We start from the raw sequence: 72,089 nt of genomic DNA, 5'->3' as shown, positions 1-72,089 counted from the left end.
CATTATCGCCTTTCTCAAGTGGCCCATCAAGAGACACTAGCTTATGCGCATGACCCCGACCGCCCCGCCTTTGGGATTTTTTCCTCTGTTTGCCGAAAAGGAGATTCCCTGTCGGAATATTATCGCTTTTCTACGAGAAAAATGACGTAAAAATTGATTTTAAACAGCGGTTGACATGCTTCGACGTACGGCAATGGAATACTTTGAATTTTATTGTCAGGAATTGCGCCAAGCGCGCGACACTTCTTTACTATTTCGGATAGTGTCTGGAACGCATCGAACAAAACGCCGCTATTCGGATATAACGATGGATTATTTTGGACCAAACCAACATTTGTTATTGAAGTAGACGTCCTGGGTGTGCATTCTGACGAAGACAACAAAAGGTAATGACATTTTTATAATAGTAAATATGATTATGGTGAGTGCTAAACTTGCCGGGTGTCTAAATAGCGAGCCCGTGATGCCTGGGCTATGTACTTAGAATATTGCAAAATGTGCTTTCACCAAAAAGCTATTTTAAAATCGGACATATCGAGTGCATAGAGGAGGTCTGTATCTATAATTCTTAAAATAATTGTTATGCTTTTTGTGAACGTTTATCGTGAGTAATTTAGTAAAATGTTAGCGAATTCCCCGTAAGTTTGCGGGGGGTATGCTAGTTCTGAACGTCACATGCTAATGTAAAAAGCTGGTTTTTGATATAAATATGAACTTGATTGAACAAAACATGCATGTATTGTATAACATAATGTCCTAGGGTTGTCATCTGATGAAGATCATCAAAGGTGAGTGCTGCATTTAGCTGTCTTCTGGGTTTTGGTGACATTATATGCTGGCTTGAAAAATGGGTGTCTGATTATTTCTGGCTTGGTACTCTGCTGACATAATCTAATGTTTTGCTTTCGTTGTAAAGCCTTTTTGAAATCGGACAGTGTGGTTAGATTAACGAGAGTCTTATCTTTAAATGGCTGTAAAATAGTCATATGTTTGAGAAATTGAAGTAATAGGATTTTTAAGATTTTGAAAATCGCGCCACAGGCTGGCAGTGGCTGTTACGTAGGTGGGACGAATTCGTCCCGCCGGTCCCATAGAGGTTAATCTAACCACGTTTTACGATTTCAAAAAGGTTTTACGGCGAAAGCATAAATTTAGAGTATGTTAGGACAGTACATTTACAAGAGTTGTGTGTAATGTTTTGTCAAGTCAAAGACAGGGTCACCAAAACCATAAAACCAGCTAAAATGATGCACTAACCTTTTACAATCTCCATCAGATGACACTCCTAGGACATTATGTTAGACAATGCATGCATTTTTAGTTCTATCAAGTTCATATTTATATCCAAAAACAGCGTTTTACTATGGCATTGATGTTGAGGAAATCGTTTCCCTCCAATAACCGGCAGTCAAGTCAGCGTCACAAATTAAATAATTAAAATTAGAAAACATTGGTAAAATATTATATTGTCATTTAAAGAATTATAGATTTACATCTCTTGAACGCAATCAACTTGCCAGATTTAAAAATAACCTTACTGGGAAATCACACTTTGCAATAATCTGAGCACTGCGCCCAGAAAAATACGCGTTACGATACAGACTAGACGTCATGTTGGGGAGATCTAAAATCGAAAATACTATGTAAATAATCCATTACCTTTGATTCTCTTCATCAGATGTCACTTCCAGGTATCACAGGTCCATAACGAATGTAGTTTTGTTCAAAAAAGCTCATCATTTATGTCCAAAAATCTCCGTCTTGTTAGCACATGATCTAAGCCAGCCGAACTTCTCGTCATGAACGAAGGGAAAAAATATATTTACGTTCGTTCAAACATGTCAAACGTTGTATAGCATAAATCATTAGGGCCTTTTTTAACCAGAACATGAATAATATTCAAGGTGGACGAATGCATACTCTTTTATAACGTATTGGAACGAGGGTACCCAACATGAACTCGCGCGCCAGGTGTCTAATGGGACATCATCGTTCCATGGCTCTTGTTCGGTCAGATCTCCCTCCAGAAGACTCAAAACACTTTGTAAAGGCTGGTGACATCTAGTGGAAGCAATAGGAAGTGCCAAAATATTCCTCAGCCCCTGTGTTTTTCAATGGGATAGGTTTAAAGGCAATACAACACATCAGGTATCCACTTCCTGTCAGAAAATGTCTCAGGGTTTTGCCTGCCAAATGAGTTCTGTTATACTCACAGATACCATTCAAAGAGTTTTAGAAAATGTAGGGTGTTTTCTATCCATATGTAATAAGTATATGTATATTCTAGTTACTGGGTAGGATTAGTAACCAGATTAAATCGGGTACATTTTTTTTATCCAGACGTGCAAATGCTGCCCCCTAGCCCTAACAGGTTAACACCCCGGCCATCCTACAATCTAAGCTTGATGCCCTCAATCTCACACAAATTATCTACGAACCTACCAGGTACAACCCCAAATCCGTAAACACGGGCACCCTCATAGATGTCATCCTAACTAACTCGCCCTCCAAATACACCTCTGCTGTTTTCAATCAAGATCTCAGCGATCACTGCCTCATTGCCTGCATCCGTAATGGGTCTGCGACCAAACGACCACCCCTCATCACTGTCAAACGCTCCCTAAAACACTTCTGCGAGCAGGCCTTTCTAATCGACCTGGCCGGGGTATCCTGGAATGACATTGACCTCATCCCGTCAGTAGATGATGACTGGCTATTCTTTAAAAGTGCCTTCCTCACCATCTTAAATAAGCATGCCCCACTCAAAAATGTAGAACTAGGAATAGATATAGTCCTTGGTTCACTCCAGACCTGTCTGCCCTTGACCAGCACAAAAACATTCTGTGGCATTCTGCGTTGGCATCAAATTGCCCCCGTGATATGCAACTTTTCAGGGAAGTTAGGAACAAATATACACAGGCAGTTAGAAAAGCTAAGGCTAGCTTTTTCAAACAGAAATTTGCATCCTTTAGTACTAACTCAAAAAAGTTCTGGGACACTGTAAAGTCCAAGGAGAATAAAGAACACCTCCTCCCAGCTGCCCACTGCTCTGAGGCTAGGAAACACTGTTACCAGAATTTCAATAAGCATTTATCTATGGCTGGCCATGCTTTCCACCTGGCTACCCCTACCCCAGTCAACTGCCTGGCACTCCAGACGGTCCAAAATCTCCAGACGGTCCAAAATCTGGACCCATACAAATCAGCCAGGGGAGTACAGTGGATTTATCATGATTATCAGGTTTTGTTTGTAGCTAACTTTTGGTTTGCTGAATCGGTGTAGTTGAGTGAAAGCTGACAAAATGTTTTGTGTTCTTTCTGGGAGAATGTGGGTTTCATTGTCTCTCTTTGAAATGTTCCCCGGGGCTATAATCTTGGGGAGAGTGAGTGAGATTGAGGCCGTAAACTACCAAATTAAATAAGGCCAGGCAATTTTTTGTTTGTTTTTACCTTAAGGTTTGCAAATACCCATACACAACACACTTGTAATGACTATTTGTTGGTGTTTTTAAAATACTATGTTTGATTTGTGTGTTCTATTTCCTTTGGGTTTAGTGAGTTTTCCATTTGTCTTAGTGCCAAGATATCTTAAAGGGGCACGCACACACATGTCATTTTCAGAAGTTTTTATTTTCTGAGTTTTAATTAAACACGTGAATTCTTTTGATAAAGGAATGTACTGGAAACCTGGGATACAACATGCATGAAATGTTTTACTGTTTTTCATTAATTTGTCCAATATAGTAAGAAACACTTATTTGAAGGGTTTGTATGACCTCTGACCTCTGTCATGACTTTCCAGTGTGGTTTGATCACCCTCATTGGAAAACCATTTGGATAATGAATTTAAGGTCATTTGTAATACTGATTTAAAGGTCTTTTGTAATATTGATAATTATGATGACGTTTATAGTTCTTTGCCATATTTGTAATTTGGACCAATGTGAAGAAGGAGAGGGTGTTGCCTTTGACTAAGGGTAGGCTGCCTTATGTCTATTTTCCTATGACCGTATTGACCAATAGTGTTTTTTGAAAACACATTACTCACATGGGGAGTTATGTGTCAAAATGGGGGAGGGAACAGTCCCCTGAGGTTTTGGATTGAAGTTTACACACCTTGAGTGATGTGTATGGAGTGATATGTGAAGGAGTGTATTGTTGTGTTGTTTGTTCTATTCTGTTCCCGATGGGTTATAGGTCTAACTTCCTGATCCTGTGGCTCTGCGATGAAGTTGACAGTGTGATGGGGAGTCTAAGCCAATTTGAAAGAATAGTTTCCATAGAATGTGTTGTTATTCTCTTTGACATATGTTTAGAAATTTGTATTAAGAATAATTGGTAAAAGTAATTTATCATATTGTTAATAAACTGAACTAAACTGTTTTTCTGAACTGTCCTCTCGAAGTTATCATGAAAAGTGACATCAGATGGTATCTTAATGTATGGAAGAGATAATTGGACCGAACAGTGTGTTTACCTCAAACCCCCCTCTAACTGGCTGAAGAAGAGCGACAAAGGCATTCAGTACAGCCCTGTCCGCACCACTTCTACCAAGAGAAATGAATCTGAGCCAGCAACCGGTGTACAGCATCCGATCTAAGCTATCAACTGTTTTTCTCTCATGTCTTTTCTCAGGAGTGTGAGAGGAGTCCACGTGGAGTGAGCATGGAGAGAAATCTGTTCCAAACTTCTCTTATGTTGCTGGAATACTGGTTGACGAATGGACAAGACATAATGGGTAGTAAAGTTGATGGCGGCTCAGGTGAGACATTGAAATTGGGACATTATCATGGCCATCCACTTTGAACTGTAAGAAGAATCAGTGCCTGAAGGGGGGGGGGGGGGGGTTGGTCAACTGTGCCCAAAACTGTTTTAGACTTTTGGGGTATCATGTTGATTGTAGAGGTCTACACACTACATAAAAATTATAGTAATTTAGATTTAGAATGCATTGAGATACTGATCTGTATTATACCTGTGATAAAAAAGTTAATAGTAGAATTATGGGATAATTATACTGGTTTTTTAATATAAATGTACATTCTGCCAATGTTGATGTGTGTTAAAGGTATTTATTTTTTTACTTTGAGTGATAGGACCAATTTGAATCACTGAGCAATGTCATTCTACATTTTGGTTGGATAATTAATTGGGTTTTTAATTATGATTTGTAAAACTGAAGGATTGATTTGAGTTTAGTATGTTAATAACTATGAGTGAAGCAATTCATGTATTAGGGATTGATTGTTTTGATTGTTGTTATGAGCTAAAGATGTTGACACTATTCTCAGCATGCCATGGTGAATGGAGAGTGTGAACTCTGATCTGGAGAGTGAAACTGATGCTGATCTATAGGCATTGCCTTATAAATAGTGGAATCATGATGCATGTCTAGGGTCTTGTTCATTAGGCACCAACGGAATACATTTTACTTTAACCAGGAGTCACCAACTGGATTTGTCCAACAATATATGCTAATTTTTGTTTCTGGGATGGAAATAGTTATTTCCACAATGCTGATCTATGGAGTGTGATAGATAACTAAAGCTTATTTTATTAAAATCCATTGCATGCACTGCATTATGCATTAAATATGTGCTTTTCACTGTCTATGAAGATATAGCTTTGAATCTCATAAACTCTATGCATCTTTTGTTTTTCTTCACGGGTTCGTGCAGGTGACTGTGTATCATAACCTCCCCAGACAAATTGCTAGAGTGCTTAGAAAATGTGTTGGAGGTTGAAATGGGAGACAGTGCTAAGTTTCTTGGAAGGAGGCTGAGCCAGTGCTATAGCAGCCGCCCACGTGCAGGAACCCATGCAATCAGTTATTGCTTTTGTGCTTCTTGGTTTATGTAGAATGTGTGCATTTTCTACATGTGTATGAATGTTCTTAAATCTTGTAATTTTCTTTTTAAGTTGAGAGGATTCTCAAAATGGGGGATTATGGTGGAAAAATCTTTCATACAGATCTTAACCTTGTGACCCATTCTATATATCTGTTGTTCGTCATGTAGGTTGAAAGGGGTATATCTTGGCTATAAAAGACCTTTGTACTTTTGTCTCGGGGCTCTCAACGAATCATCTGAGCGTGAATCGTCAACCAGCCATGACCAGCCATCATTATTGTAGAGCACTCAATCGATTCACTTTATATGTGTGCGTTGTATTGACCTGCTTCCTTATTAATAAGTGATTAAAGATTTAGTTTAAGTATAAATCTGACTTGTGTGATAAGTTTGTCTCTCCTCATTTGAGAGTAAAGAAATTAACCACCACAAGGCCTACTGTACATTCTGAGACTTTTGGAAAATATGCAGGGCTTGACCATTAACCTGTTTATCCACTTATCCTTCAGACAAGGAGGTGACTGAAAATGTGTTGTTTGATGCAAGAAACCACTTTACAAATTAAAGTTAACCTCTCTTGGGTAGGGGGCAGTATTTTCACGTCCGGATGAAAAGCATGCCCAAGGTAAATTGCCTCTTACTCAGGCCCAGAAGGTAGGATATGCATATAATTGGTAGATTTGGATAGAAAGCACTCTAGCGTTTCTAAAACTGTTAGAATTATGTCTGTGAGTATAACAGAACTGATATGGCAGGCGAAACCCCGAGCACAAACCATCCCCCAAAAAATAAATTCAGCCTACCACTGTTTTCAATGGCTGTCACTTTTATTATAAGGTGAAATCCTCCCAGATTGCAGGGCTTCCACTAGATGTCAAGTCTTTAGAAAGAGTTTCATGCTGGTTTATGGAAAAATGAGCCAGAAATTGTAGTTTTTCTAGGTGGCTCCCATTTTGGCTGTAGTGTTTCCAAGTGCGTGGAAGAGAGCGCGTTCTTTGGTATTTTTCTACGGTAAAGACAATAACGATTCTCCGTCTTAAATTTGATCATTTATTTACGTATTAGGGTACCTAAGGTTTGATTAAAAACGTTGCTTGACTTCTTTGGAAAAGTTTATTAGTAACGTTTGGGATTCATTTTGTATGCATTTTGATGGAGGGAAACTGGGTGGATTATTGACTGAAGCGCGCCAGCTAAACTGAGTTTTTATGGATATAAAGAAGGACATTATCAAACAAAAGGACCATTTGTGATGTATCTGGGACCTTTTGGAGTGCCAACAGAAGAATATCATCAAAGGTAAGGCATTTATTATATCACTATTTCTGACTTTCGTGGCGCACCTGCCTCATTGAAATATGTTTTTCATGATTTTGTATGCGGGGCGCTGTCCTCAGATAATCGCATGGTAATGCTTTCGCCGTAAAGCCTTTTTGAAATCTGACACAGCGGCTGGATTAACAAGAAGTTAAGCTTTATTTTGATGTATTACACTTGTGATTTTATGAAAGTTAAATATTTATAATTCTGTAGTTTGAATTTCTCACTATGCAATTTCACCGGATGTTGGCCAGGTGGGACACTAATGGTCAGAGTGCCAATGTTAGCCAGTTAGCTTGGGTGCTTGACTACCATTGTGATGTCAGAACGTTCGGATCAGCCCTACTCATCGGCCATAGCGTCCAGTGTGTGCTCTGAATGCTCGGAGAGTGAAATGCTCTGAATTTACGAAAGGACAATTTGACAGCACAGTTGTAGTCACCATGCTCTGGATAACATAACAGCCTAACCAGCTCGGCTAGGGCGAGTAATGTTCAGTGAGCTGTTCTCTCATTTGTGTCTGGAAGTAGCTAGCAAGTTAGCTTGGGTGCTTGACTATTTTTATTTATTTTTTATATATTTATTATTATTATGAACAAAACAAATACAAAAACTGAAATATACATAAACCTAACAGACAGGGGTATTACATATCGAGATACATTTTCATTTTGTCAAACAGTTTTATGGTACGTATTGCTTTTTTGTTTTTACACTTAATTTCTAAATAATATTTCAATTCTATCTTAACAATGTGAAGAGGGGTTTGTTCTCCGCCCACTTAATTTTATGGATAAAGAATCTGCCATGAAAATGAACAAATCAACAATGAAACTTAAATCAGGGTCCATATAATTTGGATCAAAATAAAACATAATATCAGAGTCTTTCAAGTGAACATTAATAGTATTTTTTTATTTTATAAAATCTACTAGGAAATCTCCTGACATAAGAACAGTCCCAAAATAAATGGTCAGGAGTCTCTGGGTCACAACAACAAAATACACATTTCTTATCAATAGCTATTTTGAATCTGTGTATAATAAAGGTCTTTACAGGGGTGCTTGACTGCTGTTATTAGTACAGAACACTCGGATCAACCCTTAACCTGTTAGGACTAGGGGGCAGTATTTACACGGCCGGATAAAAAAACGTACCCGATTTAATCTGGTTATTACTACTGCCCAGAAACTAGAATATGCATATAAGTATTGGCTTTGGATAGAAAACACCCTAAAGTTTCTAAAACTGTTTGAATGGTGTCTGTGAGTATAACAGAACTCATATGGCAGGCAAAAACCTGAGAAGATTCCTTACAGGAAGTGGCCTGTCTGACAAGTTCTTGTTCTTCTTGACTCTCTTTATTGAAAACTGGGGATCTTTGCTGTAACGTGACACTTCCTACGGCTCCCATAGGCTCTCAGAACCCGCCAAAAAGCTGAATGATGTAATTCCAGCCCCTGGCTGAAAAACATTAGCACCTTTGGTAAGTGGTCTATCAGAGGACAATGAGACTGAGGCGCGTGCACTTGGCGACCCCATGTTTTTATTTTCTCTCTCTTTGTACTAAAACACAGATTCCCGGTCGGAATATTATCGCTTTTTTACGAGAAAAATGGCATAAAAATTGATTTTAAACAGCGGTTGACATGCTTCGAAGTACGGTAATGGAATATTTAGCATTTTTTTGTCACGAAGCGCGTCACCCTTCTTTACCCTTTTGGATAGTGTCTTGAACGCATGAACAAAACGCCGCTATTTGGATATAACTATGGATTATTTTGAACCAAACCAACATTTGTTATTGAAGTAGAAGTCCTGGGAGTGCATTCTGACGAAGAACAGCAAAGGTAATAACATTTTTCTTATAGTAAATCTGACTTTGGTGAGGGCTAAACTTGGTGGGTGTCTAAATAGCTAGCCCTGTGATGCCGGGCTATCTACTTAGAATATTGCAAAATGTGCTTTCACTGAAAAGCTATTTTAAAATCGGACATAGCGAGTGCATAGAGGAGTTCTGTATCTATAATTCTTAAAATAATTGTTATGTTTTTTGTGAACGTTTATCGTGAGCAATTTAGTAAATTCACCGGAAGTTTGCGGGGGGTATGCTAGTTCTGAACGTCACATGCTAATGTAAAAAGCTGGTTTTTGATATAAATATGAACTTGATTGAACAAAACATGCATGTATTGTATAACATAATGTCCTAAGATTGTCATCTGATGAAGATCATCAAAGGTTAGTGCTGCATTTAGCTGTGGTTTGGGTTTATGTGACATTATATGCTAGCTTGAAAAATGGGTGTCTGATTATTTCTGGCTGGGTACTCTGCTGACATAATCTAATGTTTTGCTTTCGTTGTAAAGCCTTTTTGATATCGGACAGTCTTGTCTTTAAAATGGTGTAAAATAGTCATATGTTTGAGAAATTGAAGTAATAGCATTTCTAAGGTATTTGAATAACGCGCCACGGGATTCCACTGGCTGTTACGTAGGTGGGACGAAATCGTCCCACTGGCCCTAGAGAAGTTAAAGAGATGGGTGAGGCTAAAGCTTAAAAGGGTGTGAATGATGCTGAATGGGTGTTGACAAAGGGCTTTCCAGCAGTAGTACCAAAAGATTCAAAGGCCATTTTCTCAAAAGTGAGTTTACAAGTTTATCAACTTTCAAAGCAAAATTACTTTCCCATTGTTCCTCAAATACAGTTTATGATATACCATTTTGTAGCTCTGAGTCTCTACATTTATCCAATGTAAAAAACACAATTTCAAATGTTGCTACATAAGACCGATTTGAGCCTGTCATTCACAAATACTAAACGACCCTCAGGAATGGCTCTTGTTGGAGCTACAAAGTCATCAAGAGAGTGTTTTACTGGATATCCCACTTCTGACACCTTGTATTGGTTAGGAGACACCATTATGTTATCCTTCATTAACATATTTACTCCGATAAAACCAAAAATGTTTTACAGCATTATGGGTATTGAAGTATTTCATCCTACAAGTGTGGCCTGAGATGGTCTCTAGGGGACTTTTGACCTGTGTTTACTGACAGTTGAAGGAACTCCAACTATTCCATAACACAGAGTGTATTAACAACGGACATTAAGTTGAACAATAACTGAACCTTAGACCACAGACACACAGAACCCCCTTGGGCCGAATGACTTCAAAAGTTTTATGCACTGGAGAAGAGGGGTGAAATTTGTTGTTATGAGTAGTATAGCCTAGTCCCAGATCTGTTTGTGCTGTCCTGCCAACTCTTATAGCCATTATCCAGACTCCTATAACCATTGGAGTCTGGATCTGGGACCAGGCTACAGTAGACCTTTTCTCCAGGTCAGCAACATTGTTCCCAGATGTATCATATTCTATTCACTGACTTAGCACCCAGCAGACCTCCTCAGAGTTGAGATGTGCTGATGTGGGCCCTAAGGGCTCTTCTGATAAGCCCTTTAATTTAACATTCACCATATAGGCCTACCCTCATTCAGTACCATATGATACTGGTACAAAGCACTGTTTATTCCACAGCGATTATCCTTTAAACTGTCTCCAGAGAGAGCAGTTTGTCTGATTCAGTGATTCCGTGTTCAACCACAAAAACAGGAATCTGTTGCTGATCAGACGGAACCCAGAGAGAGAGAAGAGAGAACTGAGTCATCTGCTGACTCTTCTCATTCTAATTAGCTCCAGAGTTCTAGAACGGTTGACATTTTTTTCTGTGGTCGTTGAAGAAACTAAAAATGATGGGGGAAAGAAAAGAAAAGAAAGAGGAGGAAAGAAAGAAAGAAAGAAAAAAGCTTGGATTTATGGGTCAGTTGGTTTAAACAGGAAATAAGGTGATGAGGTCGGATTTTCCTCCTCCTCCAAAGACTTCCCCCTCTTCCCTCTCTTCCCATTATATTGGGCCTGTATTCAAAAAGCATCTCAGAGTAGCAGTGCTGATCTTGGATCAGTTCTGATTTGAGATCATAATGAATACGATTTTATGGACGCAGGGACCTGATCTTAGATTAGCACTCCTAATCTGAAGCAGAAGGTGGATGAGTTCATGATAAGAATGGCGCCGGAGGAGAAGGCTGCCGATTTACGGGCTCCTGACCAACGAATGGGTAAGCCGCCTCTACCATGCACCCTATTAGCCAACGTACAATCACTGGATAATAAACTGCATGAGCTCCGATCAAGACTATCCTACCAATGGGACATTAACCTCTTGGGGCTAGGTGGGACGCTAGCGTGCCACCCGTGGTGCACTCCATCAACAGCAGGTGCATTTCAAGAGCGGCAAATTTGAATCCAAATAAATGTCAAAATTCAAATTTTTCAAAAATACAACTATGTTACACCATTTGAAAGATAAACATCTCCTTAATCTAACCACGTTTTACGATTTCAAAAAGGTTTTACGGCGAAAGCATAAATTTAGAGTATGTTAGGACAGTACATTTACAAGAGTTGTGTGTAATGTTTTGTCAAGTCAAAGACAGGGTCACCAAAACCATAAAACCAGCTAAAATGATGCACTAACCTTTTACAATCTCCATCAGATGACACTCCTAGGACATTATGTTAGACAATGCATGCATTTTTAGTTCTATCAAGTTCATATTTATATCCAAAAACAGCGTTTTACTATGGCATTGATGTTGAGGAAATCGTTTCCCTCCAATAACCGGCAGTCAAGTCAGCGTCAGAAATTAAATAATTAAAATTAGAAAACATTGGTAAAATATTATATTGTCATTTAAAGAATTATAGATTTACATCTCTTGAACGCAATCAACTTGCCAGATTTAAAAATAACCTTACTGGGAAATCACACTTTGCAATAATCTGAGCACTGCGCCCAGAAAAATACGCGTTGCGATACAGACTAGACGTCATGTTGGGGAGATCTAAAATCGAAAATACTATGTAAATAATCCATTACCTTTCATTCTCTTCATCAGATGTCACTTCCAGGTATCACAGGTCCATAACGAATGTAGTTTTGTTCAAAAAAGCTCATCATTTATGTCCAAAAATCTCCGTCTCGTTAGCACATGATGTAAGCCAGCCGGACTTCTCGTCATGAACGAGGGGAAAAAAATATTTCCGTTCGTTCAAACATGTCAAACGTTGTATAGCATAAATCATTAGGGCCTTTTTTAACCAGAACATGAATAATATTCAAGGTGGACGAATGCATACTCTTTTATAACGTATTGGAACGAGGGTACCCAAGATGAACTCGCGCGCAAGGTGTCTAATGGGCCATCATCGTTCCATGGCTCTTGTTCGGTCAGATCTCCCTCCAGAAGACTCAAAACACTTTGTAAAGGCTGGTGACATCTAGTGGAAGCAATAGGAAGTGCCAAAATATTCCTAAACCCCTGTGTTTTTCAATGGGATAGGTTTAAAGTCAATACAACACATCAGGTATCCACTTCCTGTCAGAAAATGTCTCAGGGTTTTGCCTGCCAAATGAGTTCTGTTATACTCACAGACACCATTCAAACAGTTTTGGAAACTTTAGAGTGTTTTCTATCCATATATAATAAGTATATGCATATTCTAGTTACTGGGTAGGATTAGTAACCAGATTAAATCGGGTACATTTTTTTTATCCAGACGTGCAAATGCTGCCCCCTAGACCCAACAGGTTAAAGCCCCCGGCCACTAAGATTGCCGTCTCTGGATGAGTATTTTCTTGTTTGCTTATGGCCTTATACAGCTTGTTGAGTGCGGTCTTGGTGCCAGCATCGGTTTGTGGTGGTAAATAGACAGCTACGAAAAATATAGATGAAAGTCTCTTGGTAAGTAGTGTGGTCTACAGCTTATCATGAGATACTCTTCCTCAGGTGAGCAAAACCATTTGAAAATCTAGTCAGCCGTATGTTATCGATGTCGTCATTCAGCCACGACTCGGTGAAACATAAGATATTACAGTTCTTAACCTCTCTGGGCTAGGTGGGACGCAACAGCCAGTGTAATCCCGTGGCGCGATATTCAAATACCTCAAAAATGCAAAAACTTCAATTTTTCAAACATATGACTATTTTACACCATTTTAAAGACAAGACTCTCGTTAATCTAACCACACTGTCCGATTTCAAAAAGGCTTTACAACGAAAGCAAAACATTAGATTATGTCAGCAGAGTACCCAGCCAGAAATAATCAGACACCCATTTTTCAAGCTAGCATATAATGTCACATAAACCCAAACCACAGCTAAATGCAGCACTAACCTTTGATGATCTTCATCAGATGACAATCTTAGGACATTATGTTATACAATACATGCATGTTTTGTTCAATCAAGTTCATATTTAAATCAAAAACCAGCTTTTTACATTAGCATGTGACTAGCATGTGACTAGCATTCCCACTGAACACTGCCGGTGAATTTACTAAATTACTCACGATAAACGTTCACAAAAAACATAACAATTATTTTAAGAATTATAGATACAGAACTCCTCTATGCACTCGCTATGTCCGATTTTAAAATAGCTTTTCGGTGAAAGCACATTTTGCAATATTCTCAGTAGATAGCCCGGCATCACAGGGCTAGCTATTTAGACACCCAGCAAGTTTAGCATTCACCAAAGTCAGATTTACTATAAGAAAAATGTTATTACCTTTGCTGTCTTCGTCAGAATGCACTCCCAGGACTTCTACTTCAATAACAAATGTTGGTTTGGTCCCAAATAATCCATTGTTATATCCAAATAGCGGCGTTTTGTTCGTGCGTTCAAGACACTATCCGAAAGGTTAAAGAAGGGTTACGAGCACGGCACATTTCGTGACAAAAAAAATCTAAATATTCCATTACCGTACTTCGAAGCATGTCAACCGCTGTTTAAAATCAATTTTTATGCCATTTTTATCGTAAAAAAGCGATAATATTCCGACCGGGAAATCGTTTTTTATTACAAAGAGAGTGAAAGTAAAAGCATGCTATCCCCTCATGCACGAGCCTCAGTCTAATGGCCCCCTGATAGAGCACTTGCCAAACGCGCTAATGTGTTTCAGCCTGGGGATGGAATTACATTGTTCAGCTTTTTCCCGCCTTCTGAGAGCCCATGGGAGCCGTAGGAAGTGTCACGTCATGCCAGAGATCCCCTGTATTTGTTAGAGATGATCAAGGAGGGCAAGAAATGGTCAGACAGGCCACTTCCTGTAAGGAATCTTCTCAGGTTTTGGCCTGCCAAATGAGTTCTGTTATACTCACAGACACCATTCAAACAGTTTTAGAAACTTTAGGGTGTTTTCTATCCAAAGCCAATAATTATATGCATATTCTAGTTACTGGGCAGGAGTAGTAACCAGATTAAATCGGGTACGTTTTTTATCCGGCCGTGCAAATACTGCCCCCTAGCCCCAACAGGTTAATGCAGGGAAACTTAAATCCGTTTTACCTAATTTCTACAAGCATGTCACATGTGCCACCAGAGGAAAAAAAACTGTAGACCACCTTTACTCCACACACAGAGACACGTGCAAAGTTCTCCCTCGCCCTCCTTTTGGCACATCTGACCATAACTCTATCCTCCTGATTCCTGCTTAAAATCAAAAACTAAAACAGGAAGTACCAGTGACTCGCTCAATATGGAAGTGGTCAGATGACGCAGATATTAAGCTACAGGACTGTTTAACTAGCAGACTAGAATATGTTCTGGGATTCTTCCGATGGCATTGAGGAGTACACCACATCTGTCACTGACTTCATCAATAAGTGCATTGATGATGTTGCCCACACAGTGACCGTATGTACATACCCCAAGCAGAAAACATGGGTTACAGGCAACACCCGCACTGAACTAAAGGGTAGAGCTGCAGCTTTCAAGGAGCAGGACTCTAACCCGGACGCTTATAGGAAATCCCACTATGCCCTTCGACGAACCATCAAACAGGCAAAGCGTCAATACAGGACTAAGATTGAATCCTACTACACTGGCTCCAACGCTCGTCGTGTGTGGCAAGGCTTTCAAACTTTTACGGACTACAAAGGGAAGCACAGCCACAAGCTGCCCAGTTACACGAGCCTACCAGATGAGCTAAATTACTTCTATGCACACTTCGAGGCAAGCAACAGTGAAGCATGCATGAGAGCACCAGCTGCTCTGGACGACTGTGTGATCAAGCTCTCCATAGTCGATGTGAGTAAAACTTTTAAACAGGTCAACATTCACAAGGCCGCAGGGCCAGACGGATTACCAGGACGTGTATTCCGAGTATGCGCTAACCAACTGGCAAGTGTCTTCACTGACATTTTCAACCTGTCACTGACCGAGTCTGTAATACCAACATGTTTCAAGCCGACCACCATAGTCCCTGTGCCCAAGAACCCCAAGGTAACCTGCATAAATGACCACTGACCCGTAGCACTCAAGTCTGTAGCCATGAAGTGCTTTCAAAGGCTGGTCATGGCTCACATCAACACCATTATCCCAGAAACCCCTAGTTTGCATACCGCCCCAACAGATCCACAGATGATGCGACCTCTATTGCACTCCACACTGCCCGTTCCCACCTAGAAAAAAGGAACACCTATGTGAGAATGCTATTTATTGACTATAGCTTAGCGTTCAACACCATAGTGCCCTCAAAGCTCATCACTAATGTAAGGACCCTGGGACTAAACACTTCCCTCTGCAACTGGATCCTGGACTTCCTGATGGGCCGCCTCTAGGTGATAAGGCTAGTTAACAACACATCTGCCACACTGATCCTCAACACAGGGGCCCCTCAGGGGTGCGTGCTCAGTCCACACCTGTACTCCCTGTTCACCCATGACTGCATGGCCAAGCATGACTTCAACACCATCATTAAGTTTGCCGATGATACAACAGTGGTAGGCTTGATCACCGACAGCCTATAGGGGGGAGGCCAGAGACCTGGCAGTGTGGTGCCAGGATAACAACCTCTCCCTCACCGTGATCAAGACAAAGGAAATGATCATGGACTACAGGGTTGTAGTGGAGCAGGTTGAGAACTTCAAGTTCCTTGGTGTCCACATCACCAACAAACTATCATGGTCCAAAACACCAAGACAGTCATGAAGAGGGCACGACAATGCCTATTCCCCCTCAGGAGACTAAAAATATTTGGCATGGGTCCACAGATCATCAAAAAGTTCTAAAGTTGCACCATCGAGAGCATCTTGACTGGTTGCATCACCGCCTGGTATGGCAGCTGCTCGGCATCTGACCGCAAGGAACTACAGAGGGTAGTGCATACAGCCCAGTACATGACTGGGGCCAAGCATCATGCCATCCAGGACCTATATCCCAGGCGATGTTAGAGGAAGGCCCTAAAAATTGCCAAAGACTCCAGCCACCCTAGTCATAGACTGTTCTTTCTGCTACCGCACGGCAAGTGGTGCCGGAGAGCCAAGTCTAGGTCCAAAAGGCTTCTTAACAGCTTTTACACCCAAGCCATAAGACTCCTGAACATCTAATCAAATGGCTACCCAGACCAGTCACAGGTTTGGACACACCTACTCATTCAAGGGTTTTTCTTTATTTTTACTATTTTTCTACATCAGAACTATGAAATAACACATATAGAATCATGTAGTATCCAAAAAGGTAGCCACCCATTGCCTAAGCCCATTCCAAAAGTACCCTTGATAAAGAGCTCTGATGGAGTTGGGCCCCCACAAGAATGCTCCAGATTTATTGACAATATGTTTCTAAAGCATCTGTATCTCCCAAGATATGTCTCCCTGGAACATGCACTTCTTCAAACTGCTCAAAGTTTTTTTTCTCTTCTGTGAAGTGCATGCTGCACTGCTCAGAATTTCTCTATTTCTCTAGATACAGTTGAGAGTTATTTGGCTGTTCCAGAGCAGCCTTCAACCAAACTCCATCATCCTGGTCTGAGGCTAAGAAGCCAAGAACAAAACAATTCCGTCAGGTTTTTCTATTTTCTTAGCTTTTTTTTCTCTTTTTTTATTTCGATCTGCTTTTATGTAGGTCACTTTAATCAAACTTTCTTCCCACTGACATAACAATACCTTTAGCTTGATGTAATAGTCCTCTCTGCAGCCTGGAACAATACCTCCCTACTGGCTGACTGGCTGTACTAGCTAGCCTCTGACCCCTTTCTCTGTTTCTCTTTCTCTCTCTTTCTCTCAGTAAGAGCCGAGAGCCTGCCTATATATAACAGAGTAATAATGAAGTCAAACTGCCATACATGGCTTTGCTTTGGGAGGCTCCAGATGTAAAATGTTCCTGCTTGCAATTTGGTTCCTTCCACACTCCCTTTCTCTTCCTCTCCCTCTCTGTTTGCCCTCTTTTTTTGGATGATGATCCATATTTTTGACGTGCCCCACATTTCTTAAGCAATGCCTGGAAAATGATATGCTATAAACATATGACTAACAGACACAACTACAAGAGAGAGAGAGAGAGAAAACCCTTTGTATATTGTATACATATCCCACTGGGCACGCCACGTCATTTCAAAGTGGATAATATTTGACAGCAAAGTTCAAATGGGAATACAATGTCAGATATTTTGTTTATTTATATAACAGATTCATGTGTTATCACTGTGCTTGGTCAGAACCAAATGACCTGGATTGGAGTTGAGATTACATTAAAAGTACATGGTGCAAGTGATCAATGCCGTTTGAGATTCTGCACAGATTATTACAGCAATTGTGAAGATCTCCACAGACCTGCGACGACCTATGCATGCTATCTTGAACATGCATGCTTTATATGATTCATAAGAAGAAATGCATAGTTAGACAGTAGCCTCAATGTGGCTATGGATGTGCTCATCATTTTAAGGTTGAATGTTGCATTAGTTTGAAAGAGATGTATCTTCTGCTTGGATAGTTCCATCTGTGCCACTGACTTAGTCTGGCTGTAATTCCAGTTTGTCTACAAATTTAATAATTTATATGTTGGATTCACGTCTCCATCTCAACCAAAAATCTAAGTTAAATAATATGATCAAATCAAACTTAAAATGCACTTTAAATAAAGTTTGATTTGATTTAGTCTCATTCTTTAACTTGTATTTTTGGTTGAGATGGATTCGTGTATGTTTACCATGATGACATAATCCTGTGGTTTAAATCTTACCCCCAAAACAACAGTTTACATTGATGACTTTTTCAAATCTAATGTATGTAGATTCCATGTCATAAAACGTTGACAAATTACATTGAGTCAACCAGTTTGTGCCCAGTGGGAAGCTTTTTCATTTATCGTTGGCAACAAGCCTGAGGACGACTGTGAGAACCAAAGATATTTTGAAGAGGGGAAGAGGGGGAGTGAACAGATGTGTAAATGTTTTTATTTGGAATAAATATCTTGATGTCAAATACAATTAAAAAAAATGCCAGCTTAGACAAAACCCCCCCAAAAACATGAAAAAGTATTTACAATACTTATTTTGCGCAAAGCTGAATGGATGTATACATAGTATACAAGACAGCCCATGCAAGGACATGACATTGCACTCTTTTGCTGTACAAAGTGCAAAAGATAAATGACAAATAAAATATTCCAAGTAATACAGGAACCATCTTTTAGATGGACAATGTGGTCACTCTGAAGAACCAAAACAAGAAGCATATAATGGATTACAGGGGGTTTCATTAACTGTGTACAAAGAACAGCTTGCCTCTCGCCTTAGGGCTCCGGCTGTGGACAGGATGGAACAGAGAGCTCAAACAGAACACACATTCTGTAACAGTCTCAGAAAGATCAGGACATTTTTCTATACCACTTAGATAATTTAATTTCAATGATAATAACTTGGCTATGGCAACTGTGCCAAACACGTCAACAGGATTTCAGAAGCTGCACCACTGGCTCAACAATTGGAATGATAGGGGCAACAATGAACACACAATCAAACCCAATGATAAAGATGCTTACACACTTGCAATGTCCTAGTACTAGTTCAAATACTGCATCTATACTAGCACACTACTTAGAAGAATGCACGCCCGACACCCACTGCTTAATTCATTGTGGTCTGTTAGTGCAGATATTGGAACACACTGTCTGTCCATGTGCATGTGTGGAGGGGATGGTGGGGAAAGGGAGAATGAAAGGGAGAAGGTATCGGCAAGTTAGCATTTTGTTGGACGGTGTACACTGAGTGTACAAAACATCATGAACACCTGCTCTTTTCATGACAGACTGGCCAGGTGAATCTAGGTTAAAGCTATGATCCCTTATTGGTTTCACTTGTTAAATCCACTTCAATCCGTGTAGAGGGAGGGAGAATCAAACAGGCAACAGGCTGAGTCAACATCGGTCTCTGCTAAACTGAGCTGAACAACGTGGTAACGGCCGGTGAAGTCAGGGGCTGGGGCGCAGCCTAAATTAGTTTGGGTCTGGGCGCAGCCTAACTTAGAGGATTATGACATCGCTGAAAGCTCTCTCTCTCTCGCTAACATACTGGTGTGGTGGTGACAGAGTGCAGACTACTACAGAGGCATCGGTAGCGAGTTTCCTTTCTCCTGTCCCAGTTCGCTTCTAGGGACTGACTACACTACCGTATGGGGCTTTTTATAAAGCAGCCAATAGGACACTTTTTGCATCTATTTCTGTAACAGTTTCCGTTTCTGAAGTTCTGCTGTCTGTCAAAGTTCGGTAGAAAGTTAATGTCTTAGGGCTCTGGCTGTGGACAGGATGCTGCATCCAAGTACAGGTTTATTTCTGCTCGTCTGTATTGTTTGCAAGAGGAGCACAAGGGAAACAGATATAATATCCCCATTGCACTACCCCTTTTTGTCATTGCTAAAAAAATGTGTAGGCATATTTTCATGTCGTGGAGGAGCAGAACACAATAGGAAAACAATTATTTTCATGGATCACGGAACAGATATCCTATCATCACATTCTATGCTTACCAAATTAATTCCTAATAAGAACATGTTAATTCTAGAACTAGGTGTGGAATAATTACCATGATACTGTATCTACTGGTAATATCCGGTGCAATAATACTCTGTACAATACTTTGTATAGTACAACCATTTCTCCTGATTCTTATTCTACCTCTGGACGTAAAGGGGAAGCAATAAGTATTTTTGCAGTATAAAGTATTCTCATGCAGTACAAGGGCATTATGATCTTGGTCCAGTTAGCAGATGTTTTTTCCATACTGTATGTTTTCTTTATATTTTTCCACAAAGTCTGGCTTCAGGATAAGTAGGTGAGAAATCTGTGTGGACAGTTGGCTCGCCAGCGACTTAAGAGTTCTGCTATGTCCCACAGAACCTGAACTTTACAACACCAGAGAGGGACAAGATGGTGCATTGGTTCCAGATTCATCAGGTCAACTGGATGGATTGCTGGCATATGGACATTCTAGAATACAATCTAGAATACATTGGGATTGTAACAAAAAATACAAACAACACCAACTCTTTCTGTAATATTGGCTCTTCAAAAGTGTTACCGGTAACCAACTAACCAATGACCTAAAGATTACAGCACATCTCCCTCTCAGTCTCTCTGTCTTTCCAACAACATTGGGTCCTTCATCTTCTTCACATTTGTCCCATTTTGCAGGCAGATGCCAGATACACCAGAAACAAAGTTCAGGATCATTATTGGGATAGTTTATTCTTGTTGGTTTTGTCTTTTCTTTGTCAAATGCATTTTTGAAAAACACACCAGTCCATTGAGGAGGGATAGTACTGTAGACTAGGAGGGAACAATAAGAGGGTTCATGGTGTGTTAACAGGGCTTTAGGTGACAGAAGTCCAGTTCCTGTGGCTTGCGTTTCCCCGCACTGCAGTGGTCCCGGGGCAGCTGCAGCCCCGTCTGCGTGGTACAGCGCAGCGGCCGCCTCTTGAAGCCTTTCCCGCAACTCCTGGAGCAGGGCGACCACTCCCCAATCTCCCACACCGGACAAGGGTCCCCACACACCCTGGTGGCCGAGGGCCTCACGATGGAGTCACAGTCCAGCCCTGGCTCTCCGTCCTGCCCCAGGCACTGCACCAGCCTCCCTTGCACCCCTCTCCCACACGTCACCGAACACTTGTCCCACATGGCCGCGGACCACTTACCTGGAATGGGTCCCTCAATAATGTATGAGGACTTCCTCAGGAGATCCCCTCCTTCTCCTCCCTTCTGCCCCCCGTCCATGTCCTCCGCTAGAACACTATTATGTGACCTCGCCCGTTCCTCCTTCTTCTTGTCCTTGCTCTCGCGGGCCAGGTAGAAGGAGTAGCGGATGCGGGGAGGGGTCATTTGACCGACAGACAGGACCTCCACAGTGAGGGCCTCGCGGAGCGGCTTCACAGCCAGCAAGGTCTCTGCCAGGCCGGCCGTACCGCTGTACCTCAGCAGGCTACCCTTCACGATGATGTCCCTCTCCACGGCAGAAACCACATAGTTCCCGTTAAGCAGGTACTGGCCCTGGCTGTTCTTCACCGCCAGGTAGTTGTCGTCACTCACCAGGCCCTTGTAGCCGCGCTGCCGTACGTCAATGTTGGATGCCCCCACCGGAAGCATAACCACAAAGTTGTAACCGTGTCTTTGGGGGAAAATAGAATACATTCATAAATCAGTAAAACCACTGTAATTAAACAGTTATAGGAACGTTAACAAAACCATTCCTTTTACATGGAATTCATCCAATCCATTCCTGTTATAGGAATTTGTGTCACTTGTAAACAATGACGACTTCCATGCATTACAAGATGGTTATCTAAACACCTATGCGAAATTGCATAAATTGTCCTAGAACTCACATGGGTTTGGTGAAGAGTCCTGACACCTTCTTGCAACTCTTGTTGTCACCTCCACAGATGCCACACTTGTCAAACTTCTTGTTGGAGCCCAGCTTGCCGTCACAACCAGCCTTGATACACTTCCCCTGGACACACACTGCTGAGGAGTCTGGGGAACATGGGGTCCCATCCACCACCTGGGATACAGAGAGAGATATATTTTATTACTCAACAAATGTTATGCAACATCAATAGCGGCAGGTAGCCTAGTGGTTAGAGCGTTGGACTAGTAACCGAAAGGTTGCAAGATCAAATCCCTGAGCTGACAAGGTAAAAATCTGTCGTTCTGCCCCTGAACAAGGCAGTTAACCCACTGTTCCTAGGCCGTCATTTTAAATAAGAATTTGTTCTTAACTGACTTGCCGAGTTAAAAAAAGGTAAAATAAAATGTAATTTTTTTTTAATTCAGTTCTGGGCTCTGAGATTAGTTTACATGACATTCACAAACTGTACATGTAAAATATCACACCTGAGGGGTATTCGATCGAAGCAGGTTTGAGGAGTTAGCGAGGTAACTTTGGTCAACTCGGGATAACTGGTCATACGAAAGTGGAAAACCTTTTAGCCAGGTAAATTTCTATGCCAACGAATTCTTCAGAACTAACCTGCACCGGGCAGGCTAACTCCCGGAAAACTCAAACTTACCCTGAGTGAAATGACTGAGCCGCGAGTTGAGGACCAATGCAATCAGATTCCGCATAAGCACACCAACGCACACAAAAGACGGCATTAATCATTTTGATTTCGGCACAAATTAAAATGTGGCACTGACTCGCCCATGGACTGATATTTCAGCATTGTCTCAATGAAGAGTTTGTTGTTCGACTAGCCAAGTGCGACATGCAAGTGCAGTTAAACGCCTGCTAGAGTTAGCGGCAGGCAGAGGAGCATAACCACTGTCATAGTATGGGTGAAGCCTGAGCTGGAAAGTGAAGCTAACTGAAGCTGGTTAGCTTGTTTTGTGGGATACCGCTCTGTTCTGTCCTACTGTGATCGTTTTAGACACGTTTAGACTGAGCAAAATATGTAGTTTACATACAGCCTTATAGTTGGTTCTCACACCCTGAATTTGACCCTACTAACGCATGATCAGCCTGTCTGGAGTGGAAGCAGTCGACCAGGTCAGTATGCTCAACAGTCTGTGTCGGCAGAGTCGGGGCCATGGTGAAATATGTAGCTGATAACTCAACATGGTGTCTGTGAATACTGCCTCAACTGAACTCAACTGCCTTTTTCCCATGACCCGGTCAAAACTGGGACCCAATTGAAGTCCCAATTTTTTAAACCTCCTGATGTGTTCCAATCGAATTGGACTGATTTACAAGTTTTCTCTCTGAAAAATATAGTTAATTTAATCTTGTTGTCATAAGGTTCCATGACTTTGTCCACACAGGGCATCTGAACACACAAAATACATTTAGCTGATTTTCATAAAATTTTGTGTGTTATATTTAACTTTTGTACACCTGTGGTGTTCCCGGTCAAAAATGACCGATCATTATAAATGAATGGGTGAGACTACAATTAGTGTATAAAATTGAGTTCAGGCACATGCCCATTCATCAGATGGACACATTTTCCTCTCCCAGACCCCCACATGCATGTGTGTTTGAACACACACACACACAGACACGCCTCACTCCCCTTCTTGGCTTCCATGGCAACCCCAACGGGAACCTTTCCCCAATAGAATCTTTCCCCCACGGGAACCACACCTGTTGGCATTCTCACAAACATTCGCAACATTGTTTCAATAATATATAGAACTTTTCTCGCAGCTCTGGTATATAAAGCCTTTTTGATGCCTTGCTCACAATTCATTCTGTGGCAGCACAATGACCAAACGACATACTGTATGGGAGGCTCTTGATCATATCTTTGATCATGACACTGGTGAGGAGGAGAGAGTCCTTGTTAAACTTTGACACAAAGTAGTCTGTGATAAATAGCGCAATATGTTTCATCTGAGTATTTGTTATAGTCAAAATAATCCATACATTATGCTTTTTTTACTCAAAAACAAGTTGTATGAGCTCAGGTCAATGAGGCCTACAGGCCATAAATAGAAAATAGAAGTTCAAAACTTGTAATGTTCACAAGAACTTAAGTTGATGAAAAGATCTAACACAACATTAGGTGATAATATATGTATTTTTATGGATTTATAATCAGCTATAACGGGGCGGTCATTTTGGACTGGGAACACAGAATTAATTAACATGAAACGAACACAACATGAGGGTTAAATAAAAATACTTGTTCTCAGAAACTCTGTTCCAGCATTGACCAGTAAGAGCTCTTACCCCTTCATGTCTCTCTGCATATCTGCCCCTGCTCTGAAAGCCTGATAGTGTGACGGCAATGTGAAGTGGAGATTGTGGACTGTGGAACCCGCAACTCCATGCCGTGACTGGGGCTCCTGCTCTGTCTCACTCCACACCACTCTATCTGAACAAGATAAGCCTTGTCTCCATGCCCTCCTTCTCTCTGTACATTCCCTCCTCATTCCTTTCTTCTAAGATGCTGCTCTCTTAGGTCAGTTAATCTGCATGTACGTGTGTGTGTGGGGGGGGGGTGTTTGTGCAGCGAGGTGCTGTCTGTGGCTCCAGGAATACGTCACATCGTTTCATAATGCTTGACTGCCTGCCATTGTTCTTTTCATGCCTTTACTACTGATACTGTACTGTAACATCTGAAATACCAGTCAAAACATTATGCTTCAGTAATTCTGGACAAAAACATATCTCAGGTGGTCTGGACATGTGTAGTAGAGGTCTTCACGGATATACCCTAACCCGATTACCCGAGATCCGACACAATATTTGAACAGGTCAGATATTCTGTAGTTGACCCTTGGATCCCGGGTTGGATCACGCTCGGTCGCCACAGATCTAAAACTGTATTTGAAGAAGAAAATATCCTGATGAAAATAAATATTCCCCATAAATCACATTTGCTACACATGGCAGTTGATTCAGTCAAAAGCATGAATCTCTCTCCTCTGCCTCTTTCTCTGACTGGCTTGATCTCTTGATCTCTCGCAGACATGATACAATGTTTCAACTGGGCCCTCCCAAGGGGGAAGTGTTCAGCTAGCATATTGTATGATGTTTCCACTGGAGATATGAGATGAACCTCGTCAAGACGGAGCTGCTCTTCCTCCCGGGGAAGGACTGCCCGTTCCATGATCTCGCCATCACGGTTGAAAACTCCATTGTGTCCTCCTCCCAGAGTGCTAAGAGCCTTGGCGTGACCCTGGACAACACCCTGTCGTTCTCAGCTAACATCAAGGCGGTGACCCGATCCTGTAGGTTCATGCTCTACAACATTTGCAGAGTACGACCCTGCCTTACACAGGAAGCGGCGCAGGTCCTAATCCAGGCACTTGTCATCTCCCGTCTGGATTACTGCAACTCGCTGCTGGCGGGGCTCCCTGCCTGTGCCATTAAACCCTTACAACTCATCCAGAACGCCGCAGCCCGTCTGGTGTTCAACCTTCCCAAGTTCTCGCACGTCACCCCGCTCCTCCGCACACTCCACTGGCTTCCAGTTGAAGCTCGCATCTGCTACAAGACCATGGTGCTTGCCTACGGAGCTGTGAGGGGAACAGCACCTCCGTACCTTCAGGCTCTGATCAGTCCCTACACCCAAAGAAGGGCACTGCGTTCATCCACCTCTGGCCTGCTCGCCTCCCTACCTCTGCGGAAGCACAGTTCCCGCTCAGCCCAGTCAAAACTGTTCGCTGCTCTGGCACCCCAATGGTGGAACAAGCTCCCTCACGACGCCAGGACAGCGGAGTCAATCACCACCTTCCGGAGACACCTGAAACCCCACCTCTTTAAGGAATACCTGGGATAGGATAAAGTAATCCTTCTACCCCCCCCTCCCCAAAAAGATATAGATGTACTATTGTAAAGTGGTTGTTCCACTGGATATCATAAGGTGAATGCACCAACTTGTAAGTCGCTCTGGATAAGAGCGTCTGCTAAATGACGTAAATGTAAATGAGATCAGCAATATGTTGCTATTTCACACCAAGGAGCAGTGGTTACTTACGCCTATCGAGAAGGAGAGTGTTGGAAAGGTTTTTCAAACACAGTGAGGAACTATTGCTTACATTTACACACAGACCTGGTACTTTTATGCGTGCTCAAGCAAAAATGACTTGGTCCTGTCGGTGTCGGATGGGAATTTAATGGATCCAATTCCATTCGGATCTCAATTTCGGGATCCGAGAAGACCTCTAACGTGCAGTGGTTAACAATGCTGCTTCTAGCTCACATGTACCATGTCTTCATGGTTTCAAATGTGCCTGCTGCTAACCTTAGGTTTGAGGATAAAGAATAGAATAAAACAAAATAGAATAGGAAGGTGGTTGCTAACTAACCTTGGGTGCAAGGACGTAGAAGTATCCGGTGCCGTTGGCCCTGCAAATGAGCTTGCACTTGTCCTTGGGGGAGATCCCGGAGTACTTGGGGACCCAGACCACAGAGGGGGTAAGACGGTTGGTGTTGAGGCTGAACCCATTAAACGCCTCACACTGCTCCTCGCGGTAACTTTTAGCTAAGACAGGGAGAGAGAGGTCAGATGTTACAGGCGAGGACCAACCATACACGTTGGCATATTTAGAGTCATGTTGATTAATGTGTACTGTCCCAGTAAAATGAAATGTAATAGAGTAAAAGTAATAGAGTAAAGCAGTTGTAGGTTTTGAGAGACGACCTGGCAGGGATCAACCTCTCTTGGAGCAAGGTACAACATGTTGCCATGGTCCGGAAGAAGTGGAGTGAGCTCATTGACCTTACAATATGTCCCAAAGGGAATGGAGAGGATTAAGTAATTAAATATAGGTCTTGGGCCGACTCTTACCTGTGTCAGAGCAGGGGTTCAGGCTACAGGAGCGGTACTTGACCCGGACCCCTTGGCAGTATTTGCCCCCGTTGGAGGGCACTGGGTTGTTACACTCCCTCTTGGCCAGTTGGACACCCCCGCCACACGTACGGGAGCAGGAGCCAAACGAACCCCACCTCCCCCACCGCCCGTCCACCTGGGGTGAAGTTATAACAGGTTATTATACGGCTATAACAGTTATTAAGGTGTTATTACATGGTTCTTATAAGAGATATGACAACATGGCCTATGTCAGTGGCAAATGCTCCAGCATGAGTAAAAGGCCTAAATAAGTATGTTTGACAACATGGGGCTTGCGTCATTCACACCACAGTGGTAGGGGATTCACATCTCTACTGACATGACATATCTCACACTGGTGTGAGAATTGCTTGAAAGCTTGAAGTGTATGAAGTGTGTTGACAAGTGTTGGACGAGTGCGTGTGTGCGTGCGTGCCTGCCTGCCCACCTGCATGTGCGTGCATGTGCGTATCTCACAGCCTTACCTTAGTCTTGTGTATATCCATCTTATCCATGCAGACGCCCCTCATACACAACTTTCCATCCCCACAGGCGGTGCCATCAGCCCAGGGGAAGTGACGTGTCTGACACACCAGCTGGCCCCGGGACATCCCTGTACACCAGAGCCGACCACAGGGCGGCTGCATGAAGGGACAGGGCTTGGAGCCATCTCCGAAGGCCAGCTCACACTGCCGGTCCAGGCTGTAGGAGGATCCAGGGAGGACTTCAGGCAGGGCCAGAGGCTTCAGGGGCTGATCCAGCAGACACTCACCTAGTGAACAGAGAGAGATAAACACAGGCTGAGCGTACTGTATTTCAAGTGCCTTCAATTCAAGTGTTTAACTGCTCTGTCTTTTTGCATCCTTTGTCTTTTTTTATTTTTCTGTCGTGAAACACTTTGCACGTGAGGATTAGGATTTGCAAATGTTTGTGTGAGTGTGTACGTGTGTATCTCTGCGTGTGTGCCCGTGTGTGCAGATTAAACAAGTGCACAGCCTCTCAGCCAGTCACCCAGTTGTGACCCGGTGACGTCGACCCCTTTGAAGACGGCGCTTCAGAAACTGCTGATGGTTTATTACACTTAGCTGTTAAAGGCCAACCCCAACCAAAAACACACACACACACACACACACACACACACACACACACACACACACACACACACACACACAGGAGGTGGTACGTCTACCTCCTACAACATACACACACAATCTCTTGACTCGGCCAAGTCTAGTTTAACCCATTAGTGTGTGCTGTTCCATAGGCGTCTACCTAGTGTCTGCCTAATGTCTGCCTTTGCCCTGCTGAGTGGAGTAACGATCACACACACACACACAAGCACACAGACATGCACACACACATGTGCACGCACAGACATATACAGAGACACATGACCACACACACACACACACACACACACACACACACAAACAGATACATGCAAATTAATTGACCTAAGGCTAGGGTTGCAAAGGGTCGGAATCTTTCCGGTGAAATAGTAGCTTACAGCAAAGTGTGTTTAAATAATTTCTAACTTGTTAACAATTTCTGCTAGTTAGTTTTTGCTGCCATGTGGGTTTTAGCTTGCTTGTGCCTGCTAACTGAGGAGTGTGTTAATTCACCTGTTTCCATACATTTCATTTTAAAACATTATCTTACAAAGGAGTTGTTTAATTTAACTGCTTAACTATTTATCTATACATGGAATTGTATTGTTGTTTTTTTTACTCCAGAGGCACATCTGATGTGTGGAGACATTTCACTGCAGCTAATGTAAAAGGAAAAGCTGTGTACATTTGCAAATACTGTGCCAAATCATATGTGAAAAATGCAACAAAGATGAAAAATCATCTGGTGAAGTGCATAAAGTTCCCTCAGCACTCACAAAAAGCAACCTCTGACAAAAGTCCCTCTACTTCTATTCGAGGTGAAAATGATGAATCAGACACCTTATCGATAGCAACAGCTCATGGTCCTCCTGGAATCAGAAGTTTTTTTGACTCAATGGAGGAATGTAGTCAGAGAAATGCTGATGAATGTCTTGCTTGAGCTGTGTATGCAACTGGTTCACCTCTGATACTCACAGGCAATGTGTATTGGAAGAGATTTCTGAATGTTCTTCGCCCAGCATACACCCCTCCAACCAGACATGCTTTATCAACTTATTTGCTGACTTCAACAGAGTTCAAGTGAAGGTCAAGCAAATCATAGAGAAAGCAGACTGTATTGCAATCATCTCTGATGGGTGGTCGAATGTTCGTGGGCATCATCATCTCCACCCCTCAACCAGTATTCTACAAGAGCACAGACACAAGGTACAACAGACACACCGGCCTCTACATAGCAGATGTGCTGAAGGCAGTCATCAATGACCTTGGACCACAGAAGGTATTTGCACTGGTGACAGACAATGCTGCGAACATGAAGGCTGCTTGGTCTAAAGAGGAGGAGTCCTACCCTCACATCACACCCACTGGCTGTGCTGCTCATGCATTGAATCTGCTCCTCAAGGACGTCATGACACTGAAAACAATGGATACACTCTACAAGAGAACCAAGGAACGAGTTAGGTGTGTGAAGGGTCATCAAGTTATAGCAGCAATCTACCTCACCAAGCAAAGTGAGAAGAATAAGAGCACCACATTGAAGCTTCCCAGCAACACCCATTGGGGTGGTGTTGTCATCATGTTTGACAGTCTCCTGGAGGGGAAGGAGTCTCTCCAAGAAATGGCCATATCACAGTCTGCCAATATGGACAGCCCCATCAAGAGGATCCTCCTGGATGATATATTTTGGGAGAGAGTGGTAAGCAGCCTAAAACTCCTGAAACCTGTAGCAGTAGCCATTACACGGATTGAGGGAGACAATGCCATCCTGTCTGATGTTCAGACTCAGCTTGCAGATGTAAGAGAAGAAATCCATTCTGCCCTGCCCACTTCACTGTTGCTCCAAGCAGAGGACACTGCAGTTCTGAAATACATAAAAAAAACGTGAAGACTTCTGCCTGAAGCCCATACACGCCACAGCGTACATGTTGGACCCCAAGTATGCTGGCTAAAGCATCCTGTCTGGTGCAGAGATCAACAAGGCCTATGGTGTCATCACTACCATGTCTCGCCACCTCGGCCTGGATAAGGGCAAGGTTCTTGGCAGTCTGGCGAAGTACACTTCCAAGCAAGGGCTTTGGGATGGAGATACATCTGTGGATCTGTTTGGGCGGTATACAAATTGGAGTGGGTCTACGGTTTCTGGGATAATGATGTTAATGTGAGCCATTACCAGCCTTTCAAAGCACTTCATGGCTATGAACGTGAGTGCTACGGGTCTGTAGTCATTTAGGCAGGTTACCTTAGTGTTCTTGCGCAGAGGGACTATGGTGGTCTGCTTGAAACAGTGCCATTATTAGTGCAATGCCCATTACATTTTTTTAAAAAATTTTATCCATTAACCTCTTACATCTAGACGTTCCGCTAGCGGAACACCTGCTCCAATAGCCAATGATGGGCGTGGCGCGAATTACAAATTCCTCAAAAATACAAAAACTTCAATTTTTCAAACGTATGACTATTTTACACCATTTTAAAGACAAGACTCTCGTTAATCTAACCACACTGTCCGATTTCAAAAAGGCTTTACAACGAAAGCAAAACATTAGATTATGTCAGCAGAGTACCCAGCCAGAAATAATCAGACACCCATTTTTCAAGCTAGCATATAATCAAGCTAGTGAAAATACTGCCCCCTAGCCATAACAGGTTAAAATAACATAAAATTGATCAGAAATACAGTGTAGACATTGTTAATGTTGTAAATGACTATTGTAGCTGGAAACGGCAGATTTGTTATGGAATATCTACATAGGCGTACAGAGTTCCATTATCAGCAACGATCACTCCTGTATTCCAATGGCACGTTTTGTTAGCTAATCCAAGTTTATCATTTTAAAAGGCTAATTGATCATTAGAAAACCTTTTTGCAATTATGTTAGCACAGCTGAAAACTGTTGTTCTGATTAAAGAAGCAATAAAATGGGCCTTCTTTTGACTAGTTGAGTATCTGGAGCAACAGCATTTGTGGGTTCGATTACAGGCTCAAAATGGCCAGAAACAACGAACTTTCTTCTGAAACTCGTCAGTCTATTTTTGTTCTGAGAAATTAAGGCTACTCCATTCGAGAAATTGCCAAGAAACTGAAGATCTCGGACAACGCTGTGTACTACTTCCTTCACAGAACAGCGCAAACTGGCTCTAACCAGAATAGAAAAAGGAGTGTGAGGCCCCGGTGCACAACTGAGCAAGAGGAAAAGTACATTAGAGTGTCTAGTTTGAGAAACAGATGCCTCACAAGTCCTCAACTGGCAGCTTCAATAAATAGTACACTGTGGTGGATGAATCAGAATTAGTTGGGTAACATAGATGATTAAGATGTTTTATTAGTATAATATGCTTATGTGAGATACTTGTCATTAGAAAGTGTCCTTTGGACTCTGGTATGTTTCAGTTGCACGTTTCCCTTAGCTGGGGCTCAGTCACTTGGGGCCCAGAGAGGGGAGAGGTCAGACTTGTCTTCATGGGAATGTGTCTTTACCTATTCTTAAACCATGTGAAGGGATGGCGTGATTAATAGGGAACCAATGACTTGTCTCCACAATGTCTGTGAGAAAGTCACTCCCTCCTTTTCTTTATTGTGGGGAGGTTTATGGCAGTGTCTGGGAACATTGTATGTCCCTTAGATCTCGCACTTATCCTGTGATAGTATATGGCATAGAGGTTCACTCTCCCCAGTGAGCCTGTCCAGGAGTGGGGTCAAGAGGGGGTTTGCTTGAGATGGGAGTATCTAGAGTTGAAAATTGATATATGCCATTGGATGAAATGGTGTTTTTGTAAATACTCCTCTCTAAAGTAAACAGTCTTTGTGAACCATTCCTAACTATCTGTGGTTTGTCATGTCAAAAGGGGGTGGATCTTGCTATAAAGATCTCAGTAGCCATTGTGTAATCACCTTATTCAATGGTTCTGTCATGACGTTGGCCTCTCCCTTTTGCACACAATCCACCCTGTGTGTAAAGGGTAGAAAAACTCTAAAATTCCAGGAAAGTCTCTGGCCACATGGCCCATAGAGAGACAAAGGAAATACTTCCAACTCATAGAATTGAAGAATCCAGCTACAAACTGATCCGCTGGTACCATTTTGTGATACTCAGAAGAGACAATATAGCCATATTACCATAAAACTGTTTATATAATAGACTCAGTTTAAGACTTGCCTCATATGGGTGTATGGAATGTATTGATAAGGATAAAGCTTTTGTAAGACATTGAGATGCTATGTACTGATGTAATGTGATAGAATTGTATTTCTGTAACCAAATCTAACTCAGTCATAGGCACGCCCCAGGGACATATACAGGACCAGGCGTCATTTGACCAGCCTGTTCGATGGGCACTATAAAACACTCCCTGATTTACATTTCTCCAGACCAGGCCTACACTCCGTTGGCCAAATAGGTTCTACCATCTAATTCCTCTACTGAAAGTGAACCATACCACGTGGTTAACTTTTAGACTATCGATACTGACAGAATAAGAACAAGTCTTTGATATTAATTATTAGTCTGCAGCTAAGTAAATTATATCATTGAACGCGAAGACCAACGAAGCAACCATTCGATGACGACATTAATGAAGGTCGCTCTGAAAGATCCATTCTAACCGAGAGAGAGAGAGAGAACGCGGACAAAACTCCCCAACAGAACCGAACACTCCAACAAAGAACGACGACACACTGAGCGTAAATATATATTGATTGCAATTGTTCCCGAATGAGTGAGCCTTCAATTATCAATTGTAATATTCATGAACTCTGTGTAAACTTCTCAGCTGACCATTTATGACCCATTGTTCAACAGGCCGACCTGACTGTTTAGCCCACAAGGGCACATTCCGATACCAATCCTTTGTTGACGATAATTACTGTTTGTATGTTTTTCTGTTAATTACTTAGTGTAGTAAATAAATGATGTATGGATGATTTTAGTAAAGACTGGGTTCGTGCAGATACAACAATTTACGATGTTTTGGAATGAGACTGAACTAGAGGTAAATACACCATTTAAACTAGGAGATAATCGGCCTATACTATAATAGAATATAATATTATAGTATAGGAAAGTTATATTAGGAAAATTATAGCTTTGTAATCTGAATATTCTCCTTGGTGCCCCGACCTCCTAGTTAATTACAATTAAACGATTAATCAGTTTAATCGCGTGATAATAATTACAGGGAGCTAATTGATAAACATATATTCAGTTTAATGGTACCCCCAAAGACACGACAGTTCATTCAAGAGAGTGCATTATTGAAGGTCAAGAGCTTTTGCAAAAATATCTTAAGTATTAAAGATGTAGTTTAACTCAGACTGGTGTGTTTGTAACTCTCCTCATTTGGTAATGCAGAAATTAGCCACCACAACACGCAAAACACTAGTCTCAACGTCAACAGTGAAGAGGCAACTCTGGGATGCTGGCCTTCTAGGCAGAGTTCCTCTGTCCAGTGTTTGTGTTCTTTTGCCCATCTTAATCTTTTATTTTTATTGGCCAGTCTGAGATATGGCTTTTTCTTTGCAACTCTTTGCAAAAGGGTTTTCTAATGATCAATTAGCCTTTTAAAATGATAAACCTGGATTAGCTAACACAACATGCCATTGGAACACAGGAGTGATGGTTGCTGATAATGGGCCTCTGTATACCTATGTAGATATTCCATAAAAAATCAGCCGTTTCCAGCTACAATAGTAATTTACAACATTAACAATGTCTACACTGTATTTCTGATCAATTTGATGTTATTTAATGGACAAAAAATGTGCTTTTCTTTCAAAAACAAGGACATTTCTAGGTGACCCCAAACTTTTGAACGGTAGTGTATATTTGTTATGTAGGGTATCTTATTTATCACACGCGCACAGCATATAGATATAGAGCTTTTGAGTGGAAACAATGCTTTTATAAGCCCAATCATTGCTCAATAATTCAAAATGCAATCACATGTTAAAAATAGTTTTGATGGCTACGATTAAAAATAGCAAGAACAAATAAATGTCTCAACTGGTAATTGAAGCACGATTCCCATTTGCCATTGAAATGCATAGGCAATGGAAGGCAGGCTTCATCAGCGCATCACACAACACTTTGCAATGAGCTGGAGGCAGTATGCATTTTGAAAAAGTATACCTATTTGTTTGAAACCTGAAAGTTTTACTACATATTATACTTTGTTTCAAGGTAGTCTAGGCAAAATCCGACCATATCCATAGAGGCAATTATATTATAAAGACTTCCAAATGCCATTGAAACCAGTAGCCTATTTTTCTCATGTTCCATAGGTTTTCAACTTTCTTTCATTGTCCAGTAACCAAAGGCACAATCCTAGTCATATTAGCAACCCATGCTAGTTGTTGCATCTTTAGATCTCCTCTCTTTCTAAATTTCTAAAGGATATTTTCATATCTGTTACTTTGACAATGGTATTTTCATGCTAATTGCATTATGAAACGAACATTCATGCGTAGCCTACTGTCTTGTGCACATTGTTGCGCTTATAATGTGAAGACACAGGCTAATAGTTTATCAACATTTTCTGATCTGTTGCATCAGACTCATTGATTTGTGTATGGTTTTTTTTATGTAGCCTAGGCCCAGTGTTGTGTTCGAGACCACCTAAAGCGAGACAAATTCAAGACCAAAACCGGAGCAAATCGAGTCCGAGTCAAGACCAAAACCGGAGGGAGGTCGAGACCAAGTTGACACCGAGACCGGGAGGAGGACAAGTAGTTCGAGACCAATTCAATACCAAAAACAGAAAAAAAGAGAGTCCCATTCAAGACCATGATTGTAATTCTTTGTCCAGTATTTCTGCATATTTCAGAAGAACATATGGATTCTATAGACATTCAGAATGGTAAACAAATGCATGCTGAGGGCAATTATTACTAACCCAAACACAGCGGGAAATAATGAGGACCTTCTACACATTCAGAGAAGGGCTAAGGATTTATAAAATAATAACAACAATAATTACAATTATATTATTCTTTTCAATCATGTTCTGATTTAATCTCTTCAGTTCAGATTTTATCTCTGGCGAGATAAATCTACCTAGCTAATTCAGCCAGTAGCTAGGCCATGAGAAGCTGGATATAAGGCACATGCCATTCAACTGTATTTGGGCAAAATTTGGGAGTGACAGTGGAATAAACCAATCACATTTTGACTTGTAATGAGTGGGACCGTTTTTACAAAAAAAAAACGTATGGAAACTTCTGCTTTATCAAAGGCCACCAGATCACTGCGCAATAGCGAGCAGTAGTTTTTCCAGGGTCAAGCTAGCTATCTTTTGCTGTTGGCTAGTTTGCAGTGGCTGCAACAGGTGTTATTGAAGAGGATGTTGTTGCTAATTTGTTAGCTTCACCCTTTTCAAGAATAATTTTTGACAAGAAGTTAACCTTTAACTGCAGTGGGCTAAATCAGGGTCACACAGAGTGATTCTTAGTAGTCTTAAAAAAAGTATACACCTCACACATGGTTATGGGCTTAAAAAAAAGACACCTGTACCATGTCAGATATAGAACTAAAATGTATTCAAATTGTTGTTCGCATCCCAATATTACACTTTATTTACATCACAGAAGACTGAAATATAACAAAACTGTTTGACATAGAAACATATTCGTTGTTTTTTTTAAAGTAATCTTTACTAATTACGAAATTATGAAAAATATTAATATCATTCCGCCCATGAGGCCAAAGAAGGCGCTTTTGGTCATTGACTGCAGGGAACGGTTGTTTCAAATGATCATCATCTGGTGAGTGGAACTGTGTTGCTGTTGTTCTTTTGCTCATTCTGATTGGGTGGGCCTGGCAGGGCCCCAGTGGCTTGGCCTGTGTCCAACCAGGCCCACTCATGCCTATGCCCCTGATGCAAACAGCACATGATGACTGAATTGCACATCACAAATAGTCTACTAACCAAGACTTCAGACTAACATTTTTCAATACCTGGTTTGCATACCCATTGTTGCCTTAGTTACCATTTATTGGTAGATATCATAAGTTGAAACGTCTTTCCTACCTACCGACTATAGATTACATTCTTCTGTGAGCTGCTCCATGCCAAAATCAGTTAAGAGCTGCGCACTCTTGCTGCCTGCCTGCAGATGATATTCTGCTGAAACTAGGCTGTGTGCGCAGCGTGCATGTGAATATATTTCACGTGCTTTGCAATTGTGTAGGCTACTTTGTGCAGGATTTCACTATTGTACTACATACTTGATATTGTATACCTCCACTACACTACTTTGTTACACATAACTGGGGGTTAAGAAGTGAGTAAATGCAATGCCCACTGAAATAAAAGTGGGTATACGGCATATACCTGCATTTATAAACTTGATGGTTTGAGCCCTGACAGCCTTGGTATATCAGGCCATATACCACGGGTATGACAAAAACATTTATTTTTACTGCTCTAATTACATTGGTAACCAGTTTATAAAAGCAATAAGGCACCTCGGGGGTTTGTGATATATGGCCAATATACCACGGCTAAGGGCTGTTGAGTCATGCCTAAGAACAGCCCTTAGCCATGGTATATTGGCAATATACCACACCCCCTCGTGTCTTATTGCTTAAATATCCCCCACTACACCACTGGCTTAAATAACCCCCGCTATCCATATGTATTTTTTCTTCTTCACCTGGGAATCATATGTTTTACAAAAAGTGCACTCTCCTACGTACATGAGTGCGCTGGTATTACCGTTGCTGTCTTTTCAGCATCACCAACCTGTCACACAATGAAGGCCTAGGTCCAATAGGTTCGCCACTGCGCAAACATGTCTATAATAGATATAAAGACTGTAAAGGTATTAATGTTTCAAGAAAGGAGTGTATATGTTTGGCCTGGCAAAGCGGTTGTATGCACTTATTAAATGGAAGCTGATAATTATGAGTTTTTTACTCCGCTGGTCTCGGCTGACTGAGTACAAATGTCTCTGACAACGAGACAAGACCGAGACACAAAAAAATATGGTTTCAAGACCGGTCACGGTCTCCAGTACTACAACACTGCCTAGACCTACTGATTGTATGAATTTGGGTTCTATTGTCCAACATGTGTCCCAGTGTCTGCTGGGGTCTTTGACAACTTTTAGGACCTTTCTCCACTGCCTGGTGGTCCTTGAAGGTCTTGACCTGCTCCACTACAGCCCCGTCGATGTGGATGGGGGCGTGCTCGGCCCTCCATTTCCTGTAGTTCACGATCAGCTCTTTTGTCTTGCTGACGTTAAAAAAAAAATATTTAACCTTTATTTAACTAGGCAAGGAGAGGACAGGTTCTCCTAACACCACACTTCCAGGTCACTGACCTCCTACTTATAAGCTGTCTCATCATCTTTGGTGATCAGGGCTACCACCGTTGTGTCATCATCATCAGTAAACTTAATGATGGTGTTGAAATCGTGCATGGCCACGCAGTCATGGGTGAACAGGGAGTACAGGAGGTGACTAAGCACGCACCCCTGAGGAGCCCATGTGTTCAGGGTCAGCGTGGCGGTTGTGCTGTTGCCTACCCTCATCACCTGCGGGCGGCCTGTCAGGAAGTCCAGGATCAAGTTGCAGAGGGAGGTGTTCAGTCCCAGGGTCCTGAGCTTAGTAATGAGCTAGGAGGGCTCTATGGTGTTTTAGTCAGTGAACAACATTCGCACATACAGTGGGGGAAAAAAGTATTTGATCTCCTGCTGATTTTGTACATTTGCCTACTTACAAAGAAATGATCAGTCTATAATTTTAATAGTAGGTTTATTTGAACAGTGAGAGACAGAATAACAACGACAAAAATCCAGAAAAACGCATGTCAAAAATGTTATATAATGATTTGTATTTTAATGAGGGAAATAAGTATTTGACCCCTCTGCAAAACATTACCCACAGAGGTCAGATGTTTCTTGTAGTTGGCCACCAGGTTTGCACACATCTCAGGAGGGATTTTGTCCCACTCCTCTTTGCAGATCTTCTCCAAGTCATTAAGGTTTCGAGGCTGACGTTTGGCAACTCGAACCTTCAGCTCCCTCCACAGATTTTCTATGGGATTAAGGTCTGGAGACTGGCTAGGCCACTCCAGGACCTTAATGTGCTTCTTCTTGAGCCACTCCTTTGTTGCCTTGGCTGTGTGTTTTGGGTCATTGTCATGCTGGAATACCCATCCACGACCCATTTTCAATGCCCTGGCTGAGGGAAGGAGGTTCTCACCCAAGATTTGACGGTACATGGCCCCGTCCATCGTCCCTTTGATGCGGTGAAGTTGTCCTGTCCCCTTAGCAGAAAAACAACCCCAAAGCATAATGTTTCCACCTCCATGTTTGACGGTGGAGATGGTGTTCTTGGGGTCATAGGCAGCATTCCTCCTCCTCCAAACACGGCAAGTTGAGTTGATGTCAAAGAGCTCCATTTTGGTCTCATCTGACCACAACACTTTCACCAGGTGTCCTCTGAGTCATTCAGATGTTCATTGGCAAACTTCAGACGGGCATGTTTATGCATTCTTGGGCAGGGGAACCTTGCGGGCGCTGCAGGATTTCAGTCCTTCACGGCGTAGTGTGTTACCAATTGTTTTCTTGGTGACTATGGTCCCAGCTGCCTTGAGATCATTGACAAGATCCTCCCGTGTAGTTCTGGGCTGATTTCTCACCGTTCTCATAATCATTGCAACTCCACGAGGTGAGATCTTGCATGGAGCCCCAGGCCGAGGGAGATTGACAGTTCTTTTGTGTTTCTTCCATTTGCGAATAATCGCACCAAATGTTGTCACCTTCTCACCAAGCTGCTTGGCGATGGTCTTGTAGCCCATTCCAGCCTTGTGTAGGTCTACAATCTTGTCCCTGACATCCTTGGAGAGCTCTTTGGTCTTGGCCATGGTGGAGAGTTTGGAATCTGATTGATTGATTGCTTATGTGGACAGGTGTCTTTTTTACAGGTAACCAGCTGCGGTTAGGAGCACTCCCTTTAAGAGTGTGCTCCTAATCTCAGCTCGTTACCTGTATAACAGACACCTGGGAGCCAGAAATCTTTCTGATTGAGAGGGGGTCAAATACTTACTTCCCTCATTAAAATGCTAATCAATTTATAACATTTCTGACATGCGTTTTTCTGGATATTTTTGTTGTTATTCTGTCTCTCACTGTTCAAATAAACCTACCATTAAAATTATAGACTGATCCTTTCTTTGTCAGTGGGCAAACGTACAAAATCAGCAGGGGATCAAATACTTTTTCCCCCCACTGTAGGTGTTCCTCTTGTCCAGGTGGGAGAAGGCAGTGTGGAGTGCAATAGAGATTGAATCATCTGTGAATCTGTTGGGGCGGTATGCAAAGTGGGTCCAGGGTGTCTCGGATGATGGTGTTGATGTGAGCCATGCATTTCATGGCTACAGATGTGAGTGCTACGGGGCGATAGTCAATTAGACAGGTTATCTTGGCGTTCTTGGGCACAGGGAATATGGTGGTCTGCATGAAACATGTAGATATTACAGACTTGGTCAGGGAGAGGTTGAAAATGTCAGTGAAGACACTTGCCAGCTAGTCAGCCCATGCTCTGAGTACACATCCTGGTAATCCGGCCTTGTGAATGTTAATCTGTTTAAAGGAATTACTCATATTGGCTACGGAGAGCGAGATCACACAGTCGTCTGGAACAGCTGGTGCTCTCATGCATGGTTCAGTGTTGCTTGCCTTGAAGCGAGCATAGAAGGCATTTAGCTCATCTGGTAGGCTCGTGTCAGGGGGCAGTTCGCGGCTGGTTTTCCCTTTGTAATCCGTGATAGTTTGCAAGCCCTGCCAAATCCGACGTGCGTCAGAGCCGGCGTAGTAGGATTCGATCTTAGTCTTGTATTGATGCTTTTCCTGTTTGATGGCTCGTCAAAGGTTGAAGAGGGATTTCTAATAAGCGTCCGGATAATGTCCCACTCCTTGCCTGTAGCTCAGTGCGGTCGCACACGAATCCATGGCATGCCTGTAATCCATGGTTTCTGGTTGGGATATGTACGTACGGTGGGGACGACGTCATTGATGCACTTATTAATGAAGCCGGTGACTGATGTGGTAAACTCCTCAATGTTATTGGATGAATACCGGAATATATTCCAGTCTGTGCTAGCGAAACAGACCTGCTGTGTATCGGACCACTTCCGTATTGGTTCTTCCTGTTTGAGTTTTTTGCTTGTAAGCAGGAATCAGGGAGGGCGAGGGAGAGCCTTGTATACGTTTCTGTGTGTCGAGTAAAGGTGATCTAGAATTTTGTGGCCTCTAGTTGCACAGGTGACATGCGGGTAAAAATGAGGTAAACAGATTTCAGTTTCCTTGCATTAAAATCACCGGCCACGAGAAGCACCACTTCTGGGTGTACATTTTCTTGTTTGAATATGGCCCTATACAGGTTGTTGAGTGCAGTCTTAGTGCCAGCATCGGTTTGTGGTGGTAAATACACTGCTACTAAAAATATAGATGAAAACTCTCTTGGTAAATAGTATGGTCTGCAGCTTACCATAAGGTATTCTAACTCAGGCGAGCAAAAACTTGAGACTTCCTTAACATTAGAGAACACGCACCAGCTGTTGTTAACAAAGAGACACACACTCCTAATGTCTCAAGGCACTCCTAACTTGCGTGCGTGCTTGTGCTACTTTGAACCAGCCATTGTCGTTGTCTACTTTTCTCTGTCCTGAGGAAAAATGTCATGTAACGGGCATGAAAACAGAATGGAACGAACAGAGCATTTTTCTTCTATTCTATTTTAACCTATGTGGGAAGCATTGAGGACTACACCTAGCTGCCCAAACCACTGCGGTGGTTCTTCGTATAACAGCCCCTCTAATTTGGGACAGATGGTCAGGATAGCAGGCCTTGAAATAACAGTTTGTCACTGATCTGGGTCCAGACCTTGTGGTTTGCCCTGCTTGGCACAAGCTCCATATTCAAGAGAGTAGGATTAGGATGTCTGCAGAGAGAGTTCTCTCTCTCATTGTCTGTAATGTAACATTTTGTGAGTGCCTCCAATGTTACAATGAGTGTAGCCTGTCTGATCTGTGCACATGTCCCATTTAGAGTTATCTGATACATGATTTGTCTTTACGACAGAGACAATTATAGCTGTTGTTACCCCATCAGGTCATATTCATGGCTGAGAGGTTATTATATTCTTGGACTATTTGAAGACTCATAGTCATTATCTTAAGCAGTATAAATGTCCAAAACACATTTCCCTTTCAGGGACAATAACTACCATCTTATCTATTTGATCTTATCAGGCGGAATTGACAAAAATCAAGAGACAAATGTCTGCTTTGCGAAGTAAGTCAGCCTGCTCCTTGACAACCGCAGGCTTCATAGCTCCCTAGTTACTGACCCAGTGGCAACAGATAACAGGCTAGACTGTGTTTGTGACAGGGACACAACAGGAACAGAACAGGCTCTGTGATTATGTGCTCAGCAGCACGTTAGGATGGGCATGTGTTCTCTCAATGTGATCAGCCATCAGCAGTCCTGGTGCCAACACAACACAAGATGTTTGTACTGTATGTTCTCAACCAGTGGGTGTGTTATAAGGGGGGCCTGAAGCACCACAGTGAGACTGAGTTCAGCTGAGTCTCACTCACACCTCTTTATCAAACACTCTCCCTACATTCCTTCCTCTTGTTCTACACAACAATGGTCAGGGGTTAGGGATCAGAGGGTAAGAGTCACGATGACTCACCATTTCCACTGTCCAGGCAGTTTACCAACCTTGTAGGGTTTTCCCACATATTACGTAAGATAAATGGGTTAAGGGTTTGCCCACTTATTGCATACGGGTTTGCCCACTTATTTACCGGCAGCACTCAAGGGTTACCCACATATCTCTTTACCACTACCACACCTTAGTAAGGGTCAGGTATGTGCTGTGCCTATGTGTGTGCGTCAGGGGTTAGAGGTCAGAGGTTCTGCTGACTCACCATGTCCGCTGTCCAGGAAGTCAGTGATGATGGCTGCGCTGCAAGGGGACCAGGGGCTGGTCCTGTTGATCTGGATCAGGGTAGGGGACATCATGTGGTTGTCCTTCAGCTTCCCAAATGTCTCCTCACACGCCTTCACATTGTCATGCGGCATGTTGAACACGTGGCCTATAGCAGGAAGAGGAAGGAAGGGAGACATTACTGTCAACTGTGTCATTCATCTTTGTTATTCAATAAATGACTTACTGGATTTACTTGGGCAGCATAGGTCATATGCCTTGTCGTCACTTGGCTTGTTGTTTTTGTCAGTCAATAAACACTGGACATTTACAAAATTATTTTATGGTTGCTCAGGTATTGTGAAAGGAGGTGATACCGTCAACAGTTTCGTTTTTGTTTGACAGTTTTTACAGCTTTACATTCATATAAAAATACAATGAGAATCTGCATGGATATCGGTCTTGCTTTATATCAGCTCTGATGCTGTTCAAACTAAAAAGTGGAAATCTGGGTCATTTTTAGGAACTATTCTTGTCACACTGACAAAACAGAAACTTTGGGTTCTCAATGACTGTGCCAGGGGGGATTGGAGAGGACATTTGGTTTGGGTGAATGGGTTCACCCCATTGAGTCAATTCAGGAAGTAAACTGAACATTCAATTCCAACCCTGGAGGACGGACTAAGGTGGTGTGACAGAGAACTCACCAAGCTCATGAGCAGTGGTGAAGGCGGAGGGCAGACCGTCGTCTTCTATCACAGAGCAGCTTCTCTTGGGGTCACACATGGTGCCCACATCAGCCATGCCCAGGGTGTCACAGGTGGAGGCTCCACACAGGTCCTGGACAGGAGATAACACACACACCAAACACTGGTCAGACAAACACACTCATGTCTCCCATTACACATGGCAATTACATTTCTATTGCTGTTCTGAGATTTAACTAGGATATTCCCTTGCTGTCAAGCTAATTTGACCCTCTGACTTGTCGTGCTTTTAATACCTTGAAAGAGGAGGACAACACAGTAGTATGTACTATATATAGTGATTATACTGTGTGTCATCAAATCAAATGTTATTTGTCACATACACATGGTTAGCAGATGTTAATGTGAGTAATATCATTATGCTGTGACAAACCATTCTAATACATCTGCTTTGGCTTGCCATACGGTGTCAAGTTCTCCCAATAGGCATTGCTTTCTGGAAACCCCCGCTACACATTCAATCTACCTGTACTTGAGTTAATGTAAATGCCTCCAATTGTTTTGCCAAGTAGCAAAGTTTCAAATTGACCTATATTTCTGCACCACACTGTTTTAAACACATTAGATGTTAGTGAGTGAGGACCAATTTGGACCTCATTATCAGTACCTAAACAACCCATGGAGCAATGCCTTTCTGTCCAGTTTGTATTATTCTGTAAGTAAATCTGTGAAACTCAATTTAGTATGATATAGTATGTTACGTTAAGTCGGGTTACATTATGAATGGAATAGCGGTCGTACAATATCATACAAATTAGAGGACGTATAGTATCATACATTTTACCTGGTCGTACAGTAGCATACGAATTAGATGACGGAAGTTATCAAACATCTGGGAGAACATATAGTATTATATGTCTTTCTCTGAGACCAGGTTGATTGTTGCGTGTAACAACAAAGTAGAATTACGGGGAGAATTTACATTGGCGGTTTGGGGAACTAACAACAAAGGTTAGGATAAATTACGTGAAAGGTTAGGGGAACTAAAACAACAACGGTAAGGTGAATTTAAGTAGTAGTTTAGGTGAATTGGGTAAAGTTTAGAATAAAGGTTAGGGGAAGGGTTAGCTAAAATGATACAGTTGTTCCCGACGTGACTTAAACACACAACCTTTAAATTGCTAGACGTTCGCGGATTACGCCCAACCAATCTCCCTACTTTTGTTTCTGTCTAAATTAACTAGACCATTAGTAGGTATCATACATCTTGGAGGTGCTCAGAAATACATTAAGTATGTTTCGTATTGCTCTGATGCCAGGCTGTGCACACTAGAGTAGAATCTTCCACAAACACACAGTAAAAACCCATCAATCCCCAAGTTCCTCTCAGCTTTGATCTGGTATTTAAAAGTATATCCAAACTGAAGCCTTAAAGTACTGTGACAAATTATTTGCAGTATATACCACAATTGTTAGACAATGAAAATCCAATCCAGATGTGTGTGTGTGTGTGTGTGTGTGTGCGTACGTGCGTGTGTTTTAACTCAATATCAAATAATAAAGTACCTGGGATTCTTTTCAATTAAAATGGTCAAAAAGAGTAATTTCTCAAGCAATCATTTTTTTACGACTATCTGGGAGTGGTCTGAGTGGGGAGGGAAAAACTGAGAACTAGCTGTCTTTTCAAACAGCTCTTACACTAAAAGGCCATTATCATCATATTCACAATTTCATATTATTATTCCAACCTCATAGTGTGGAAATATATATAAAACACAGGACAATCAAATTTTTTGATTGCACGAGGCCTATGAGAAAATATACTAAACTGCAATGAGCTGCTGTGTTTTCATCTGCCAATGACCTACTTTTCCCATCCGCCATCTGCCATATCTTTCCATGGTGTGGACTCACTCACCCAGCTGTTTAACACACATACACAGACACGAACGCACGCACGCACACACACACAAACACAACTGCCAATCCTGACTCTCCATCCTATCCATCTTTCCACGGTGTGGACTCACTCACCTGTTTAATGACAATGACAAATAATATTGTTCCAATCCTGACTAATCATAATTAAAAGACCCACTGCTTTCGGTGACCTTGTATGATTTGGGGTGGCAAGTAGCCTAGTGGTTAGAGCATTGGGCCAGTAACCAAAAGGTTGCTGGATTGAATCCCCGAGCTGACAAGGTAAAAATCTGTCGTTCTGAACAAGGCAGTTAACCCACTGTTCTACGGTAGGCTGTCATTGTAAATAAGAATTTGTTCTTAACTTCATCGGGGTAGGGGGCAGTATTTTGACGTCCGGATGAAAAGCGTGCCCGTAGTAAACTGCCTGCTACTCAGGCCTAGAAGGTAGGATATGCATATTTAGATTTGGATTGAAAACACTCTGAAGTTTCTAAAACTGTTTGAATGATGTCTGTGAGTATAACAGAACTCATATGGCAGGCACAAAGCTGAGAAAAAATCCAACCAGGAAGTGTGGAAATCTGAGGTTTGTAGTTTTTCAAGTGATTCCCTATCCAGTATACAGTGTCAATGGGGTCATTTTGCACTTCAGGCTTCCGCTAGATGTCAACAGTCTTTAGAACGTTGTTTCATGCTTCTACTGTGAATGGGGAGAGAATAAGAGGTCTTGGAATCAGATGACTGAGAAAATGACATGAGCTCAATCGCCCACACTAACGTGAGAGTTAGCTGTGTTCCTTTTCATTTCTGAAGACAAAGGAATCGTCCGGTTGGAATATTATGGAAGATTTATGATAAAAACATCCTAAAGATTGATTCTATACATCATTTGACATGTTTCTACGAACTGTAATATAACTTTTTTGACTTTTTGTCTGAACTCACTGCGCGAGCACAGTGGATTTGGATTACTCGACTGAACGCGGAAACAAAATGGAGGTATTTGGACATAAAGATGAACTTTATCGAACAAAACAAACATTTATTCTGGAACTGGGATTCCTGGGAGTGCATTCCGATGAAGATCATCAAAGGTAAGTGAATATTTATAATGTAATTTTTGTCATTTCTGTTGACTCCAAAATGGCAGATATCTGTATGGCTTGTTTTGATGTCTGAACATACATGTATTGTGTAACATGAAGTCCTATGAGTGCCATCTGATGAAGATCATCAAAGGTTAGTGATTCATTTTAGCTGTATTTCTGTTTTTTGTGACACCTCTCCTTGCTTGGAAAATGGCTGTGTGGTTTTTCTTGTCTAGGCGTTGTCCTAACATAATCTAATGTTATGCTTTCGCCGTAAAGCCTTTTTGAAATCGGACAATATGGTTGGATTAACGAGAAGTGTATCTTTAAAATGGGATATAATAGTTGTATGTTTCAGAAATTTGAATTATGAGATTTTTGTTGTTTTGAATTTGGCGCCCTGCTATTTCACTGGCTGTTGAATAGTGTGTCCCACATACCCCAGAGAGGTTAACTGACTTGCCTAGTTAAATAAAGGTTAAATAAAAAAATACTCCCCCTCCATAACATAAGTCATGTTGCTAGTGACAGCTCAGTAGGGCCTGGAGGGACATTCAAAAGCAACATGTTGTTGCACAGCATTGCAACAGAACAGAGTAGGGCCGGGAAACAATCAAAGTTGTAGTGATTCAATCAATCAGCCAATGGCTGATTAGTAGGGGCCTGGCGGCATATTCAAAAGAAACATGTTGTTGCAAAATGTTGAAAAAGCAATAGCGAGAAAGAATTAGGCTAGGCACTAAACAAGTTACACAACAACAAATGCAGCAGCTTACAACGACAACTGGAAACCTTGGTCTGATACACCAGTATCACCGGGAAGGGATTTATAAGATCTGGAAATACTTAGCTAGGTGTGTCCTTCCCCCCTTGTTACCCTGGTGTGTATCTGTCTATCATGGAAGTTAATAGCAAACTTAGTGTAGAGTTACTCTCCCATCCAGCCCTCTCTGGGGAAATATGAATCTGGCAGGTTTATGGTCAGAATCCATTACTAATCTTTTGGAAAAGGGGTTTTCACATACACTGCACATTCTGTGGACGTTACTGTGCGATCTCAGCAAGCTGCAGAGCAGTAAGGAAGGAGCCATGGGGAGAACTGAGGCTCCCTGTGAGAGCTGAGTGGTCTATATAAAACACATAAGTATAGTACATTAAACTCAGCATAAGTAAACATCACATCAGGCGCAATCTGTGCCTTACTCAAGCCATTGTGCTGTTGATTGCAAACCATTTCAAGACCCTTTCACAGGCGTCTAAATCTAATGTGCCTAACCAGCTGGGGAGAAATGGTTGAAATGGCATTAGAAACTGATTGAAATTACGTCACTGTGATGTCATGCCCTCTGGGTATTTAGAATGAGAATGCCTATGCCACAAGCATGGAAAGTGTCCTATGACTGTCTCCTGCTATGGACCAAGGTCAGCTGAGTGCATCATCAGCATCACCACCAGCCCATGTCTGTCAAAACCTATTCATTTTCACTGTGTCAAAGACGACTCCTCTCCTCAAGCAACACTGACCCAATTGGCACCCGGTGGTACAAACAGCAGACTTTCATTAGGCTTTTATAACATCCAAACTGTTCCATGTGTGCATTCCCCCTCCTTCTCTTTCCATTTCTCTCTCTTCCTCTCTGCCTCTATCTCACTCCAACTCCCTCTCAATTTGTCTACTTTCTCCCACTCTCCCCCCTCTCTCTCTCTCTCTCTCTCTCGCTTTCTCCCTCTCTTTTTCTCTCTAGTTCTCCCACTCTCCCCCTCCTCTCTTTCTCTCTCTCTGAGTCACAGACTACATACCAGTGTCCACCACAACTCAGCTTTAACATGTTTAATCAGACTTGTTATTATTATAGACAGAAACGAGTGGAAATGGAAAGGAGAGCTCGAGAGAGAGAGTGGGAGTGGGGTGAGAGGAGGAAGTTAGGATTACTGCCAATGAAAGACAGTAAAGAAATTAGCTCACACAAGGGTCTGCTGTGTGGTAGTTGTAAGGGCCCATTGGGAGTATTGGGTCTCATAATGACAGCTTCACAGCTGAAGGTGAGATATGTTAGTCTTTCACGTCCACTCCAATGTTCAGGAACATTAAGACTCATTTGTCATGAGGAATAATCTGAATGCCTGAGGGAGCTAAATTTAAACTGAAACTGATTGTTTCAAGTCTTTCTTTCTCCCACTTCCTTTACAAGTCCCCATGACAGTATCTTTTAAATGATGAGCCCAAGCCCATGCTTTGGAAGGTTTTACCTCACAGAACTGCATAGTATCTCAGTGGTCATAACAAATCCTGTTGCCAATGGTCTGTATGGTTACCAAGATTACGACAAAGGCAATGACTGCAGAGTGTAATTCTAGAGATAACATATTCATCCAACTTGTTGAATTAGGTTTTATCAATCTACTCCACTTCTACTAGGCCTATTATCATTGACATTACTTTTCAAGTCTACATTCAGCCTATACAGCTGCCAACTAAGCCAACCAAAGTGTCACCTGGAGAGATATGATTCTGACACATTCAATTTTCTAATAGTGATGCTGATCCATATTGCCATTTTTGCCACTCTTTGCCACTCTTTACCACAGCGAATGTGCTGACACACACAACAGTCAGTCTCTGATATGTTATTCATGTGTAATTACTTGGTTATAGCCTGGCATGAGACTGTTTATATTTAGTGGTTTTAGGATGACAGGCTCATATGGTGCCGCTTAAAATGACTTGCAAGGCTTCTTTGTCACTTTTGGGGTTTTGAGAGGAAAGCGTGTGACTGATGATGGCCAACTGTGCCACGCCACACTGCCAGTGCTACTAAGCCTCTTTTATTAGGTGTAAATCTGAGGGACTCGATAAAGTTGGGCTATATTAAAGGTAAGGTTTAGCCAACTGGAAACCACTATGGTAAATTAAAAAGCAACAAGATGTGTAATAGTGTAGTTATTGTGTAGTTGTTTAAAATCTCCAGTGTATTTTGAATACTCGACAATAAATTCTCCATCAATTTTCAGAATGATTTTCACAATATGTGTAGGTGAACAACCCTGACGAGTGACAGGTTGATAGGTAAAAAAAAGAATCGGTGTAGAGGTCACATGGTAGAAACGCAGGAATGAATGAAAATACACACAAACAGATCTAAATCAAAAAGCTAAAACTGAGCCAACAACCCAGATGAGAAATGTGCACTAGGCAGAGGAGAGGTGTGCTGACTCCTGTCCCTTGCGGCTGGCTGCAGCTGCGAGGATCTCCCTCCTCTAGTGCTGCTGTGGTTTCAGACTGGGGGCAAACAAGTGGGCCAGAGACGTGGCGGGAAGGAGGGAAGGATAGGGGAATTTCTGACATGTTCATGGTGATCTTCCCCAGGGGCATATTTAATGGGGAGCAGGCAAGGCATCCTCAGAGGGGGAAGGGGGAGGTGGGGAGGGACAAGCCAGAGCATTTACAGCTGGAGGCAAGGCAGGGTGGGGAAGGTCCACATAAAACAAGACACTTCCGATTGCTGCATCCCTCGGGGTACTGACGGACTGACTGACACTCCCTTGTCACAGAGCACAGGTCAAATAACTAAGCTAGTTGAATTAGTTTATTGGTAAATTTCCTATTGGAGTATTATGTTCAGTATGTTTGCTGGAAAGTACAGTGACTTGGTCATTAAGAGATTGGCCATGACATAATGTGCTATATGACATGATCCGGAATTATTTAAATTACATCTGCCAAGTAAGGGTGGTTGAGTACAGCACTGCACTGACATTAAGTTTGGCTCTGACAATCTATTTATTGCATGAAAGCTCTGAGACTACAGTAGCTAACTGCATGGTAACTGTATTCCTTGCTACTATTGGAGGTGTCTGAATCTCTCTCCCCACTAAATGCTTGCCAACCTTCAAGACAGTTAACCATGGACAACCTGCTTTACTAAGGAAACCAGAGGACTGTATAACGTCTGTGTCTGTCTGTCTGTCTGTCTGTCTGCCTGCCTGTCTGTCATATCACGGCTGTCTGAAACTTGGCTGAGAAGTGAGTGTTCGCATGTCTCTTCTTGGGTCAAAGAGCTACACCTTCTCTAATAACGGTTGGAATGTAAGGAGGGACTTCAACTCTGACCTTGTCTGAAATTTAGAAATGAATCAAAAAGAAAATATGTCAGCAAAACAGAAACAAGTAACTGCCACTCTGCTCTGACAGTAATTATTTCTGGTTGTAATGGTAAACTTGGACCATGTCCATCCCTGACCTTACTTCAGTGTTAGGGCTGACCAGCCGGTTGGCCACGTGGCATGTAGAGTCTTGTTGTTTGGCTGTGTGAGTAATGAGTGGTCTGGTCTGTCGACACTGTGCTGTGGGCGCGGCCCTCCTTCTCCCTCTCTCTCTCTCTCTCCCTCCCTCTCTCTCCCTCTTAATCTCCATCTCCCACTCCTTCTCCCTCCCTCTCTCTCTCTCTCTCTCTCTCCCTCTCCCCATCTCTCCCTCTTCCTCTCTGTCTACCTCTCCCTCCCAACAGGTGGGTATTGTCTCAGAGTTCATCAGAGGTGGAAAGTGTGTTTGAGTGCAAATCAATTAATGTTTAAGGGCAGGGACAACCCACTGAACCCAGCCTTTTATAAATAAGCATTGTGATTTGTGAACAAGCATAAATCAAGTCAGTGTCTACTTTATGAGACCTGGGGTTGGGTTGGTTTAGCTAGTTTTACGTCTACGACTATGTCTCATGTGCCATTGGGTTTACATGGATTTATGCCAAGGCTCCCATACCTCCTTGTGACACATGTTCTATCATATGGCATCTATGACACCATAGACAAACACATTGCCTATAGCTCACCGATGACTAATAGAAGATGCTGGTCAGCATTATAGACTGGATTAGACTGCTTATGTGGTGCATTCAATTATATTCCCATTTTCAAACTATTGCAATGGTCCAATGCATCACAATAATCCTCATTCTGCATGCAGATTACACAGTAATTCTAATTGCACAGATGCATATATATTTGCAAACCAAGGTAAAATAGAGGGTGCTTAAATCTATCCAGTTTCACTGCATGTACAAGTGTGAGGTCTAAAATGGAAATGTGTTTTTTGCTTATTGCAACTCCCCCTGAGAGTGGGGTCACAGGCAGGAATCAACCATTATTGACGGAGACCCTGGAACAATTAGGGTTAAGAGGGAAGATTGATAGATCATAGATTTTTCATCTTGTCAAATTCAAACTAGCAACCTTTCGGGTTACTGCCCCAACACCTTTGCAATAAGCTAGCTACCTGCCATCCCATGCTCCCATGGTGATCGCAAGGTGACAGAGAGAGAGAGCACCCCATGTTGACAGAATAAAGCTCAACTTTACCTGCTTGGTGAACAGTATGGCAGTATCCCAATACTCTGGATGCTTGTCGTTATTCTTATTCATCTTTTTTTGCCAAGTGCAGAAGTTACGCAGCGTCATTGCTGCATTGCCTGAGACTTTGGGTCCTTTGTCATCATCAGTTAGCACAATGAACTTGACAACTACAATGTTGATGGAGTTGAGAATACTGGGGTGTTTGTAGAGCCTAGCTGCCACAGACATGAGGGTCAAGAGGTAATGTTTAAGGTCATCTCCATGGAAACTAGCCATGGACTCATCAGCAACAACCAGCGTCTCCACGTATCTGGGGATGGAGGCAAATCTCTTGGATCTACCTTGGATACCTTTTAACATTGTTTCAGTCACATTGTGCCCTTTGTATAAGTGCTTGTATTTCTCCAAAGACGCGGCGACCTCGGGACTCAGACCCGTGTCCACCGCGCACCTGGAGGTCGAGTTACCATTGAAGTTATCGTTGCTACGGCGCCGGATAACATGCACGCTCTCGGCGCTCCTGGTATTTCCTGAAGTGGTGTCATTGTGGACAGGGTTGATGAAATATTCCCAGCCTTTGAAACCGAATGCGCCTTGCAAGCCCTTGCACAGACTCAGCGCTGCGTATGAGAGCCGGTCTGAGTTGACATAACCAGAGTAAAAACACCTGCTCAGGTCCCCGCTTGCAGCTGGACTGGAGGCAGAGACGGTGCGGGAAAGGAAATTAGAATCTGGATGCAAATCAAGCACTAGCTCCTGCTGGAAGGCGCTTATTTTAAGAACAATTATCCCCGTAAGAATATCCTCGCCGTTGTCAAAAACATTATGCTCATATTGTTTGTCATCCAGTCTAATGGGGTAGCAAAGTTCACTTTCACTCTCCATGCAATTAACGGATCTGGAGTGTAGAATCACGAAACAATAGAGCAATATTGTCCTTATGAACATAACCATGATTGATTGTATTGAGTAACCTAATGTAATGATCAGGAATTGAAATGAACAACAGAAATAGCCTGCACGAGCCGTAAGCGTTCCCTCTAATGCAGTCGTAATCAGTGATCGATACAACGGAGAATAATCCAAGGCGCGAATGGAAGGCTATTCTAAAACATTGCAGTTACAAGTCCGCTCAGTGCAAAATCCTTCAGTATCTGACCCGTTCCCATCATCTACCTGTCTGCTGAGCCGATTGCTGCCTTCTGTGGACTTTATGCTTTTGCGTCATGAGTAGCCTAAATATTGAGAAATTGTAATCAGAGTTTTTGGGGTCGTAACTAGTTACCACAGCCGCAAAGTCTTAATTATGGTTTAACCCCGCCTATTTCTACAATTTCTCTTAAAATCTGATTTTAAACCTAACCCTACATGTATCCCTAACCTTAACCCCACTGCAAACCTTATGCCTAACCATGACCTTAAATTAAGACTATAAAGCACATTTTTGTTTCAATGAATTTTTACGATATAGAGAATTTTGACTTTGTGGCTGCAGTAACTAGTGACAACAGAGTTTTTGGGGAGGCGCTCGGGAAAGCTCATTGGTTATGCGTCTCAGTTCAAGGTTTACTCTGCGACCACTTGAAACTCTGTACTGCATTAGCATCACCACTTCCGCGCAGCACACGAAAAACAGGGTTTCCGTCCACTTACCCCTCGAGCTGGGTCTGTGCTATGGTATGCAGTGCATAGCGCGCAGCCTGCCTCCATACACATCTGAATCCAACGCAACATTCAAAGCAAAGTAGCACAACACCAAATTAGTGATATAGTTTGCCTATACTCTACAAAATGTCATTTTATAACATGGCTTTGTGAATTAGTAAGATGTATCTAGGGTTAGGCTATGCTTCAACACCCACTGATGATACAAATATGGTCATCTTATTGGCAGACGAGCTCAGAGACAAACATCAGTGGCCGTGGATAGTGTGCATAATTTTAATCTTGTGCTCAATATAAACATTCTTTTTGGGGTTTATAATTAACTGAAACTAGTGGGCTACATGCCTATGCACTGTAGTATAATTGAGCCAGTGAGACAGCGTATAGGCTATATCTGATTATAAAGTAATCAAGCTATCACAATCATCATACTAATCATCTTCATCAGACCATTGGGGAAAAGTCAATTCAAGTTCAACACGAGTTTATAGCCTACAATGTAACACAGTTGCCTAATGTTACTATGGAACTGTGAAAATAATAATACAACACAACCTTGACAAAGTGAAACAATGTGATGTGTTGGGTACTTTTACTTAACGTTCTTGCTCTTTCAAGATCGTTCAAAACTCCAATTTAATTTAGATTGATGCCTGGCGGTGTCCAGCCAGTCCCCTTTTTAGATACAACATTCTGGATGCTGATACAAGTGCGGCATCTTGTGGCTAATAGGCAGAATCATGTACACAGCTTCCATACTGCATGTCTATGTGTCCCCTATTTGAAATAAGGTCTCACTAAACAAGACTAATCGAATAAATTGAATACAATTAGCTGCTATCATCCATTAACTGTTACGTTTTAATTGTGTGCATCATTTGTTTGATTTCTTTCCATTTAAATGCATTTTTTGTAACATACATGGGCTTCAACTCCATCACCAGAAGCGCCTACATTTGAATTGTGAAACAACACTGCCACATCGTGGTTAAAAGACGGTGATTTAATAATACTTTTGTTCTATCATTGGTCATTATGCTAATTTAGCTGACGCCTGATAGAGACTTCGAAGTAAAGTAGTCTATTGTAATGTGGCCATAATGGGAACAGAAAAATATGTAATAGACATCGAAGCATTTTAAAAGTCCCAAAGTGAATGTGATGCGATTGCATTTTTTTTTTTTCATTGTAATTTTGGCATTTTTATTTAACTCCACATTTGTGTGTTAGATGTGGGCGTGTTTAACTTAATTTAATGTGTCTAACGAAAACACAATTTTTACATTATTATTGGTGTTTAACAAATAGCCATTTTACATTTTTACTACCAGGCTATAACTGTCTATTTATAACTGCCTACTGATCCTAAATAATATGCACGTGTCGAGCTCAGTCAGTCACTGAGAATGAATAAGCAGCACCAGCACAGCCTACAAAATAATTCCAGAGAAAGAAAAATGTGCTCAAATCTTTCCTCTATGTATCATTCACGGCATTATGTAATCTATGTAAGTGCTTCCTTTGAGCTGAAATCAAATATTTGGTGGTAAACAGTCCAGTCACAGAGGTACTAAATACTGTACTGTCTTCGGTCCAGTCTTGTCAGATGGAACGTGAAGATGAGACTCGGGCCTTAAGTGTGCGCATGCAGTTCTGGAAGAGATTTGATTATATTTTCAGACTTAGGCTGCAGTTTGCCGCTGAAATAGAGAGCTAAACGTAATGGAGTGAGTTGAGCCAACGGTTTGCTGGTATTACTTCGACCTGACTCGGTCCCGGGACGTCCCAAGGATTAGATTTTCCCGTCTAGAATATCTGTTGGAACTATTGAAGAGTGGGCGTGCCAGTGAGGTCCCATTGGATCAATTTGATTTTAGTTGATGTTTTTTTCTGTAAGCACGAGGGGGTGGAGAGAGCAGCAGCAAATGTTATAAAAAAAATAAACCACTTAGGCCTATGTTTTAGAAGAGCAAGGCTGTATAAATACCACAGTCACGAGAAGTCGCCGCTTATTCAGTCTGCTACAGGTCTCGAGTCCTGACTTCAACTAACTATAAGAATAATTCTTTATTTTTAGTATAGCCTACTGTTTTGCAACTCCTATAGATGTATTGGTGGTTGTTTAGTTTTTAGGATTAAGATTTATAGCGCAATTTTATGCTGAGCACTCAAGACTGTATGGTACCTGTCATACGCGCTCTTCTTTATTCATAGCATTTTCTCTATTAGAAGAAAACATATCTTATCACACATTTACATTGTTTCTTTGATAGAACGTGGCTTGTGATAGGAATAAAATGGGGTCAACTTTGCATATCACTTTATTAACCCTGTCCTTAAACAACGTTGTGCTGTCGGAATTGTTCCACTCGGAGGAGACCATACCCGTCAGAAACAGTGTGAAGACCAGCGGTCGGCTCTGGAAAAGGAGCGAGGATCAACATAGCTTCAGATTGACAGCTTTCGGCCAGGACTTCACATTGAATTTGACTCCGGATGACTCGTTTGTTGCTCCAAAGTTAACCATTCAGCACATACAATCGAAACATCTGGCTGCGCTTTTCAACGGATCCAGATCAGGGCATTTTACCGGTGGTATCACCAAGACAGAGGGGAATTGGGACGAGCTTAAAGGCTGCTTCTTCTCAGGGAATGTGGACACCGACCAGGAATCTGTTGTCGCGGTGAGCCTGTGCCACGGGATGCAAGGGTTCTTCATAGCGCATGGGGATGTGTATCTAATTCAACCCAAAGTTCTTGGCCAAGGTAAAACAGAGAGATCACTCTTGCAGGTGCACATTATAAAAAGGAGAGTTTTGACCGACGCACAAAATTTGTCCAAGACTTTCCAAGCTTTTGATCAGGTGAAGGATAAGAGCCGTCTGGCCACAGATGACGGCACTGCATATCCTGTTGATGATGCTGAGATAGCGACGGGACGGAAGCGACGGTTTGTCTCCTCTCCAAGATATATCGAGACGCTGGTCGTAGCCGACGCTTCAATGACACATTTCTATGGAGACGAAATAAAGGTGAGGGCATGAACTGACACAAATTGATAACCACAAACTGAATATATCATTAACAAAAATTATAAACCAATACACTAATTCTATATATTTTTGCATTGGCTGCAATGTGATGGGCACATGTCCAAACGCGTCATTACACACGAAGGGTTTCCAAAGCAGTTTAATTTTCCAGACAAAAATAAGCGCCTGAAAGTTATTTGTGGAACTGTCAAGGCAGCCCAGCCTGGTCTCATAGACTAGGCGTAATATAGTAAATGTAAATCCCTGAAAACCTAAATTAGTATATGTTACTTGGTATGGTTACCTGGTAAAATAAGGGTAAAATAAATAAAAACATATTAAACATAAGATAGGTTATTTAAGGCAAAAATAAAAGGAGGGTGGATGGGTTGGCATATAATGCAAATGACTAGCAATTTTTGTTCTAATCTCATCATGGATAACTTTAGCATTTTAGCTAATTAGCAACTTTGCAACTACTTATTAACCCTTTTAGCTAACCCTAGCCTTAACCCTTTAACCTAACTCCTAACTGTAACCCTATCCCCTAGCCTAGCTAATGTTAGCCATCTGGCTAACATTAGCCACCTAGCCACCTACCTAACGTTAGCAACAAAAAAATGGAATTCGTAACATATCATACATTTTGCAAATTCGTAACATATTGTACATTTTGCAAATACATAACATATTTTACAAATTGCACATACAGTAAAAGTCAAAACTTTGGACACACCTTCTCATTCCAGGGTTTTTATTTGTAAAACAAAAATCTACATTGTAAAATAATAGGGAAGACATCAAAACTATTAAATAACACATATGGAAGCATGCAGTAAGCAAAAAAGTGTTAACTTCTCTAGGGTAGGCGGCAGTATTTTGACGTCCGGATGAAAGGCATGCCCAAATTCAACTGCCTGCTACTCAAGCTCAGAAAGTAGGATATGCATATTATTAGTAGATTTGGATATAAAACACTCTGAAGGTTCTAAAACAGTTTGAATGATGTCTGTAAATATAACAGAACTCATATGGCAGGCAAAAACCTGAGAAAAATCCAACCAGGAAGTGTGGAAATCTGAGGTTTGTAGTTTTTCAAGTGATTCCCTATCCAGTATACAGTAACTTAGGGTTCATTTTGCACTTCCTAAGGCTTCCACTAGATATCAACAGTCTTTAGAACGTTGTTTCATGCTTCTACTGTGAATATGGAGTGAACAAGAGGGCCTGGAAGTTGATGAGTGAGAAAATGACATGAGCTCAGAGGCGCGCACTCACGTGAGAGTTAGCTGTGTTCCTTTTCTTTTCTGAAGACATTGGAATTGTCCGGTTGGAATATTACTGAAGATTTATGTTAAAAACGTCCTAAAGATTGATGCTATAAATCATTTGACATATTTCTACGAACGTAAATATAACTTTTTTTGACTTTCCGTCGTGACATTTGCGCGCACTTCCTGCATTTGGAGTAGTAGACTGAACGCGCGAATAAAAGGAGGTATTTGGACATAAATGAGGGACTTTATCGAACAAAACAAACATTTCTTGTGGACATGGGATTCCTTGGAGTGCATTCTGATGAAGATCATCAAAGGTAAGTGAATATTTATAATATTATTTCTGAGTTTTGTTGACTCCACAAAATGGCGGGTTTGGTTTCGTGTCTGAACGCTGTACTCAGATTATTGCAAAATTTGCTTTCGCCGTAAAGCTTTTTGAAATCTGACACAGCGGTTGCATTAAGGAGAAGTGTATCTATAATTCTTTAAATAACTGTTGAATATTTTATCAACGTTTATGATGAGTATTTCTGTAAATTGATGTGCTCATTCACTGGAAGTTTTGGGAGGCAAAACATTTCTGAACATTACACGCCAATGTAAAATGGGGTTTTTGGATATAAATATGAACTTTATTAAGCAAAACATACATGTATTGTGTAACATGAAGTCCTATGAGTGCCATCTGATGAAGACCATCAAAGGTTAGTGATTAATTTTAGCTGTATTTCTGGTTTTTGTGACGCCTCTCCTTGCTTGGAAAATGGCTGTGTGGTTTTTCTTGTTTAGGTGATGTCCTAACATAATCTAATGTTATGCTTTCGCCGTAAAGCCTTTTTTAAATCGGACAATGTGGTTGGATTAACGAGAAGTGTATCTTTAAAATGGGATATAATAGTTGTATGTTTGAGAAATTTTAATTATGAGATTTTTGTTGTTTTGAATTTGCCGCCCTGCTATTTCACTGGCTGTTGAATAGTGTCCCACATACCCCAGAGAGGTTAAACAAATCAAAATATATTTTATATTTGAGATTTTTGAATGTAGCCACTCTTTGTGTTAATGACAACTTTGGACACTTGGCATTCTCTCAACCAGCTTCACCTGGAATGCTTTTCTAATACTCTTGAAGTATATGTTGAGCACTTGTTGGCTGCTTTTCCTTCACTCTGCAGTCCAACTCATCCCAAACCATCTCAAATGAGTTGAGCTTGGGTGATTGTGGAGGTCAGGTTATCTGATGCAGCAATCCATCACTCTCCTTCTTGGTCAAATAGCCCCTACAAAGCCTGGAGGTGTGTTGAGTCATTGTCCTGTTGAAATACAAATGATAGTCCCACTAAGCACAAACCAGATGGGATGGCGTATCACTGCAGAATGCTGTGGTAGCCGTGCTGGTTAAGTGTGACTTGAATTTGAAATACATCACTGACAGTGTCACCTGCAAAGCACCATCACACCTCCTCCTCAATGCTTCACGGTGGGAACCACAAATGCAGAGATCATCCATTCACCTACTCTGTGTCTCACAAAGACATGGCGGTTGGAACCAAAAATCTCAAATTTGGACTCATCAGACCAATGGACAGATTTCCACTGGTCTAATGTCCATTGCTCGTGTTTCTTGGCCCAAGCAAATCTATTCTTCTTATTGGTGTTCTTTAGTAGTGGTTTCTTTGCAGCAAATTGACCATGAATGCCTGATTTACGCAGTCTCTTCTGAACAGTTGATGTTCAGATGTGTCTGTTACTTGAAGTCTCTTAAGCATTTCTTTGGGCAGCAATTTCTGAGGCTGGTAACTCTAATGAATGTATCCTCTGCATTAGAGGTAACTATGGGTCTTTCTTTCCTGTGGCGGTTAAAGTAATGATGGACTGTCGTTTCTATTTGCTTATTTGAGCCATTCTTGCCATAATATGGACAGGGTCTTTTACTAAACAGGGCTATCTTCTGTATACTACTGCTACCCTGCCACAACACAACTGATTGGCTCAAACGCATTAACCTCTATGGGCTAGGTGGGATGCTTGCGTCTCACCTACTCAACAACCAGTGTAATCCCGTGGCGCGATATTCAAATAACTTCAATTTTTCAAACATATGACTATTTTACACCATTTTAAAGACAAGACTCTCGTTAATCTAACCACACTGTCCAATTTCAAAAAGGCTTTACAACGAAAGCAAAACATTAGATTATGTCAGCAGAGTACCCAGCCAGAAATAATCAGACACCCATTTTTCAAGCTAGCATATAATGTCACATAAACCCAAACCACAGCTAAATGCAGCACTAACCTTTGATGATCTTCATCAGATGACAACCCTAGGACATTATGTTATACAATACATGCATGTTTTGTTCAATCAAGTTCATATTTATATCAAAAAACAGCTTTTTACATTAGCATGTGACTAGCATGTGACTAGCATTCCGACCGAACACTGCCGGTGAATTTACTAAATTACTCACGATAAACGTTCACAAAAAACATAACAATTATTTTAAGAATTATAGATACAGAACTCCTATGTTTAAAATCAATTTTTATGCCATTTTTCTTGTAAAAAAGCGATAATATTCAGGCCGGGAAAGCGTGTATACGTACAAAGAGAGAGAGCCCAAATGAACAACAACTTGTCAGACAGGCCACTTCCTGTTCAGAATCTTCTCAGGTTTTTGCTTGCCATATGAGTTCTGTTATACTCACAGACACCATTCAAACAGTTTTAGAAACTTTATGGTGTTTTCTATCCAAAGCCAATAATTATATGCATATTCTAGTTACTGGGCAGGAGTAGTAACCAGATTAAATCGGGTACGTTTTTTTATCCGGCCGTGTCAATACTGCCCCCTAGCCCTAACAGGTTAACCTGGGCTCTTTTTATTGAAGACTGAGGATCTTTGCTATAACGTGACACTTCCTACGGCTCCCATAGGCTCTCAGAGCCCGGGAAAAAGCTGAACGATATCGAGGCAGCCTCTGGCTGAAACACTTTATCGCGTTTGGCAAGTGGCCGATCAGAGTACTATGGGCTTAGGCGCGTGCACGAGTAGACCCCGTGCTTTATTTTCTTTCGTCTGTTTACCTAAATGCAGATTCCCGGTCGGAATATTATCGCTTTTTTATGAGAAAAATGGCATAAAAATTGATTTTAAACAGCGGTTGACATGCTTTGAAGTACGGTAATGGAATATTTAGAATTTTTTTTGTCACGAATTGCGCCATGCTCGTCACCCTTATTTACCCTTTCGGATAGTGTCTTGAACGTACGAACAAAACGCCGCTATTTGGATATAACAATGGATTATTTTGAACCAAACCAACATTTGTTATTGAAGTAGAAGTCCTGGGAGTGCATTCTGACGAAGACAGCAAAGGTAATAACATTTTTCTTATAGTAAATCTGACTTTGGTGAGTGCTAAACTTGCTGGGTGTCTAAATAGCTAGCCCGGACATATCGAGTGCATAGAGGAATTCTGTATCTATAATTCTTAAAATAATTGTTATGCTTTTTGTGAACGTTTATCGTGAATAATTTAGTAAATTCACCGGCAGTGTTCGGTGGGAATGCTAGTCACATGCTAGTCACATGCTAATGTAAAAAGCTGTTTTTTGATATAAATATGAACTTGATTGAACAAAACATGCATGTATTGTATAACATAATGTCCTAGGGTTGTCATCTGATGAAGATCATCAAAGGTTAGTGCTACATTTAGCTGTGGTTTGGGTTTATGTGACATTATATGCTAGCTTGAAAAATGGGTGTCTGATTATTTCTGGCTGGGTACTCTGCTGACATAATCTAATGTTTTGCTTTCGTTGTAAAGCCTTTTTGAAATCGGACAGTGTGGTTAGATTAACGAGAGTCTTGTCTTTAAAATGGTGTAAAATAGTCATATGTTTGAAAAATTGAAGTTTTTGCATTTTTGAGGAATTTGAATAACGCGCCACGGGATTACACTGGCTGTTGAGTAGGTGGGACGCAAACGTCCCACCTAGCCCATAGAGGTTAAGAAGGAAAGAAATTCCACAAATTAACTTTTAACAAGGAACACCTGTTAATTGAAATGCATTCCAGGACACTACCTCATGAAGCTGGTTGAGAGAATGCCAAGAGTGTGCAAAGCTGTCATCAAGGCAAAGGGTGGCTACTTTGAAAAATATCAAGTATAAAATATATTTGGATTTGTTTAACACTTTTTTGGTTACTGCATGATTCCATATGTGTTATTTCGTATTTCATAGTAGGACAGACTATGTTTGTTTCCACACTCGGGACTCTGACTCTCTATTGGTTATACAGACTCTTGTCCACCCATCCTATTGCCGGCTTTGTACCTCTTGCCGGCTTTGGAATTCATGTTACCTGATGAAATTGCTGTACAATATGATCTTGTTGCCATTTCATGCACATTCAAATGTCATAAATCAACACTGCAGAGCTCTCTCTATTCTCTGCTGTGCCCTGAATGTATTACTGGACTATCTAACCTGGACCATCTACTGTTGCTAGCTGCAATTCAGACTTGATATCTGCTCTGATATCTGCTTCACTGATTTCTGCTCTCGTAAAAGCCTGGGTTTTCTACACGTTAACCCTAGAAGCTTATTGCCTAAAATTGATCAATTGAAAGTGTCGGTTCACAGCTCCAATCCAGATGTGTTGGTCATTACGAGACGTGGTTAATAAGAAGTGTTTTGAACACTGATGTTAACCTTTCTGGTCATAACCTTTTTCGGTAAGACAGATCTTCCAAAGTTGGTGGAGTAGCAATCTTTAACAAGGAACACCTTCAGTGCTCGGTTGTCTCCACCAAGTCTGTCCCCAAACAATTCGATTTTCTGGTTTTAAGCATTAAACTTTCAAATCGCTCTTTGTTGACTGTTGCTGGGTGTTATTGTCCACCATCAGCACTGGCCTGTTCCCTAAATGCGCTATGTCTGAATTTGTCCTGCTAGGTGACCTAAACTGGCAGATGCTTAAACCAGCTACTTTCCTTGATGTTATCATCACAAATAATCCTGATAGGTATCAGTCTGGTGTTTTCTGTAATGACCTTATCGATCATTGTTTTACAGCCTGTGTTCATAATGGCTGCTCAGTGAAACGACCTGTACTGATTTGTCATAGAAGCTTGCTAAAAAACTTTAATTAGCAAGCCTTCCTTCAAATCAAATAAAATACAATTTTATTAGTCACATACGCGTGTTTAGCAGATGTTATTGCGGGTGTAGCGAAATTCTTGTGTTTAAGCTCCAACAGTGCAGTAATATCTAACAACTAATATCTAACAATTTCACAAAAATACCCACAATACACACAAATCTAAGTAAAGGAATGGAATTAAGAAAATAATAAATATATAGACGAGCAATGTCAGAGTGGCATAGACTAAGATACAGTAGAATAGAATACAGTATATACTGTACATATGAGATGAGTAATACAAAATATGTAAACATTATTTAAGTGACTAGTGTTCCATTATTGAAGTGGCCAGTGATTTCAAGTCTATATACATAGGCAGCAGTCTCTAATGTGCTTGTGATGGCTATTTAACAGTCTCTCGGTCCCAGCTTTGATGCACCTGTACTCACCTCGCCTTCTGGATGATAGCGGGGTGAACAGGCAGTGGCTCGGGTGGTTGTTATCCTTGATGATCTTTTTAGCCTTCCTGTGACATCGGGTGGTGTAGGTGTCCTGGAGGGCTGGTAGTTGCATTGGGCATACTGCACCACCCTCTGGAGAGCCCTGTGGTTGTGGGCAGTGCAGTTGCTGTAGCAGGCGGTGATACAGCATGACAGCATTCTCTCAATTGTGCATCTGTAAAAGTTTGTGAGTGTTTTAGGTGCCAAGCCAAATTTCTTCAGCCTCCTGAGGTTGAAGAGGTGCTGTTACACCTTCTTCACCACACTGTCTGTGTGGGTGGACCATTTCAGTTTGTCAGTGATGTGTACGACGAGGAACTTGAAGCTTTCCACCTTCTCCACTGAGGTCCCGTCGATGTGGATAGGGGGGTGCTCCCTCTGCTGTTTCATGAAGTCCACGATCAGCTCCTTTGTTTTTTTGACGTTGAGTGAGAGGTTACTTTCCTGGCACCACACTCCCAGGGCCCTCACCTCCTCCCTGTAGGCTGTCTCGTCACTGTTGGTAATCAAGCCTACTACTGTTGTGTCGTCTGAAAACTTGATGATTGAGTTGGAGGCGTGCGTGACCATGCAGTTATGGGTGAACAGGGAGTACAGCAAGGGGCTGAGCATGCACTCTTGTGGGGCCCCTGTGTTGAAGATCAGTGAAGTGGAGGTGTTGTTTCCTACCTTCACCACCTGGGGGTGGCCCATCAGGAAGTTCAGGACCCATTAGCACAGGGCGGGGTTCAGACCCAGGGCCTCGAGCTTAATGATGAGCTTGGATGGGTACTATGGTGTTGAATGCTGAGCTATAGTCACTGAACAGCATTCTTCCATAGGTATTCCTCTTGTCCAGATGGGGTAGGGCAGTGTGCAGTGCAATGGCTATTGCATCATCTGTAGATATATTGGGGCGGTAAGCAAATTGAAGTGGGTCTATGGTGTCGGGAAAGGTAGGTGAGGATGTGATATGATCCTTGACTAGTCTCTCAAAGCACTTCATGATGACAGATAGTAATTTAGTTTAGTTACCTTTGCTTTCTTGGGTACACGAACAATGGTGGCCATTTTGAAGCATGTGTGGACAGCAGACTGGGATAGGGAGAGATTGAATATGTCCGTAAACACTCCAGAAAGCTGGTCTGCGGATGCTCTGAGGATGCGGCTAGGGATTCCGTCTGGGCCGGCAGCCTTGCAAGGGTTAACATGCTTAAACGTCTTACTCACATCGGCCGCAGTCCTTGGTAGCGGCCCGCGTCGTTGGCACTGGGTTATCCTCAAAGCGGGCGAAGAAGGTGTTTAGCTTGTCCGGAAGCAAGATGTCGATGTCTGCGACATGGCTGGTTTTCCTTATGTAGTCTGTGATTGTCTGTAGACCCAGCCACGTACGTCTCGTGTCTGAGCCATTGAATTGCGACTCCACTTTGTCTCTATACTGACGTTTTGCCTGTGATTGCCTTACGGCGGGAATAACTACACTGTTTGTATTCTGCCATTTTCCCAGTCACCTTGCCATGATTAAATGCAGTGGTTCACGCTTTCAGACCTGGCCTCTGTAAATTGGTATAGAATCAGCTTGATCCCCTCTGTCGAAGACTTGGACCTTCTTTTTTGATATTTTCAGTGGTATTGTTAACAAACACACCCCCATAAATTAAAACAAGAATTAAAACAGGTTCAGCCCCTGGTTCGACCATGATCTGGCAGAGTTACTCCACCTCAAGAATTCAATTTGGCGCAAGGCACACACATACTCAGGCTGACTGGCTCTCGTTCAGGCAAATGAGAAATAAGTGCACTCAGGCTATCTGGAAGGCCAAGTTAGTTACTTTAAGGAGCAGTTCTCTCTCTGTGGGTCTAACCCCAAGAAGTTCTAAAAAAATTGTTAAAGATCTAGAGAAATAACCCTCCTTCTCACAGGTGCCCATGTCCCTTAATGTTGATGATGTGGTTGTTACTAACAAGGAGCACATGGCTGATCTCTATACTCACCACTTCATTAAGTTAGGATTCCTTTTTGATTCAGCCATGCCTCCTTGCCCGTCCAACATTTCCTCATCACCCACCCCTTCTAATGTTTTCCCCTGTCCCGCTACAAAGTTTCTCCCTGTAGGTGGTCACTGAGTCTGAGGTGCTAAAGGAGCTCCTTAAACTTGACCCACAGAAAACATCTGGGTCAGATGGTTTAGACCCTTTCTTCTTTAAGGTTGCTGCCCCTATCATCACCAAGCCTATCTCTGACCTTTTTAAACTGTCTCTCTTGGAAGGCAGCCACGGTGCATCATTTATTTAAAGGGGGCGCTCAAGCTGATCCTAAACGTTATAGGCCAATTTATATTTTGCACTGTTTATCAAACGTGTTGGAAAAACTTGTCAATAATCAACTGACTGGCTTTCTTGATGTCTATAGTATCTAGTCCCAGTTGGTTTCCGCTCAGGTTATGGATGTGTCACTGCAACCTTAAAGGTCCTAAATGATGTCACCATTGCCCTTGATTCTAAGCAATGTTGCGCTTCTATTTTTATTGACTTGGCCAAAGCTTTTGATTTTATTTATTTTTTACCTTTCTTAATTCTTATTTTCGACGGCCGAGGAACAACTGCCTTGTTCAGGGGCAGAACGACAGATTTTTACCTTGTCAGCTCAGGGATTCAATCTTCCAACCTTTCGGTTACTAGTCCAACGCTCTAACCACTAGGCTACCTGCCGCCCCAAATATGGTAGACCATTCCATTCTTGTGGGCCGGCTAAGGAGTATTGGTGTCTCTGAGGGGTCTTGGCCTGGTTTGCTAACTACCTCTCTCAAGGAGTGCAGTGTATAAAGTCAAACAAATCTGCTGTCTCAGCCACTCCCTGTCACCAAGGGAGTACCCCAAGGCTTGATCCTAGGCCCCACGCTCTTCTCAATACACATCAACAACATAGCTCGGCAGTAGGAAGCTCTCTCCTCCATTTATATACAGATAATACAGTCTTATACCATCCTATCCATGCTAGATTACCAAGACGTAATTTATAGATCGGCAGGTAGGGGTGCTCTGGAGTGGCTAGATGTTCTTTACCATTCGGCCATCAGATTTCCCACTAATACTTCTTATGGGACACATCACTGCCCTCTATACTCCTCTGTAAACTGGTCATCTCTGTATACCCATCGCAAGACCCATTGATTGATGCTTATTTATAAAACCCTCTTAGGCCTCACTCCCCCCTATCTGAGATACCTACTGCAGCCCTCATCCTCCACATACAACACTTTGTTCTCCCAGTCACATTATGTTAAAGGTCCCAAAAGCACACACATCTCTGGGTCGCTCCTCTTTTCAGTTCACTGCAGCTAGCAACTGGAACGATCTGCAAAAAACACTCAAACTGGACAGTTTATCTCCATATTTTCATTCAAAGAATCAATCACGGACATTTACTGACAGTTGTGCCTGTTTTGCTTGATGTAGTGTTGTCTCTACCTCCTTGCCCTTTGTGCTGTTGTCTTTGCCCAATAATGTTTGTACCATGTTTTGTGCTGCTACCATGTTGTGCCGATGCCATGTTGTGTTGCTACCATGTTGTTGTCATGTTGTGTTGCTACTATGCTGTGTTGTCATGTGTTGCTTCCATGCTATGAGGTGTCTTAAGCCTCTCTTGATGTAGTGTTGTGGTGTCTCTCCTGTCGTGATGTGTGTTTTTTGTCCTATATTTCTAATTTAAATTTTTAATTCCAGCCCCACAGGAGGTCTTTTGCCTTTTGGTAGGCCATCATTGTAAATAAGAATTTGTTCTTAACTGATTCGCCTAGTTAAATAAAGGTTTAATTAAAATAAATAAAATATATGTGTATGTCTTCACTATTATTCTACAATGTAGAAAATAGTAAAAACAAAGAAAACTCCAGGAATGAATAGGTGTGTCCAAACTTTTGCCTGTTACTGTACATTACGAATTGTAATTCGTAATATTGTATGAATTGCAATTCGTAATGTATTATAATATATAAATTGTAATCACATGTTAATACATACCATACAAAATATAACATATCATACAACATTTTTGCCTCGCGGGTTTACGTACAGAATAAAACGAAATGCTCTGAGACCAGGTTGGGCAGCCATGACTCATGTGAGGCTGTGCAATTCCAATATCATCCCACATTCTCACAACCATGACAGGCCCAGCACAGTGCTTGTCGGGAAAGCCAATTCTCTTGAAAAACTCCCCAATGGCCATGTGGCTATATTGAAAGTAAGACTAAATATTAGTTATTCAATATCTTGCCAAGCTGGGGGACAAATGTGCTTTTACTTTCTAGTAGGTCTACAGTAGGCCTAATTAGTCTGCAAGTCCACAAAAGCATCCCCTCTGTTAATAATTTAAAGAGCATTTCAACACGTTAGGTATTTTAATTGGTATTTTGGCTTGGGTCAAGTTCCCCACTGGGCACAAACTGGTTGAATCAACGTTCTTTCAACGTAATTTGCCAATGTATTGTGATGTGGAATCTACGTGGAAAACACAATGGATTTGAAAAACTGTTGTTATGAGTTTGAAATTTTAACCACAGTATTAAATCAAATCAAATTGTATTTGTCACATGCGCCGAATACAATAGGTGTAGACCTTACAGTGAAATGCTTACTTACAAGCCCTTAACCAACTATTTCGTTTGAAGAAAATACCCCCCAAAAAACAAAAGTAAGAGATAAGAAAAACAAATAATTAAAGAGTAGCAGTAATAACAATAGCGCGGCTATGTACAGGGGTACCGGTTCAGAGTCAATGTGGCAATGTGTGGGGGCACCGGTTGGTCGAGGTAATTGAGGTAATATGTACATGTAAGTAGAGTTATTAAAGTGACTATGCATAGATAATAAGAGGGTAGCAGCAGCGTAGAAGGGGTGTGGGGGGGGCAATGCAAATAGTCTGGGTAGCCATTTGATTAGATGTTCAGGAGTCTTGGGGGTAGAATCTGTTTAGAAGCCTCTTGAACCTAGACTTGGCGCTCCGGTACCGCTTTGTGTGCAGTAGCAGAGAGAACAGTCTATGACTAGGGTGGCTGGAGTCTTTGAAAATGTTTAGGGCTTTCCTCTGACACCGCCTGGTATAGAGGTCCTGGATGGCGGGAAGCTTGGCCCCGGTGGTGTACTGGACCGTACGCACTACCCTCTTCAGAGGCCGAGCAGTTGCCATACCAGGCAGTGATGCAACAGGTCAGGATGCTCTTGATGGTGCAGCTGTAGAACATTTTCAGGATCTGAGGACCCATGCCAAATCTTTTCAGTCTCCTGAGGGAGAATAGGTTTTGTCGTGCCCTCTTCACAACTGTCTTTGTGTGCTTGGACCTTGTTAGTTTGTTGGTGATGTGGACGCCAAGGAACTTGAATCTCTCAACCTGCTCCACTACAGCCCCATCGATGAGAATGGAGGCGTGCTTGGTTCTCCTTTTCCTGTAGTCCACAATCATCTCCTTTGTCTTGATCACGTTGAGGGAGAGGTTGTTGTCTTCGCACCACACGGTCAGGTCTCTGACCTCCTCCCTATAGGCTGTCTCATCGTTGTCGGTGATGTTTGTCTTCCCCAATTTATGGGTGTGGTCGAGGGGAATTCCTGCTTATGACATGAATACCGACTCGGAGTATAGGCCTACGGTTTCAAACTCTGGTCGATTTCAAATGTAATTATATTTAGTGACCAAATATCAACATTTGAAGGAGATGCATCTTCTGCTTGGATAGTTAAGTCTACAAATGAATAATTGATATGTTGGATTCACGTCTCCATTTCAACGCACAATCTAAGTAAAAAAAATAGGACTAAATCAAATAAACTATCCAAGCCAAAGATACATCTCTTTCAAATGTTGATATTTGGTTGGGTTGTCCTCTTGCTCAGTTGTGCACCGTGGCCTCCCACTCCTCTTTCTATTCTGGTTAGAGCCAGTTTGCGCTGTTCTGTGAAGGGAGTAGTACACAGCATTGTACGAGATCTTCAGTTTCTTGGCAATTTCTCACATGGAATAGCCTTCATTTCTCAGAACGAGAATAGACTGACGAGTTTCAGAAGAAAGTTCTTTGTTTCTGGCCATTTTGAGCATGTAATCGAACCCACAAATTCTGATGCTCCAGATACTCAATTAGTCTAAAGAAGGCCAGTTTTATTGCTTCTTTAATCAGAACAACAGTTTTCAGCTGTGCTAACATAATTGCAAAAGGGTTTTCTAATGATCAATTAATTAGCCTTTTAAAATTATAAACTTGGATTAGCAAACACAACGTGCCATTGGAGCACAGGAGTGATGGTTGCTGATAATGGAACTCTGTACGCCTATGTTTCCAGCTACAATAGTCATTTACAACATTAACAATGTCTACACTGTATTTCTGATCAATTTGATGTTGTTTTAATGGACAAAAAATTGCTTTTCTTTCAAAAACAAGGACATTTCTAAGTGACCCCAAACTTTTGAACAGTAATGTAAGTGAATTTGACCCAAAACTTTTGGTCCCCTAAAATGGGGGGACTATGTACAAAAAGTGTTGTAATTTCTAATATTTCCCCCGATGTGGATGAAAATATCCTCAAATTAAGGCTGACAGTCTGCTCTCATAGTCATTTTATAATTTCCAAACCAAAGTACTGGAGTACAGAGCCAAAACAAAACAAAAAATGTCACTGTACCAATACTCTTGGAGCTCACTATATATCTCTGTCAATACCTAATAACCTCAGAAAAGATGGAGACATTCTGGTCTTAATATATCGTGTGATGTTATACAATCCGACTAAGTTTGTGTCAATCTGAAACGGTAAATAACAATTTTGGCACAGAGTCTTGTGTTTGAGTTTAAACCATCTGGGAATGAGAGGAGGCCAAGAGGAGTTTGTTTTTGTGGTCCTTCCACCCATTTTATTGATGGAAAGAAAAACACAAATGTTTAAACATTTGATTCCAATTGGCTTATGGATTTGGGTCCCTTCTCTGACTGCCTGCAGAGCGTGTGTTGTCAGTTCTCTTTGCAATTAATTAAGCAGTGAAATGAATCCAGGATTCAATGTTTATTGACAACAACTAGGTAGTGCACAATTGATAGTGCCTTCCCAGCAAACCCAGGAACATTCCCATAACATTAACCTAGATTCACATTAAGTTCTAGTTAGGGATTTATCTAACACTAAGAATATAACATACCAAAAACATTCAGAGAATTGTTTTGATAAAATCTATGTATTTATCATAAATGTTTTATATTAAATATCCTTGGAATGTTCTAACATTCACAAAAATGTTGTGCACAACATCTGTAACAACGACCACAGAACATTCCCCAAAAGTTTGTATGTTTGTATAAATAATTTGCCTGATGTTGCAAGAATGTTCCTATAACACATTTAATCTGTTCTTTAAAGGTTCACAGAATGTTTCATTAGCTTGTGAGAAGAGTCTGGTGGGAACATTGTGGGGACAAAGTATATGTTCTCAAAACACCAAAACTGTCCAGTTGTGCAGATGATTTCACAATGTTTCTTTTAGGGTGCAAAAAACATTCACCTGATGTTACAAGAACGTTCCCACAACACATTTCATCTGTTGATTCCCACAAATGTCATTAGGTTGTGGGAACATTGTTGGGACATAACAAGAGACACAGCATACTCCCAAAAGTCAAAAACTGTCCAGTTATTTTGACATTCAGAATACGTTTCTATCAGCGTGTACAAAACATTTCTTTGATGTTGACAAAACAGTGTTTCTGAGTTCTTTAAAGGTTCCAAGAACATGTAATTAGGTTGTGGGAACAGTATGGGTAAATTACGATAGGTTACCAAAACACAAAATATGCTCAGTTGTGATAACATTCATACAATGTTTAAGTTAGGTTGCACAGGACATTTCCTTAATGTTGTAAGAATGAAATGTCAGTTTTTATGAAGTTCATAGCATATTTCTTTTAAATTTAACATAATATTCCATTGATGTTCACTCAATATACATTTTACCTTGTCTTGGAGGTCTTCAGAGCATTCAAGAGCATTTAGAAAATGGTGTATTTACGTTTGACCTAATATTACCACAACATACTTAGCATGCAAATTAAAGCATAGGAAATCAGATTGGAATGCATCCACATTATGTTTCTCTCCGGATTTAATGGCAATTCACATTTGAGGACTGCATTTAAGAAATAATGCATTCGGAAAGTATTCAGACCCCTTGACTTTTTCCACATTTTGTTACGCTATGTTTTTCCTCATTAATCTACGCACAGGTCCCCATAATGACAAAGCGAAAACAGGTTTATAGACATTTTTGCAAATAAAAAACAGAAATACCTTATTTACTTAAGTATTTACCTGTGGTAAATTCAATTAATTGGACATATTTTGGAAAGGCACCCAACTGTCTATATAAGGTCCCACAGTTGACAATGCTTGTCAGAGCAAAAACTAAGCCATGAGGTCAAAGGAATTGTCTGTAGAGCTCCGATTGAGGATTGTGTCGAGGCACAGATCTGGGGAAGGGTACCAAAAAATATGTGCATCATTGAAGGTCCCCAAAAAAACAGTGGACTCCATCATTCTCAAATAGAGGAATTTTGGAACCACCAAGACTTCCTAGAGCTGGCCGCAAACTGAGCAATCGGGGAGAAGGGCTTTCGTCAGGGATGTGACCAAGAACCCGATGGTAATTCTGAAAGAGCTCCAGAGTTCCTCTGTGGAGATGGGAGAACCTTCCAGAAGGACAACCATCTTTACAGCGCTCCACCAATCAGGTCCTTATGGTAGAGTGTCCAGACGGAAGCCATTCTTCAGTAAAATGCACATGATAGCCCGCTTGGAGTTTGCCAAAAGGCACCTATAGACTCTCAGACCATGAGAAACAAGATCCTCTAAACAAGATCCTCTGCTCTGATGAAACCAAGATTGAACTCTTTGGCCTGAATGCCAAGTGCCACGTCTCGAGGAAACCTGGCACCATCCCTATGGTGAAGCATGGTGGTGGCAGCATCATGCTGTGGTTATGTGTTTTAGCATCAGGGAGACTAGTCAGGATCGAGGGAAGAACGGAGCAAAGTACAGAGAGATCCTTGATGAAAACCTACTCCAGAGTGCTCAGGACCTCAGACTGGGGCGAAGGTTCACCTTCCAACAGGGCAACAATCCTAAGCACACAGCCAAGACAACACAAATCTCTGAATGTCCTTGAACCCAATCGAACATCTCTGGAGAGACCTGAAAATAGCTGTGCTGCGACGCTCAACATCCAACCTAATAGAGCTTGAGAGGATCTGCAGAGAAGAATGGGAGAAACTCACCAAATACAGGTGTGCCAAGCTTGTAGCGTCATACCCAAGAAGATTCGAGGCTGTAATCACTTAATTACTTATGTAAATTTTATATTTCTGTTTTTATTTTTAATACATTTGCAAAAACTTCTAAAAAGCTTCTTTTGATTTGTCATTATGGGGTATTGTGTGTAGATTGATGAAGGGAAAAAAAACAATTTAATCTATTTCATAATA

At 41.7% G+C, this 72,089-nt stretch overlaps 1 protein-coding gene across 1 annotated transcript; it reads right to left on the bottom strand.

Moving 5' to 3' along the window:
* Positions 1-18,454: 18,454 nt before the first annotated feature.
* Positions 18,455-52,211, bottom strand: adamts15a (ADAM metallopeptidase with thrombospondin type 1 motif, 15a). Its single transcript, XM_014195837.2, has 8 exons — positions 50,959-52,211; positions 42,593-42,725; positions 41,887-42,054; positions 27,328-27,614; positions 26,801-26,978; positions 26,319-26,494; positions 21,893-22,068; positions 18,455-21,675 (listed from the first exon to the last, which is right to left on the bottom strand). Exons 1-8 carry the CDS (start codon positions 51,904-51,906, stop codon positions 20,874-20,876), a joined length of 2,868 nt encoding a protein of 955 aa, XP_014051312.1. The 5' UTR covers positions 51,907-52,211; the 3' UTR covers positions 18,455-20,873.
* Between the last annotated feature and the right edge of the window lie 19,878 nt (positions 52,212-72,089).

Source organism: Salmo salar, chromosome ssa04 (genome assembly GCF_905237065.1).
Source record: "Salmo salar chromosome ssa04, Ssal_v3.1, whole genome shotgun sequence".
Lineage (NCBI taxonomy): Eukaryota > Metazoa > Chordata > Actinopteri > Salmoniformes > Salmonidae > Salmo > Salmo salar.
This window is presented reverse-complemented; position numbering and strand designations above follow the sequence as displayed.

Excerpts from the sequence above, each read along its gene's own strand:
- adamts15a (XM_014195837.2), bottom strand. The coding sequence starts at position 51,906 with ATGGTTATGTTCATAAGGACAATATTGCTCTATTGTTTCGTGATTCTA. Across the intron at positions 42,726-50,958 it reads CCATACTGTTCACCAAGCAG|GACCTGTGTGGAGCCTCCAC; the intron begins GTAAAGTTGAGC and ends TCTCCTGTCCAG. Across the intron at positions 26,495-26,800 it reads GAACCCCTGCTCTGACACAG|CTAAAAGTTACCGCGAGGAG; the intron begins GTAAGAGTCGGC and ends TCCCTGTCTTAG.